The 72,089-nt window shown below is 44.3% G+C and overlaps 1 long non-coding RNA gene and 1 pseudogene across 1 annotated transcript; one reads left to right on the top strand and one right to left on the bottom strand.

The window, feature by feature from the left end:
- Positions 1-14,886: 14,886 nt before the first annotated feature.
- Positions 14,887-54,064, bottom strand: LOC118499540. Its single transcript, XR_004902037.1, has 5 exons — positions 53,917-54,064; positions 53,704-53,820; positions 33,021-33,084; positions 21,064-21,211; positions 14,887-15,966 (listed from the first exon to the last, which is right to left on the bottom strand). It is a non-coding gene; the product is annotated as an uncharacterized LOC118499540 (long non-coding RNA).
- Positions 54,065-60,988: 6,924 nt separating this feature from the next.
- LOC114500275 lies at positions 60,989-61,595 on the top strand (annotated as a pseudogene).
- Positions 61,596-72,089: the final 10,494 nt, after the last annotated feature.

Below are 72,089 nucleotides of genomic sequence, written 5' to 3'. Positions count from 1 at the left end.
TTCGAATTTTTTGGGTCCTTCTCATTTGTATTTAAACATTCCATTGACAAAAGAAAAAGAGAACCCTCCGTGAAACCCGCTTCCACCTCTGGCTGGCCCCTAGCTCTCACCTCCCTGTCACAGTCAAACTGTCCAAAAAGCTGTCTGCACAGCTGTTTCCACCCCCCACCTCCTTCTCACTCCGCTGCCCAGTCCTGTCAGCGCCCCCCCCCCCCGCCATGCTGCCCAGATGGCCCTGCCCGAAGTCAGTGGTGACCCCACAGCGCCCAGCCCACGGGGCGCTGCTGCGATCTTTAACTTACTGCCATCTCAGCGGCCTTCAACGCTGTACGCCCCACTCCCCAAAACCCGCTCTATCCTGGGTCCTAGGGCCACATTCTGTCCTCCTCAGCCCAGACCGGCAGTGCCATCTCTGCCTGGCTGGCCCTCGGGCACCTGCATCTCAGCAGTTCAAACCCAGGCTCCTCCTCCTCCCTCAAACTGCTCGCCCTGCAGTGCTCACAGCCCAGCAGATCACACCGTCCTTGCTGCTCAAACCAAACCCGGGTCATTCTCCCCGCTTCCCTCTTCCTCCCCGCCCCAGGCCCCACCCATCACCACGCCCTGGAAATCTTACCTGGTGATGAGCATCTCTCATCTTTGCCCACTCCTCTCATTCTATCTCGTTGCCACCCCATCACCACCCAGCACTGTCTTGTTACCCCCACCCAGCCTCATCTACAGCCCCTTGCCACCTCACCATGTCTCATCACTCCCCAAACGACCATCTCCCCCTCACCCTGCCCATAACCCTACCCCACCCATCACTGCCACCCTCCTTCCTCCGACTCCCCGAGGCCTCCCACTGCAGTCCAAGCTGCCATCGGTTTTCACCCGATTCCCTGGGCTAGCTTTCCAATTCATCTACCCTCAACCATCTGCGCACCCCCTTCTAATCCAGCTTGATCTTTAAAAAATGCCCATCTTATCATGCCACTTGCCTAAAACCTGCAATAACTGCCCACTACCTGTAGGAGAACATATGCAATCCTTTCCATGCCCACCGAGCCCTGTTTCCCAGCCCCCTGCACTGATTGCGTGGTGGTTTCTCATTCCCACTCTGCCCAGGTAGCCTGTACTGTGTTCCCCTCTCAGCAGCGATTAGATGACCCTCTCCCAGGGCCCTCTCTACCTCTCTCCTCCCAGCCATATGGTCTGTTCATCTACCCGCTTAGCACAGACATCACCTCCTCTGAGAAGCCTTCCCTCATTCCCAGGGCTGGTCTGAGGTTCCCTACCAGGCTGCCATTGGTCCAGGGTAGCACAAATCACATGAGTCATGATTTCTTGGCTCTCTGATCTCAAGGTTGGAAGCCCCAAGAGCAGAGACTGGGAGCCCACCACTGTTTTTCCTGTTCCAAGCACATGGCAGTCACTTAAAACCATTTTGAGAATGAATGAGTATAAAGAGAGTGACAGACTGTGCTCAGGTCCCTCAGCAGACTGTGCACAGGTCCCTGCCAGATTGTGAGCTCCAGGTGGGTGGGTCCCTGGCTTATTTCTTTTTGTGTTCCTGGGGACCAGGAGAGGACCAGGTACAGAGCAGGGGATGTGAGGGCAGGCTGACCTAATGTACTAAAGAGCAGCAGAGGTGGCAGAGGGGCCAAAGAAGAGGAGGAGAGGCTATCCCGGAAGAGGGGTCTGGTGGACAGGGAGTGGTGGGCAGGAAGGGAGGAAGTCCAGATACCTGAGTATTTCTCTTTTGCAGAGACCAGCAGATGAAATGGGAAACAGAAGCAGGCCTGGGGCTGTCCGGGGAGAGGTAGAGTGGGCTGGGGTGTCTGGGAACACTCTGGTTGGGGAAGAGACTCACAGCACCGCGTCGTGGAGAGGGCCCTCATTTGACAAAGGGGTCCCGAGTCCAGAGAAGGTTGGCAGTTTTGCCAGGACCACACAACGGCAGGTCGCAGAGCTAAAACTCTGGAAGGGAGGGCCCTGACTGGTAGTCATAGGCTCAGCTCCCAAAAGGTCACACCTCCCTGGCTTTGGCCTTCACCCTCTGTGCTCATAGCATCACCCCTGGAAGCCCACCTGGCTCTCTTAGAACCTCTTTTCTCCTCCACAACCTGCTCACCATCTCCCCATCCCCCTCGGCCCTTCATCGCTGGCTCTACCTTGGTCTCACACTCTCCTGAACCTGATACCCATTCCACCCACCCCGGCCAGGCCCTGCTCTTGACCCCTCTGTAGTATTTGCTTCCATGTCTCTGGGTCTCATGGGCCCTCCTTTCTGTCCCTGCCATCACCCATGTCCTGTACCAGGATTAACTACCAACCCCCCGCCCCCCATCATTTATAAGCTGAGGTAGCGCCTATTGAAATGTGAGCAGGGGCCCTGGCTGGTGTAGCTCAGTGGATTGAGTGTGGGCTGCGAACCAAAGTGTCACAGGTTCGATTCCCAGTCAGGGCACGTGCCTGGGTTGCAGGCCATGACCCCCAGTAACTGCACTTTGATGTTTCTCTCTCTTTCTCTTTCTCCCTCCCTTCCTTCTCTAAAAGATAAATAAATAAAATATTAAAAAAAAAAAGAAATGTGAGCAGGGAGGGTAGGAGTTTTAGGACTTCTTTCTTAGAACACCACCAAATAATCCTATATTTCTTCTGGACCAATACATGTGATGATTTTTTTTATTGTTTAGAAATTCAGGACAAGAGGGGAAATGAAATGAACAAGACTCTTCACGTATTGGTAATAGGAACAGCACTGACTATGCACCCACTGTGCGCCGGGCCTGCGCTGAGGACCTCACGGGCACTAGCTCACTGCACCCTCCCTATGGCCCTGTGTGAGGTTGCTTCCGGGGAAGTCTCCACCACCACCTCCACCTCATTTTTCTATGTGAAGGGACTTCAGTGAGTGGACATTCTTGTCCCCTCTTCACTCTTGTTTCTCCCCACCCCCAGGACACCTATATTTTATGTTGTGGCCTATAGTAATTCTGTGGGAAGGCTCTGCTTGGCAGGGGTAGAAGGAAGACCTGGGGTGTCTGGCACTTCCTATGACTGGGTCCAAGTGTATCCAAGTCAAGGATGAAGGGCCAGATGTCCACTGAGGCTTTGTTTCTTGATTGGTTGGGCCAATCATCATACCTTTTATTTATTTTTCTTGCCTTAGTGCAACGGCTAGGCCCTCCAGTACAATGTTGAATACTAGTGGAGGCAGTGGACAGAAATGCACTGTAGTAAGGCTATTTATCTCTGTCTGACTGATTCCTAGTCTCTCTCAGTTTATTCTGAAATTGTGAGGAAAATGTGTTTTATAGGCTCCACAATACTCTATTTTACAGATGAGAAACTGTGAGGTAATTTGTCCAAGGTCTTATATTTATTAAATGGCAAAGTTCCCGTATAAATCCCATTCAGCTTGACTTCAAAGGTCATAACATTAACTACTATACTATAAAGCCTTCAATAAAACATGTTCTAAAAGAACAATAATTTAACAGTGTGGCACTAGAGTAAGGTCAGAAATACAAACCATTGGAATAGATACAAGGAGCCATTACATATAAAAATGCAACGCATGGTACAACAAGTCTTATAAAATGAATTGAAGAGTCAGTGATTCAGAATGGGAGAAAATGAGCTAATGCTATATTTAACACTAAAATTATCTCCAGGCAGATAAAAGAGTTAAAACTTATATAAATAAGTAATAAAATTCTACAGTAGCCAGTAGGAAATAGTGAGTCTTTTTTGCCCTCTGGAAAAGCATTTATAAGTTTTCCTTAACGTTTCTTAAACTTCCTGAGGGGTTTATAAGTTTCCAAATAATAGAAGAAATCACATGGAAGAGATGAATGGTCTCAGCTTTAAGGTGGGAATGTGGGGGAAGGGGCAGGACCCCAGCAGTGACCGTGGGGATGAAGCCACAGTGATCGGCTGTGGAAAGGATCTTTGAAGACCGAGAAACAGACAGCAACACACTGCTGCCACGTTGCCGGTGCCTGGAATCCGCTGGCAGCCTTTGGATGCTCACACAGGCCACACCCCCAAGGCACGCTTACATCCTTAGTTGTGCACTAGATCCCTGGTTTGCACTCACACACTCTTGCATTTTCAGGCACATCTTCTCTTGGCTTTACACACCCCATTGTTCTCCCTAAAAAGTGCTCCTTGGGGGTTGCTGAGACGTCTGCGTATATGTGGGCCGTGCCAACTTGCTGGGAAGATGCAGCCACTGGCTGGGCCCTGGCCAGGGCACCATCTATCTATACAGCCTGGCCTCTTTGGGTGGCCAACTCAATCCAGAGTGTGGCAGCTGAGGGTCCTGAGGCCGACCCAGTCTGGCCCAGGAGGAGGCCAGGGCCCAACTCACCTGCTGATCTGTTCTAGCTCCTGCTGCTGCCCAGAGCCCCACCTGGGACCCCTCTCCAGCCCAAGCCACACTGCACATCTGCACCAGCTCTGAGCCCTGTCTGGAGGCTCGAAAGATGAGTGGTGTGTTCCAGGCAAGGACGCAAGTCTTGCTTGTCACCACTTCACCTGTGGTTTCAGCTGTGCTCCCCAAGCCCACCAGCGCAGGCTGGGAGGAGACTCTGCCACCTTCTCAGGAGTCTCCAGGGAGCAGCGCTGACCTCCACCTCTGCTCCCTGGGTCTGCTGTTGCCCACCAAGCCCCTCACTGCCCTTTACCCCCTGCACTTGGTCCAGCCCCACCACCCTTAGCATCTACCTGAGTTTATCCCCCACTCCCAGACTCAGAGCTTCCCCCTAAAATTCAAGCTCTGTCCCAAGCTTCATCTGGAGCTTGGTTGAGCCCTCGTCCCATCTATAGGCCAGACCCCCTTCTCCACATCCAGGGATTTCAGCCAGAGCTGAGCATAGCCCCTGGAACAGAGCAGGCTGGCAATCAATATTTGCCAAATGGGTCAGTTCCTCTGCTGTCTCCTCAAATAGTGCAGTAAGCTCCTGGACCCACCCCCTCTGCCTTGCTCCTGGAGTGGGCTGCTTTGGGCCAGGAGATGAGAACCTGCCTGATGCAACTCTGTTCCTGCCGCCCATCCCTCAGTCGCTCGTGCTCCCCGTGTGCCTCTCCCTTCCCCGGGGAGCATGTGTCCTTTCCAATTCGGAGTGCCTCCTCCTGGACACACAGAGCAGGGTCCTAACACCACAAGTCACTTGGATGGCACCTTTTCTGTTGTCTTGAGGTTTTCTGCGGACCTGGCTCATCCTGGGTTGCAGCCACTTCATTTCATTCACCGGCCTGGAACTTCCCACCTGGTCCCTTCCGAGTCGGGCATCCTTGTGTCCCCTCTGAGTGTGTGTATTTCCCTCAGAGCTTGACTGAGGGCTACTGGGCTGCCCCAAGCGCTCTGCACGGGTGGCCCCTCTGAGCAGGCAGAGGTGTACTGACACTGCAGGGCACGCCAAAGGCACCCCACCCTCTCACCTTCTCTGCCTGTCATCTTGCAACCTCAAGGTTCCAAATAAATGTGGCGCTGACGTGGAGGATTAATTTTGTGGGGTCAGTGTTGCTCAGAAATTTACAAAGGATGTTAAGGAAAACAGGACCCACATCTCCAAATGTACTTCTGAGGGCCTCCCAGCTTTACCATTTGACAACCCCCCTTTTTGGGGGCCAGGCCTTCCTGACTCTGGCCTATGAGAGCAGCTGAGCCTTCCATCCCCACACGTGACACCCTGCTGGGCCGCGCCCACAACAGGACAGGGAGCTCTGGGAGGCAGCCCAGTGTCGGGAAGGCACCTCTACTAGCCAGTGGCAAACCCGACGCCTGGCTAGTCTGTGTGTCCCCAAACTGGATGGTTAGTGCACACCCTCACCCAGGTGCCCCTCTGACCAGGGACAAAGTTACAAGTGAGGTTCAGGCTTTTCTGGGCATCCAATGCACTCACTTTTCCAGAGATTTGCCCTAAAACTTCAATTTCATGAGCCCTTGCTCTTACCCTGGACTGAACAAGTAGTCGGTCCCCTTGTCCCCTTGTTGCTCAATTTGAAGTCTTTGTGGCGGGAAGAACATGTTTTTAAAATAGGAAAAAAACCATCCTGTCTGAACTGAACATTTTCTCCTGCTTGTTCAACACCACCATTTACATTCCTGGGCCGGTCAGCAGCCAAGATATTTATAGCACCGCACTGGCACTCCATCTTGCCTAATTGGCGCAGCCTGACGGGGCCCCCATCCGTCACGGTAAGTGGGCCTTTCACCAGCCTCCAGCAGGCTCTCAGCCGACCCGGACATTCCCAGGCCTGGGGGGAGGATGCCCCCCGCCCAGCCTCTGCCCGGTGCCCCTCACTGTACTGCCCAGCCCAAGGGGACTGGGGATCCCCGACATCTCCCCAAATGCCCCCAGGCCTCCACGCTGCCTGCAAGCTTCCTGTCATCCCTCACTCCACCCTTCTAACAAAGGTGGCCTTGTCGCTCCGCTGCTTAATGGCTTCATGGGTTCGCTCCCTTGCCAGATGAAGCCTCAACTCCTTCATCAGCCCCGCAAAGATCATCACCATCCACCCCATGACACCTCTGGCCTGCTCTCCCTTTCTCTGTTTCGGCCACACTGAGCCAGCGACATGCCATTTCCCACAGGGAAGGTGTGCCCAGGCCTTTGTGTGGGCTCCTCCTTTGCCTGGCACACTCCCACCCCCGCCCGCCTGCTTCCCCTCGGCTCCCACTCTGGAATCTGCTGTGGACGGCCCCTCCTCCACGAAGCCGGTCTGTGCTCCTCCTCCTCACCGCCTTCCCGGCAGGTCTGGGGTCTCCTTTGAATACCTGGCAGGTCCTGAGTGCTCTCATTGCAGCATCCAGCACAAGTATTACATTGGATTGACCTTGCTCAGCCTTGAACTCTCCTGGGCCAAGGGCAGGGCTTCTCGTTGCCCATGGGTGGCTATGGAACAATCCCCAGCACTTCTGAGAAATCCATCTATTACTTTGCCCTTGGGTCTTGAGGATTGAGTAGATTTTGTTCCATATTTTATTACCATAATAAAAATACCATATTTTATTAATTCTCCCAAAGCACTGTTTTCACATCTTTGAAACTGGAATGACATGTCGTAGTTTAATTGTCATGGTTTTTGACTGTCCTTAAAACGTCATGAACAATGGTGCATCTTTCATTCTCTGGCCTCTAAGGCTTGGTGGAATACAGTGACAGCGTTGATGGCAGTGTGCCCCTGAGACCTCGTAGTGGCGGTAAGGGCAGGCCTGGGATCGGACTGACCCGGGTTCTGAGCAACACTTAGCTACCCAGCATGGCAGGCTGTGCGATCCTGGGTAACTAACTGTAGCTTCTGAGCCTTGGGCTCCACGTCTGAAAAATGGAAAACACTGATATTACCTACATCATTGGGTAGTTGAGACGATTATATTCAAAATGAGAGAAGAGCGTTGGAAATGCTCGATATATACCAACTGCTGCTGTTATTTCCTGCAATGGAGATCTGCGCGCCAACCGGGAGCACAGTGGTAAGCAAGGTAGACATGGCCCTGCCCTTGTGGATGTTACAGCTTTGGTTGCAGAGACGACGATAAACACATACTTATAAATTAAGGTAAATTCCTGTAAGGAGACAAACAGGAAACCAAGCCCTGAAGGACAGGAACGGACCAGCTGGGTGAAGAACTGTGGGGAAGAACTTCCAGGCAGAGGGGAACAGAATGTGCTAATGTACTGATGCAGAGAGAAGATAGTGCTGGGCGAGCAGAAGCAGGTGCGGTAGCCTCAGGTCACGAGGGACCTCATCGCCAATGAGGGTGCCAGTTTTGCTCCAAATGCAATAGGAAACCAGTGGGGGAAGGGGCTGTTTAAGCAGGAGAAGGGTGGGATCTGATTTATATTTTAAGCCAGTTCCTTCAGCTCTGTGGGGGAGTGGGCTGGAGCGGGCAGAGGGCGGGCTGGCAGGGGGCTCCACTGGTGTCCGGGGCGGCGGGGAGCCAGCGGTGGCTTGAACACAGTGGTGGCTGTGGGAACCCAGAGAAGAGGATTTGGGATTTATTTTGGAGGTAGAATTTGACAAGTCTTGGCAATGAATCGATGTGGGTGGTGAGGGGAGGGAAAACCCAAGGATGCCTCCCAGTTTTCTGGCCTGAGCAACTGGGCGGACGGTGGTGCCATTTCCTGAGACGGGGAAGACACAGGGAGGAGCAGGTTGGGGAGGAAATCAAGAGTTTACTCTTGGACATGTTAAGCTTGAGCCGTTATTTGTCTTGCTTGGCTAATTGCTGACAGAGCTCCATGGGCCTCAGAGCTGTAAGGAGGCCAGAAAGAGGAGTGTCTCTAGGCCAGAAATCACCCTACCCCTGTGTGGCCCCATTAGGTATTTCAAAGTATTGAAATTCTTGAGCATCCTTTCCCCTGCCTTCACAATGCCACAGGCCAAGGAGCCTTCCTAGCCCTTAGGAATTGCCCCAACCTCTCCATTCTACGGCAAAGAAGGACCGTGACCTGGTCCATAGTCTCAGTGGGGAGGTGTCCACACCTCTGTTGGGACCTCCCCGCATCCACTGTGAGCTTCTGGATCTGACCTGATCGTCCCGTGCTCCCCAGTCCAGCCTCCGCCTGTACATCCGGATGCTCTCTGCAGAATTCTTTAGAACCACACAAACGCCAGCTCAAATTCCATCTCTTCCATCCTTATCTAACTAGTTATGAGCTGGGTGACCTAGGTTAAGTGTTCTGCATCTGTAAAATGGGGCGATGATATCAATGTCCCCTCAGGGCTGCTGTGAGCATTCACTGAGCTAACACTTGTAAGAGCTTCACACCAAGGCTGTGGAAGTGAGCATGCTAGTCTCTGATCTTCTCACTTATCATTGCCCGGCCCCTCTGAAGCCCACTGTAATGTCCCGTAATGTCCTGAGTGTGAAATCCCCAAGCCGGGACCCCCAGAGCCTTCCCTTCTTTTCCTGCCTTTCCCTCTGTGGCACCCCAGCAAAGTTTTAATGGTGGGATTCCAGACATTGTCAATCAATGGGAAGGGAGGGGGCACTGAGTCATCCCCTGTTGGCATGTGGTGGCCTCTGGAGCTCTCAGGCGGGGCTGGCCTTGTCTGGTGACTGGGGCGGGAGCTGGCAGGGGTCTGGGGAACGGGGGACAATGGGCCCTTGTCTTTGCCGAGCTTTCTCCTTCCAAGACACTCCAGCCCCTAGACAAATATGACCTCATTCCTCCTCACAAGGCTCCAGAACAGGGGGTAGAAACGGGCCTGGAGTTGGACCCACCCACCCTATTTTACAGACTGGAAAACCTAATCGCTGGGGGAAAGAAGACAAGAGGGCCTGAATTCACACCCTTTTGGGTCGTGGAGCCAGACAGAGAGTGGGCAAGCTTCTGGGTCAGACCAGCTGTGATTGGATCCCAGCCCTGCCACTCACAGCTGTGTCCTGAATAACTCCATCTGCTTCTCTGGGCCTCAGTTCTTACATCTGACCAGGGGCCAGCAGCCCCTTCCTGGCAGTGGTGTCCTTGGACATCACTGACTAAGGATAAAGGCTCAGACCAGTCTGCTTGAAGCCCAAGTGCCCACCCCTGCCCTGAAGGAGTGATTTTCTGGGGCAGACAGGTTTGTTCAGTGGTAGGATTAGGGCCCACCTAACCTAAGCCCCCAAGGACCACAGATCAGCCCAGGCAGGAGCCCAAAAACAGGAGCGTATGGTAGGGACCTGGCCTACCCTTCTGACCAGTTTTTAAAGGACACTTTCAGATTCTGGCCCTGCTGGCCTTCCCATCCCTCCCTGCCCTCAGCAGCTCTGACTTATGTTGCTGCATGCCCCCACCCTGCTCAGAGGGTCTTCTCCAGCCTGGTGTCTACCCCCAACCCTGCTGGGGATGCCCCCTGTACCCCATCTCTTCTCCAAGGTGGGATCGTGGTAATCTATGGAGACGTGTGAGCCTCGGGTAAAGGTAGGGACCTCCGGGCCAGACAGGGTGGCTTTACTACTGATGACAATAAGCATTTTAAAAGGTTATTTAGAACAACCTTCAACTCACAGATGGAAAAAACAAAGTCTAGAACTCGGCCTGGCCCAAAACTTGGCCCCTGGGCTCCTTGTCAGGGGTTCTCAGAACTGGCCGTCCTTGGGCATGTGCAACCCAGGGACCCAGGTGGGGGAGGCAAATGAGTGGGGCTGGGGCTTTCTTGGATGTGGCCCAGGCTCTGGCCCTTCCCTTGGCCCCAGCTTCCACCACGGCTGCATTCCCAGTGAGATAAACAAGGGATCAGTGGGAGCAAAATGAATGAAGTAACGAGGAAGATATGAGCGGCCTCACCCAGCCCCCAGCCTGCCCACTGCTGGACAAGGAGGGCTTTGGAAGAAGCCAGGCCCCCCAGCCTCGGCTGGTGCCAGGCACCCAGGGAGCTCAGCCTGGGCCAAGCTTTGGCTGATCTCCGGGCTCAGGACGCAAGCCCCTCTCAGAGCCCTCAGATCCTCCCTGAGCCCTGTCCCTGTGCCCCACCCTCCTCCTTGGCCTCCTCAGCCCCCCAGCCCTTACTGAGCTGGGATTATTTCAAATCCAAGCCTTGGTAATCTGGGGAACGCCTCACTTCCGTATGCAAACTCACCAAGCCCCTGAGCTGTCTGGAGCAGCATGGGGTTTGCCACCCTGGGTCTGGGGTTTGGCCCAACACAGCCCATCCACATCTCTGGACATCCAATGAACTTCTGCCTGCAAGCGGTGGACAGGCTGTTTATTCCCGGGGCCTTGCCAACCACAGTGCCAGCTCCTTGCCCCTGAGCCTTTCGCCATCCTGACCTCTCTCAGAGGAGCCCTGGAACTCTGGGGGTGTCTCTGGGGCCAGATGGGAGGCTGGCACTGCTGACCCAGCTTGGATGCCAACCAAGCTGGACACCAACTCAGGCACCTTCTCCTGCTGAGAAGCAGACAAAGAGCGAGTGTCGGTGGGACAGGCTCCACCTCCACCCACTGGCTGTGGGGACAAGCTTCTCACTGAAGGGATCCAAGGCTCAAGCCCTAGTCAAGGACCCTAGAAGCTCAGGTCCTTCCTTCCCTTGTCTTGGAAGGAAGAGGTGGAGGGAACTGAGCCCGCTGCCTGCTGGGAAACTTGCAGAGAACCCGCCTGTGTGATGAGCCAGGGGCCTAGCAGAGTTGGGGCACGTGGTGGGCCTTCCGGGGCCCGCCCGCCTGGCTCAGCCTGGGCCTCGGCTGCTCTCTGCAACTGGCCCCCAAACTGCCCCAGGTTTTGACCAGGTTGTCTCATGTCTTCCTCAGATTTCTCTGCAACCAACCCAGCTGTAGCTGTGGAGCTGCAGGCCCAGGAAGGTGATCGAGGCCACACCTGATGAAAGGGCACCCTGGTCCCTTCCCCAGCTAGCCGTCCCCTCCTGGCTTCCAGAATGTCCCGTGCTGCCTACTGAGCTTCACGCACAGCCCTGGCTCCCTGGGCCTCAGACCTTCACTTTTCCAGCAGACTTCCTACCTCCCCACCCCACGTACCCTCTGCTCTGACCAGGGAGAGCCCCATCTGTTTGCCCACACACAGTACCCTGTCCTCCTCCCTGTGCTGCCCCTCAGTCTGGAACGTTTGTTCAGTGGCCTCCTTTCTACCCAAGATATTCCTGCTCGGCTCAGGGGCCTGCTCCAGTGTCACTCTGAGAAGCCTTCCCTGATGCCCACCTTGTCCCTGCTTCCCCCTTGTCCTGATATACCTTCTAGTTGCACTTGCCACCCTGTCCCAAACCTGCCTCCCCTCCCGCTGGGGCTGTGTGTGATGCCCCTGCACAGGGCCAGCCAAGGCTGCCAGGAGAGCGGGTCAGAGCTGCCCTGTAGTGACACCCACGCCCAGACTCAGATGTCTCAGGGGCTGCCGAAGTCCTGCTATGTACTCCGCTCTCTCTTCTCTGTTTCCCAAAGACAGCAGAGCCCCAGGAAGGGGAACTGGCTTGCCCTTCCTGGGCAAGGGGACTCACTCAGCTGAGGTGGTGGTCCTGGTGATCACACCCCTGCACTGGTAGACTCACTGAGTGGGACCATAGTCTTGGACAGTGGCTTGGTCACAGCCTCATCCAGTCCCCAAGCCCTACAATGGCCTCAAGGGGACATAGTGCAAGAAGAAAAAGAAAATCTCTGAGATCAAGGGCTTGCCTAGAGCTGAGGCCCAGAGCCAAGGTTCTGGATGCCACTGGCCAGAGCGAGGGTGTGGCACAGAGGAGCCCAGGACGAAGAGTGGCCCTGCACGTGGGGAACGCCGTAAACATGGCTGGTAAGACTCTCCAGCTCTTGCCCAGGGTCCTTCTGGCCTACTGTCCATTTGCCCGAGGGGCCACTGGTCCCCAAGGCCCCTCTCCAGAGAGTTCCAGGCAGGGGCTGGATCTCTGAGCTGATGCTAAGCACAGCCAATCGCAGCAGACAGATGTGGGAGGCGCCCTGAAGAGGCCAGCGCAGTTTGAGTAGAGCAGCGATGAGGTGACCCCTGACTCCCTGCCAGGAAGCCACTTAGCAGCAGCCGCTGGTGCACCGGAGACACCCAATCTGTCAGCACGGGCCACGTGACAGGCTGGTGTGGAGCCACGGCCTTGAGGGGAGCCACTAGAGGGGGGCCAGATGCTGCTCAGGGCCTGACTCAAAGGAGGAGAGGGCTGAGGTCACCATCCTGAAGGAGCCACCTTGATAGCTCCAGGTCCTTGCAGTTAGCTTTAATTTTTTACATTTTTATTTTTTTTAATTTATAGATTTGAGAAGAGAGAGAGGGGGAGAGAGAGAAACATCAATTTGTTGTTCTACTTATTTATGCATCCATTGGTGGCTTCTTGTAGGTGCCCTGACCAGGGGTGGAAGCCACAACCTTAGCATATCGGGACAACACTCTGACAACAGAGCTACCCAGTCAGGGCCTTGAGGCCAGCTTTAACCGGGGTCCGCCTGCAGCCTGGGCTGCCACACCTTCTGTGTCCTCTGTCCAAAGAATCCCTTGGAGGTTTGCCCTGAGGGCCAAGGTCAAGGTCCTAGAACTGTGCCTTGGCCACTTAGCAACTGTGCAGTGGCTGTGGGCAGGCCCCCTCACTGCTGACCTTCACTTTCCTTCCCCATAAAATGGACTGAAAATGAAGGGTGATGACCGAGTAATGCATATGAGGTGCTCGTGGGAGCAGGGCGGGAGGAAGAGAAGTCGGGTGTTTGTCCCCAGCTCTCTTCATGCCTGGTCACGGTTCTGCTACTGGCTGTTCCTCCAGGCTCTCAGCAGCTGGGGTAGGGACGGGGGGTCCTTACTGTATGGTCCCAACTCTAGCTGCACCCTGGGAACACTTTCCCTTCCCGCTCCCCTCCAGGCCTGGGGGCAGGAGGATCACAGCTGGGCCTCCACACCTCCTCTCAGCTCCTTTGCCCCCCCCACCCCACCTCTGTCTGCACACTCTCCCTTACCTAGAGTCCCTTCTGTTAGTTCCTTTGGGTGTATCACTGACCCCCTGTCAAGACCCTCCTGATACAGAATCCACCACAGCGTTTGGTGCCCAGGGGCTACTTGACAGATGAGGCGAAGCCCCAGCAACTGCCTCAAATCCATGAAGCTGAGGAATAAGTCCTTTAGTTTGAGACCTCCCAATCCCCCACCCCCACCCCCACAGTTGGCTGACTTCTCCCAGTGGACCAGGCTTTTCCCTTTTCCCTTCACCAACTGCACAGCCTTGTCCATAGGTCCAGACTTCTGCCTCAGTTTCCCCACCAGGATAAAAGTCCAGACTGAACTTCCACTTTCTTGGTCCAGGCCCACTCATGCTGGCATCTCCCCTTGCCATTCTTCCCCAGAAAGTCAGTCGTGTCTGCCAATGACGGGCCTGACCCTTCCCCCTTATCCCCCTCAGGCCACGTGTGTCACTTGGCAGGCCCGATAGACCATCCCCTGCAGCCACCCCACCTCCACTCCACACTTTCCCCAAGCCTTGCCTGATTTGTCTCATCCCCCAACAGTGCTCTGGGCCTTCCACAGCCTCGCCCTGGCATGCCCCGATGCTCGCCTGATGAGTGCGTGCTCAGCTCCACACCCCTCCAGGTCCCCCACAGGGCCCATAGGCTCACATCTGACCCAACAGCCTGGAGAGGCAGATGGGATGGGCCACGGAGGCCTTGAATGCCGAGCTGAGGGGCTCAAGCTTTAGCCCGAAGGGAGTGGCTTCACTTTACACATTCTGGATGTAAGTTCTTTATAGATTTCTGTATTGCAAGTATCTCCTCCTAGTCTATGGCTTGCCTCTAACTTTCTCAACAAGACGTTTTCCTTCTTTTCTATCTTTTTATATTGAAAACAATGAAATACATAGATCTTAAGTATACAGTTTAATGATTGTTTTGAAAAATGCACACATTACAAACTTACAACTGATTAATGGGTTCTGGAGATTTAACGCACAGCATAGTGAATATAAATAACAACATTGTATTACAATCATCAAACTTGTTAAGAATCTGCATCTTAATGATTCCAACCACAAAAAAGAAATGATAATTATGTGATGTATGAAGATGCTAACTATTTATACAATGGCAATCGTAATGTATAAATGTATCAAATTAACATGTACATCTTAAATTTACAAGGTGTTACATAGTCAAATGGATTTAAATGAAAAGAAAACTTAAAAAAATAAAAATGCATACACTAATGTAACCCCCACCCTCCTCAGTACACAGAACATTTCCATCACTCCAGAAAGTTCCATGGTGCCCTTTCCCAATCACTCAGCAACCCTGATATGATTTCGTTTGTTTATTTGTTTTCTTCTTATTGAATTTATTGGGTTGACACTGGTTAATAAGATTATACAGGTTTCATTGTATTGTGTGTTCACCTCCCCAAGTCAAGTCTCTGCCCATCGCCATTTCTCCGCCGCCCCTCCCTTCACCTCTCCCCCCTCCCCCCAGTAATCACCACACATGTCCACGTCCAAGAGTTCTTTCTCAGTCCCTCTCCCTGGCCCCAATATGATTTGTATCACCATAGATTCATTTTACCTTTAGTGGTATGTTGTTTTTAAACATAAATTTTTTGCCTGGCCCCTAATTTATAAAGATATTCTCCTACAATATCTTCATAGTTTTAGCTTTCATATTTAAGTTTATAATGCATCTTGAAGTAACATTTGTGTGTGGTGTGAGGTAGGGATCAAGGTTATTTCACACACACACACACACACACACACACACTCTAGCAGCATGTGCTGCATAGAATTGCAGCCATGTCTTTGCCATTAATTGAGTGACTGCTTGTGAAACTTTTGTTTCTATACTTTATTCTGTTCCATTTGGACTTCTTTCTATCAGCAAACATGCATAAACCACTCCCTGCCTGAAAATCCCCAACCCTTTCTTAACTCCACACTTTCCTCCACTTCAAAGCAAAGTGGTTTTTTTTAAGAGTTCACTGTTTCCAGTCCCACTTTTTCCGTAGTCCCCTCCAGTCTGCCTTCTGTCATCCCGATTCCATCAAAACAGCTCCCTCTACATTCCCGCTGACTGTTTTGTCAGTAAATCCAATGGATCCTTTGTATTTTCCCCTTTATTGCATGTAGCCACAGCATTTGACACTAATTTCAACTTTCTACTCTGTGAATCCACTTTCCTTTTCTTCTATGACCCGTTCTCCTGATTTCCACCTCTCTCTTCAGGTACTCCCCCAGCTACTCCTAGCTTCTCACTACTCTCCATTTTCCATCTCCTTTTTTCCCCCTTTAATTTTTATTTATTCATTTCAGGGAGAGAGAAATATTGGTTTGCTGTTCCACTTATTTATGCATTCATCGGTTCCTTTTCCATCTTTTAAAGTTGGAGCTCCTTGAAGCTTACTCCCAAACCCTCTCCTCTCCCATGTCCCACCCCACGCTCTGCGGAGCTCATCTTCTTCCATGATGTCACTTACCATCCACGGCGAGGGCCATCAACTCTGGCTGCATGTCAGAATGTCCTGGGAGCTTCGGAAAAATTCCAGTGCTTAGCAGCATCCTCAGAGATTCTGTTGGTCCAGGGTGAGAACCAGGCATGAGTATTATTTTTTTAAACTTTTAGTTTTCACTCCAATATGCAGCCAACATTAAGAGCCACTGGTAGCCCTGGCTGGTATAGCTCAATGGATTGAGTGTGGACCTGCGAACCAAAGGGTCACCAGTCTGATTCCCAGGCAGGGCATATGCCTGGCTTATGGGCCAAGTCCCCCACTGGGGGCACATGAAGGGCCCCTAGTAATGTTTCTCTCCCTCTCCTTCTCCTTCCCTTCCCCTCTCTCTAAAAAATAAATGAATAATATTTTTAAAAAAAGAGCCACTGGGAGATATACTGGTGATTCCCAAACCCTTCACTCCAGCGTGTTTGTCCCCATACTTTGTCCCCAGCGCCACAAACTCAGCATCCCCGAGTCTGAGGTATCCCCACCTTTCTCTCCTTTACAAACCTGAACCCCAGCAGCTCAATATACTTGAGCTGGAAACATGGGAGTTATTTTTGGTTCTTCAAGCTCCTCAGACATCCTCAGGTCTGGCCAAGTACCTTCTAAATTCCTCTGGAGACAATCCACTTTTCTCTGACCCAGTGTTTACTGCAAGCTGGGCACAGGGGTGAACAAGACAGACTTCGCTATTGCCTTTATGGGACTTACGATTTAGCAAAGGATGAGTGGGTGTGGGAGTGAGTGAGTGACTGAATCATCACGTATTAACATTTAATCTCCCAGCCATGGTCACGGACATCAGTCACCTCCTGTCTCCTCCCCAGTTGCCTGCTCTAATTTGTATGTTGGTGAGTTTTTCACAGCTCTATTGAGGTTCAATTGACATACATTAATAGCAATGGTCTAAAATGTACACTTTGATATGTTTTGACATATGTACATGCTCATGAAATCATCATCACTTTCATGATAACAAAAGCATCCAGGCATCACCCCCAAAAGTTTCCTCCTGCCCCTTAGTAATCCCTCCCTCCAGCCCCCCAAGGTCTCCCAAACAAATCACTGTAGATTCATTTGCATTTTCTAGGATTTTATACACTCTTTTTGGGGGGGTCTGGCTTCTTTCATTCAGAAAGATTATTTTGAGATGCATCTATGTTGTAGCAGGCATCGATAGTCCATTTTTTATCACTAAGTCGTAGTCCACTGTATGATAGACCTCAATTTGTTTATCCATTCACCCACTGATGGACATTTTCAGTTTTGGGCTCTTACAAGACAGCTGCTATGAATATTTATGCGTCATTTTTGTGTGTGGATAGATATCTTCATTTCTCTTGGGAAATACCTAGAAATGGAATGGCTGTGCCATGTGGTAGGTGCATGTTTAGCATCTTAAGGAACTGTCACGCTGTTTTCCGAAGTGATGGCCCCATTTTATACTCCACCAGCTGTGATTGAGCATTCCAGGTTTTGCCTGTTTTTTGGTCTAAAATTTCTTCATATATTCTAGATACAAGTCCTGGGTTGGATGTATGTCTTATAGAAATTTTAGTCTGTGCCTTGCTTTTATCATTTTCTTTTTCTTTTAAATAATTTATTTATTTTTAGAGATGGGAGGGAGAAAGGGAGAGAAACATCAATGTGTGGTTGCCTCTAGCATGCCCCTTATTGGGGACCTGGCCCACAACCCAGGCATGTGCCCTGACTGGGAATCAAACCAGCAACCCTTTGGTCCATAGGCCAGCATTCAATCCACTGAGCCACACCAGCCAGGACTATCATTTTCTTAATATGATAGTCCTGGCTGTCTTAGAAGTGTCTTAGACATTTCTTAGACACTTAGAAGTGCTGAAGTTTTTATTTTAATGAAATCCAATTTATTGATTTTTCTTTTGTTGTTTGCATTTTTTGTAATGTATTTCAGAAATATTTGCCAAACGTAATTAAAGCATTTTGCCTGTATTTTCTTCCAGAAGTTTCATAGTTTTAGCTCTTACTATTTTTAATTAATTTCCGTGTATGGTGTGAGGGACACTGACTTTCACCAGTCTTACTTCTTCTCCAAACCACTCTCCTTCCTAAAGGATGGTTTTGACAACATGTAAACCCTTCTATGTCACTCCTGAGCTTAAATTGCCACCGTCGAGGCAAACTCCGATCTCTCTACAGTAGATGCCTCCGCTCACAGCTGGTCCCGGTCAACAGCCATCCTCCATCCCCCTGTTCTGTGAATACCACGAGCCATTTCTCAAACACACTGAACATCTCTCCTTTGCTTCTTGGTTTGCACATGCTGTTGAAGTACCACCCCCAGCACCTCCCTTTTGTCACCATGCACTTCCGGTGCTTCTTATGAGTCCTTCAGGGATCAACTAAGATGTTGCCTTCTCCTCCAGGAGACTTGGGCAGAGGTCAACGATGCCTCTGAGCTCCTGTGTCCTGCTAAACACTGCTGAGCACTGGGACCATAATTATCTAGTTACCTGTCTGTTACCCTCTCTTCTAACTCCCTTGGGGCCAGGGCAGCTTTCTCCTCATTCAGGAAATCAGTCAAAATTTTGACAACTTAGATCACCTCTCCGGGACATGCCAGCTGAAAATCAGCCTGGCCTTTTTTGTGTGTCCTCGGTGGCACAGAGGAGGCCCGGGCTGGCTGTGGAGGGAACCACCCTGGACATTTACCCTTGCACACCTTTCCTTCCACCTGGATCTTTTGCTTCCAGGATACACTCTTCGCTTGGAGGTGGGGGTTGGGGGCGGCAACGTCCTTGGGAAAAGCAGGAGCTGGGCTGGAGAGGGAAAGAGGAGAGGGAAGCAGAAGCCGAGGTTTTGGCAATGCAGGTTCTGGAAGTTGAGGACAAACAGGCCTGGGACCACAGGATGGGGTGAAGTCAGGGCACGGAGGAGCAGCCTCCAGTCAGGGCCTGTGGCCCCTCAGCAACTGCCCTGGGAGGCCACGGGCCCCTGGGCAGCTACAGGGCTTTAGCACGTTTCTCCCTGCTCCCGCCAGGCAAGGGGGTGAACCTGAGGTCACCCCACGCCTCTTGCCGCTTTCTCAAACAGCCGTTTACCACAGGGGACCTGGGAAGCCAAGTCAATAACGTGAAACCATAAAATATCGAAGGCGTTGAACGTTTGGACAGAGGAGCAGACGCGGCAAATGGGGCCTTTTCCCAGGCAACTCGTGTGGAACAAGCAAAACAGATTTATGAGCGTCTGGTTGAAACGGAGTTGTGGGGCGGGTGGGGTGAGGGGTGGGGGCTGGTTTCAGACAGGGACGTCTCTAGCGCAAAGAAAGGATGAAAAATGGGAATTAATTGCACAGTCCCCATGACCATGATTTAAAATGAGTGAAACACTGTCTCTTCTGTAGTGCGGTTTGTTTTGGTGTCATTTGGAGAAACATAAATGCATTTGTCGGCACTTTTATGGGCTCTCCCAAGACCTTCAACCCCTGATCCTCTGTTCTCTGAAAGGGGCAACTGGAGGGGGGTGCTGGCCTCTGTGTGTGGATGGGGCTGGGTGGGCTGCGAGCCCATCCTTGGCCGGGACTGTGGACTCCCAGATGTAGCCACACGGCCTGCGTCGGCGTCACGGGGCGTATCTAATTCTCGCTATAGACTTTGGACAGACTCTGGGGCTTCAAGTATGCATGCACACACACACGTGCACACTCGAGCTTTCCTGAGTACCAGGCTTTGCCGTAGGGAGAAACGAGAGTCTTGACTCTTCAGAACTATCTTCCCCTCCAGCCTCCCTCAGGGATCAGCTCATGTGGGAGCAGGGTTTCCTGACCCTCTGGGGAGCCTCCCACCTTCTCTATAACTTCCAGCACAATCCAGGAAGGTGTTCAGCAGCTCCTCAAATGCCCTCAGCTGGTGTGGAACAGGTGGAAGTTTCTCAGGGTCCAAGGCAGCCTTGGGAGGTGGGAAGGGCAGAGATCACCTGGACCTGGTCATCTCAGGTTCTGAGGGTCCCTAGGGGAGGCACTTGCCTAGCTAGTTCAGCAGAGATGGGTTAGTCAGGGTCAGAAGGCCCAGAACAGAGCTGCCTACTAGGGGGCTCCATGTCCTTGGGGTGAACCTTCCTCCCCAGGGCACCCCTGAGCCACCCCTGTCTCAGTCATAACCACATCTGGTGCCAGGGGACGCCCCAAGGCCACAGGAGCACAGAGGTTGCAGCTCCCAGGAAGAGAGACCCTGGGGCAGGAACCCTAGGGAGGGGGCCCCAGGGGACTGATGCCTCTGTGGAGTTTACCAACCCTCCAGACCTGCCTTTGGGAGCCCCGGGCTGTAGTCATGTGACTGTCACAGTTAGCTTCTAGAGCCACAGTCCCAAGGGACAGGGATGTGCTTGGAAAGAGTTATACTTCATGGCCTGGCTGTCAGCACACCATAAAGAATGAGCAAGATCAACAAAACTCTGCCATCTTACTCGCCACCCGGCTCCACTGCCAGTCTACATCCTAACCTACGCTCCCTCTTCCTACCCAAGACCTTCCATCCCCTCTGGCCGTGGTCTCCCCTGCCCACTTTAACCACGACCGCACAGACACAGGAGCACTCCAGCCCCCTAATTTCTAAGGATGGGGATACCAACTTTTGCCATCAAACAATCCAGCCCTTGCATCTGTAGCCAGAGCCCAGCACGGTCCTTCTAGACTCCCAAGGCATGCAGTGAGGCCAGCATCAACACAACCTCCATTTTACCCAAAAGGAAACTAAAACCCAGGGAGGTGCATGACTTGGCCAAGGTCTACACCACTATGAAGGGAATGACCATCCTGGAAGCCTGGCCCGGAGGTCGGCAGGCATCCACCTGCTTTGCTCTCCAGGCTCTGTCTCTTCAGCAGAGATAAAGCAAAAACAGACAGGCTCTGGTATGTGTGTGTGCTCGCCTCTTCGACACCAACATGCACACGCATACATAGAGCACATGTGCACAAGCACACACAGGCACATAAGAATGTGCACATGTGTGAGCACACAAAGAAATGCAAGCACACATACACATACACACGTGCGCCCACAACCCACACATTCGTGCACACACATGTGTCCGCAAGCAACCCAACACACAAAGCACACACATGCACACACATGTACATGAGGGACACACTCCCCCGCATGCAGCAGAAAGAGCACAGGTTTCCATCCCGCTCACCAGTTGAGCTCTTGGTTGCTCCCCTATAGGTGATGAGCCCTCCCACTGCTGCTGTTCAATGAGATGATGGATAAGGAGCCCAAGGCCTGGGTGATGAGAGAGGCCTTGGTAGGATGGCATGCAGGCCCCATTCAGACTGGGGCGTCACCTGGAATAAAATCATGAGGCAAACACGAGCGAGGCTATAAACATGGGCAGACAATAGGGGAGACAGGCCCTGAGGCTCCATAATGAGCGTCCGGCCAGGCCAGAGCTTAGGCCCTGCTTGGCTCAGGGGTGGCTGAGGGGACGGCAGGCGGGGGCTGCTCTGTGCTTGGCTGGGATGGCCGTCTCGGCTGCGGCTGGCCGGTCCAGCTCCGAGTTGGCTGGAAGGCCTGGCCTCCACACAATAAACAACAGAGAAAGATAAATCGCAAATGTGTCTGGAACGGGTAGGGAGCGGGGAGAGGTACGAGGGGGTCACCAGGGGACCTGTTTCCTTCCTTGGCTGCTCCACTACCCCCCTGATAGGAGGGCGCAGCACTCCAGGGGGCTCAGTCCTGGAGCTCAGGACTGCTGGGGGCTGGGGCGGTGGGACCAGGGACAAGATGTATTGAGCATGTGGAGCCAAAGAGGCCCTTTGAGGCAAATTTCCACCTGGAAAATTCCAAAGAAGTGCAAAGGCTCTGTGTGGAGTGGAAGGCCTGGAGGGCGGGGTGGGAGTCCTCAGGCCAGGCCAGGGGGCCGTCGGGGAGCCCACAGGCCCAGTGAGCATCCGCTGCTTTGGGCCCCTCACCCCCACCCCAGCCAGGGATATAGGCCAACCAGCTTGTGTTCTCCCTTTTCCTAGAAGAGAACAGGCAGATCAGTGGGGGCTTTCTTTTCTGTGCCTCCTTCCTGTGTCCCCCAACACGGTCTCAGATCTCCCCCTTTCTCCAGGTGACCTCACACCCAGCAGTTCCACCTGCTGACCCCACTTCTCCAGCTCTACATCTGGTACAAACCTCCTCCCCCAGCTGGACTCAGGACATTTCCACTGGCATGGCCCCAGGGCACCATCACTCCCCTACCGTGAACCCCAGAGACCAGGGACCAGGGAGCTAGATCATCCTTCCTCCTCCACCAGACCCGTCAATGTCTCCTTCCCTCCTGTTCCCCTGCCACTGCTCAGCAGCCCAGGCTTCCTTCTCCTTCAGGCCACCCCACAGCCAGGGGGATCTGTGGGAAACATGCCTCTGACTTTCTTGTCCCCCTCCTTGGTTCCCCATAATCTACAGGACAAAAGCCCAATCTTTGGGTGCCACAGGGCCACCCTGGCCTCTCACTCTTTATCCATTATTTTCCCTCCTCTACCACTTGACACCCACAGATAAAATCTTTGGTAGGGCCTCGAATTCACCATGCTACCCCCACCCCCACCATGTGCTTCTAGAACAGTCTTGCAACTCACCTCCTCCCCTAGTCTGAGCAGCAGTCATGGCCCTGCCCCGGGAATCTGGTATGAGGGAGGGGACGTGGACCTGCCATAGAAAGTAAGTTAGTCTGACAGGAAAGACACAACCACACTCTGGGAAGGGTCTGAGTGGGGAGCCACAGTCCTGGCCCAGAAAGTCGAGTCTTAGGGGTGCAAGACCTCCTCTGAGGAGTCTCAATCACAGGAGGGAGGTGTCACTTAGTCCTGGTTGCTGTGATCTGTACAGAGATGTGGCCCTTCTTATACAAGTCCCCATTCATCAGGCCTCCCCTAAGAGGGTTAGTAGGTGTGGGCCTGGACCCAAGGCACCTCAGCTCTGGGAGGGCCTGCCAGCACAGGCCGCAAGCCCTCATCCGCCTGCAGGAAGCCAGTGGCCAGGTACTGCCAGAGGGATGTGAGGCACGGGGCCAGGCCTGACAAGCGGTTGGCCCTACCAGCGGCTGCAGGGCTGATGCTGGGCTCTCCCAATACCAGCCCTGCCAGGCTGCTGAGGAGTGCAGAGGACAGGGGCCTGTGGTGGCTTTTGGGCAAGAAGGGCAGACTGGCATCCCGACCAGGCAGCCCATCTCCCAGAGCAGAGATTGCAAGACCTCTGGACTGCCCTTACACTCCCACAGGGCCGCATCAGGATACTTGTATGCACTGCAGGGTTCCAGCTCTCTGCTTCTTTGAGGATAGGTTCCAGGTGACCCACATGAACCAGAAGCTCCCTGAAGAAGGAGGGATAATAACCACCTATCACACGCCCACCGTGTGCTTTCCCAGTATTGCCCCATTGCTTACAAAACCCTAAGGGAAAATGTCATTGTGGGCTCAGAGGGGGTAAGTAACTTACCCAAAATACACAGATAGAGTGTGAGAGAGCTTAAATTCAAACCCAAGCTATCCTGTGCCCCAGGCTGCCTTAAAATAGGCCTCCCTGGGAGCAGAGGCCAGGGCTTCCCCATCACACACCAATCATCATGCCTCTCCTTGCCTCCCAGGTCCCATCAGCTGCCCCCAGACCATGTGGTTTTGAGTGTGGCTACCAATGGCCGTCCTGCTTGAGAATGTTGTCCAGTCTGTAAAGAACACCTCAACAGCATTGAAAGGATGAATGAATGAATGGATGAATGGATGAATGAATGAATGAATGAATGAATGTTTTCTTGTGCCTCCTCTCTAAGCCAGACTCCATGCTACAGACAGAAGGAAGCAGGGTTGATTCCTGACTCTAGGAGCTTCCGTTTTAGTGGGGAAGACAGGCTAGGACCCGAATTTTCCCTGAGCATCAGTCACTGTGCCACATGAGTGCACAGAAGCAAGTAGGCAGGAAGGAGCCGGCGGTCTACCCCCCAGGCCAGACATGAGGAAATAATGGTACACTTCATGGAGAGGGGAGTGTCTTAGCCAAATCTTGTGGGAAGGACTTTTCAGGCCCAGTGCTGAGGAGGTACCACTAAACAGCCAGACTTTCCAGGAGCCAGGGGTTTACCTGGAAGGTGGGTGAGGTGCACAGGGAGACTGGGGTCCAGGGAGCATGGATGCCTTAGGACACCAAGGGCCTTGACCACCTGGGTAAGGAGCTGGAACTTTCTCTGCAGTCAACAGGGAGACTGGGAAGGAATAAGGGTGATGTGGCTACCTTGACTACTGATGGGGCTGGGCAGGCAGGGAGGGCCTGGGGACAGGGGCTCTGGCAGAGGCTGGTGCAACGATTTCAGTAAGGGATAGGCAGGTCCATGCTAGAGCACCGACGATGTGGCTATCATTGGAAACTGTCAGGACTCTCGTGGGGAGTGAAGATCTGGCAGGATCGCCCAATGAGATAAGACACTCAAGAGGCTCGTGCTGAGGAGGGGTGCCTGAGGGCCATGCGGTGGGGAAGCGTTTGGGTATATGGGCCTCATCTTTCCTTCTTTTACCTGGAAATTCCCCCCTGAAATGCTCAGTTGCTTCCTGGGCCCCAGTTTCCCTCTTCCACCTCAGAGAGCTTTCCCATAGGCAGAAGGTGGGCAGTAGGACACTCCTCTGCCTGGGCAGCCTGGATGGAACGCCAGAGCCCAACCTTGTCCAGAGGCAGGTCCAGAGGCCTCATGCCTTCTGTTTAATGAGGCTGTGTGTCCATGGGCAGATCCTAACCCCCTTGCTCCAACCCTGTGGCTGGCATGGTGGACCACAGAGCTGGGCTTACTTGTGGATGGTGCTCTGGGTATCCAAGCCCACTGGCATGGGGAGCTGAGCCAGGGCCATGGGAAGAGAGGGTGATGGCCCCAGAAGCTTGGGTGTTCCAGCCGCCCTCAGTGCAACAGGCAGCAGGCCCTGGCACAGAGCAGGCTGGACTGTGGGTGGCAGGGAGCTCTGGCCCACAGGCAGCTGGCTGTGGCAGCAGCTGCTCATCTTGTTTTCCACTCCTCCCAGATCGTCATCCAGCTCACTACTTTCCCCTGTGGTCCCTGGTCAAGTGGATGGAGACTGGGGCTTTAGTGTGTGTCTTCTGAGGTAGCATTGGGCAGGCCTTGCACCCAGCCCCAGCCCTACTCTAGCTGAGCAGTTTATCACTATGAAATGAGGATAGTAACAACCACAGTGCCTGGTCTCTAGTGAGTACTCATGGCAGGGCAGCTCTAACATAGGCGGAGCAGGCAGCAACCCCATATGACTGTTGCACAGGAGAGAGGGTCTCCTGATAGATCTGTGGTCAGAAAGCCTAACATTGCTACATCACTGTCTTGTTGTCTCCCCAAGGCCTCCTCTTAAGCAGGACCCAGGCCCCTTGTACAGGACGACAGGATGGGAGGAAAGTCCAGGACTTCAGCCACCTTTGACCACCAGCCCAGCTACAGCTCTGGTCTGACCCTTGTCATGTGAGTGAGCTGGATGCACTGGTGACTTCCAAGGACCATTTCAGTGCTTGGCTTTCAGGATCCAGAACCTTCATACCCATCAGCCAAGCCTCTGCGCTCTTTGACCCCATGCTATGCCGCTCTAGTCCAAAACACTTGCTTGCTCAGATTTCTTTAACTGGAATGCTCATCTTCTCTGCTACTCCAAGCCTCTCTATATTCCAAACACCCACCCCAGCCCAGCCTTTCTGGGATCCTTGCTCCTGAGAAATCCAAGTACTTCCGGCAGAGTTGCACAGCCAGGCCTGGATGGCACACTTTTTCTCAGTCCAGTTCTGTGGCAAGAGGCCCAATCTTCTCCCCTCCCTGGCCTGGACCATGGGCTCCAGGGCAAGAGCTAGGCTTTGGCATCCCTCTGTGGCCCTTGAAGGCTGAACACACGCTCTCAAATCAACAGGAACTTAGAAAAGGAACCAGGAAGCTCATGGTCTTGTTTCCAATCCCTGCTCTGTCCCTTTTAACCAGATGATCTCAAACAGTTCTCACTGTTGACCTCAACTTCTGCTCTGTTATCCTCTGTGAAGTGGAGAGGCATCACCCACCCCTGCATGCCTGGCACACAGGTAAGAATTTGAACTAAGTGCTCTCCATGGATGATTTCAGTCAATGCTCACAGCAGTCTTAAGAGGTAGAGTCTATTATTTACTCCTTGTTTACAAATAAGGAAACAAGCTTAGCAGAAATAGTGAATGACTTCTTTGAGGTCCCAGAGCTGGAAAGAGGTGGAGACCACAACCACACCCAGGCAGGGAGACAGGGCACTCTGCTGTGCAGCATGCCCTCAGAGGCTATGGATATACTTTGAGCCCTTGGCATTCTTTATGGAAAAAAAAGTTCTTCTTGCCATTTTAAGATGAGAAATGGAGGTCCAGAGAGAGGCAGTGACTCTTGGAGGCCACGCCATGTCCACGGCACAGTGAGAGTGCTGACTGCTGCTCCAGGCTCCTTCCCCACCCCGGACTTCCTGATTTCTTTGACATCACACGTAACAAGTCCCCTCTGCCCCAAATCATATGAACCAGGTGGGATTGACTGTGGGCTGCCCACTGATTCTCACACATTGGCTGCATGGATGCCAAGCCTCTCAGCCCAGATCTCTACCACTGGGCCATCATCACCATTCAAGGCCAGAGTCCCAATGCATGAGCAGATGTAAGCCATAAGCCAAAACCTGCAGTCTGGTTACATCTCACATCCAGGGCTGCTTTACCAAACAGACACATGCCTGCTTGTTAAAACATGTCTAGTGATGTCAGAAGTCCATCCAGAGAACTATGTGGGTGGCAGTGGTGGTGATGGTTGAGACGGTGAAGTTGGTGGAGGTAAGAATGGAGGTGCAGTTGGAGGTGAGGATGGAGGTGAGGTTGGGGAAATTATAGGGATGATTGAGACATTAGCAGTGACAATGGTGGTGATGATGGTAGACCTGCTGAAGATGATGGGGATGGGATTAGAGTGATGGTGGTAATAGAAGTGGTAGATAGGGTGACAGTGAGGAAAGACAAAATGATGGGGATAATGGAGATATTGGTGGTAAGGGATGCTGCTGTGGCTAATGAAACTAGAAGCAACAGTAATGGTGAAAATATTATCCAGAGGGCTTCAGGCCAAGATGGAGACGTTAGAAGATACACTTTCCCTCTTAGCACAACCAAAAGAAGGACAACAGCAAATTTAAAAACGAAAATGACCAGAACTGCTCAAAAACTGCATGAAAGTCTGACAACCAAGAAGTTAAAGAAGAAACATTCATTCAGACTGGTAGGAGGGGCAGAGAGATGTGCAGGTAGGCAGTGGTAGTAGGAATGGGTGGTCCCACAGTTACATGTGGATAGGTCAGGAGAAACAACTGGGGAGTGAGACAGACCACACATCCAGGGTTCCAGGGTGAGAGACTAAAGCTTCAAAACCTCTGGCTGTAAAAATCTGTGGGGGTTGTGGTGGCAGGAGAAACTCACACCCTCACAGAAGAGTTTGCTGGAGAGACCCACAAGGTCCTAGAATGTACACAAACCCACCCACCTGGAAATCAGGACCAGAAGGTCCCAATTTGCTTGTGGGTACTGGGGGAAGTGACTGAAAGCCAGCAGAGAGCCAAGCAAGCAGCATTGTTTCCTCTCAGACCCTCCCTGACATACAGTACCACAATGCAGCAACGTGGGTTTGCCCTGGCGAATATCTAAGGCTCCATACCTTACAGTGTAACAGGCACATGGAGACAAAAAATATGTGCCAAATGAAAGAACAGATCAAAACTCCAGAAAAAGAACTAAGCAACAAGGAGATAGCCAACCTATCAGATGCAGAGTTCAAAATACTAGTGATCAGGATGCTCAGAAATAGTTGAGTGTGGTTGCAAAATAGAGGAAGAAGTGAAGGCTATGCAAAGTGCAATAAAGAAAAATATACAGGGAACCAACAGTGAAGGGAAGAAAACCAGGACTCAAATCAACAATTTGGAACAGAATGAAGAAACAAGAATTCAAAAAAATGAGGAAAGGCTTAGGAACCTCCAGGACAACTTTAAACATTCCAACATCCGAATCATAGGGGTGCCAGAAGGAGAAGAGGAAGAGCAAGAAAATGAAAACTTATTTGAAAAAATAATAAAGAACTCCCCCAATCTGGCAGTGGATATAGACTTCTAGGAAGTCCAGGAAGCTCAGGGAGTCCCAAAGAGGTTGGACCCAAGGAAGCACACACCAAGGCACATCATGATTATATTGTTCAAGATGAAAGATAAGGAAAGGATCTTGGAAGCAGTAAGAGAGAGGGAGATCATTGCCTACAAAGAGTTCCCATAGGACTGTCAGCTGATTTCTTGAAGTAAACCTTATAGGCAGGAGAGGGCTGGAAAGAAATATTTAAAGTCATGAAAAACAAGGACCTACATCCAGGATTGCTCTATTCAGTGAAGCTATCATTTGGCATGGAAGGGCAGTTAAAGTGATTCCCAGATAAGGCCAAGTTAAAGGAGTTCATCATCACCAAGCCCTTATTATATGAAATGTTAAAGGGATGTATCTAAGAAAAAGATGATCAAAACTATGAACAGTAAAATGACAACAAATTCACAACTATCAACAGCTGAATCAAAAAACACAAACAAACTAAGCAAACAACTGGAACAGGAACAGAATCATGGAAATGGAGATCCCATGGAGGGTTACTAGCAGAGAAGGAGAGGGAGGAGAATAGGGGAAAAGGTACAGGGAATAAGAAGCATAAATGGTAGGTACAAAATAGACAGGGGGAGGTTAAGAATATTAAAGGAAATGGAGAAGCCAGAGAACTTGTATGTACAACCCATGGGCATGAACTAAGGGGCAGGGGGAGGAAAGCTGGTGGGATGGGGGCATGCGAGGTAGAGGAGAATAAAGAGGAGAAAAAATGGGATAACTATAATAGCCCGATCAATAAAAATATTTTAAAAAATAAGAAAATAAAATTTTTTAAAAAATAATAGCCAGAGGAGAGTTGCTGAGAGCAGCTCTTGACCCGAGCCCCTTTAGCAAACATAAAAGCTCCTTCAGCCATGACTTCATTTCAGTCTCAGAAGCCCCCTCTGTCCAGTCAGTGTCATTGATGAGCATTTAGCTTCAGGTAAGATAACAGGAAGGTCACCCAGTTGCCTTCTGGGCATTAGCTAATGTGAGTGAAGCATCAGGTATAACTCAGGCAGCTGACAAGGTAGGGGTTTCCAACTCAGTGAGAGGCCCAGTGACTGGGGTGCCAGATAGGATGTGGCCTGAGGAAAGGTCCTCATCTTCCAGCAAGGAAGCAAGGCCCTGGCCAAGGTCATGCAGGACAGCAAAGGCTCTACTGGATGTAGAGCACCTCTGAGCCCCTAGTAGGGAGGCAGAGCCCAGCAGAAAGTCTGCTCAGAATGACACTGGGAAAGTGAGAATGACACTGGTGGTGGAGGGGGCACCTTGAATGCCAGCACTAAGCTAAGCATTTGGCCTGGAAAAAGCTGTCAGGAGAGTGAATGTTGGGGCTGATGGAGGTATCTGAAGCAGAATACTTCAGGGGACTTGCTAGAAGCGAGGGCAAGGCAATGATGACGAGAAAGTTCCAGGAGTGCTTCAAGCATGCGTTTTGAGGTAGTCATTGGGAATCTTAGCATCTTTGGCAAAAGGTCACAAGCTCCTCTTCTATTGTTGACTTCAATACACAAACACAGCGGGCCCGCCATGACCAATGTTTGAGCTTTTCCATTACCCATGGGCGGCCTGCCCATTTCCCACCCCAAGCACAGTCTGTGGGCGCACCCACTTCTGGCCTCGGCCAGGACCCCAGCAAGGCGCTGGCCTAGAAGAGCCTGGCCAGGGTGCAGGCCAGCATCCCTAGCGTGCTGCCCCGGGCAGAGAGCCTTGCCAGGTGTCAGACTCAATTTCCCGACCCCTGTTGTTCAGAGAACCAAGCATCTTTTTCTCCACCCAAGCCAGGTCCTCTCAGGCCACCTCCTTGGCAGCAAGACCTCTGGGGGTGGGGGACAGTCAGTCTCACCAATTCACCAGGCAGGACAGGGTGAGGGCAGATTGCAGAAAGGTCATTCATCCAATTTGTTGCCCATCTCTCAGCAGGCAGCCAGCCAAATAGAAGGCAGTGTTGCCAAATGGAGTGAGGACAGGAGGGAGCAACTGCAGGCAAAGTGGCTGGAGGTGGTGGGAGGAAGGCTGGACCAGGGAGTCTGGAGAACCGGGTTCAAGCCCCTGACTCATGCTGTCTTGTGGGCAAGACCAGGGCCCAGCTCTCCAGTGGTAAATAAGGTGGGTGAGTAATAGGACTTTTGAAGTCCATCCCACCTTCCATTAGTCAGCAAACTCCCCTCCACAGCCAACCCAGATCCCTTGCACAACTTTGCACTCATTGTTTTTTAAAAAATAACGGCTTTATTATGATAGTATGCACATACCATATAAATCACCCATTGAAAGTTTACAATTCAATGTTTTTAGTATATTTACAGCCATAGTCATCTCCAGTCAATATTAAAATATTTCATCATTCTAAAAAGAAAACCCGTAACTTTTAGCTGTCACCACCACACCCCTCAACTCCCAATCCTTCCGGGTCCCACTTCGACCTTCTACCAGCTCTAGGCAACTACTAATCTATCAACTTTCTCTATAGACTTGCCTATTCTGGACATTTCATATAATCGTTGCTTCTTTAGAGAGGGAGGGCACTGGGCAAACCAGATCTGTTTGCTGCCCCCAAACCAGTGCCTCTCCGCAGCCCCATCTTGCCCCAAGCCCCAGCTGCTAGGGATTTGGGCTATAGACTCTCCCTGCCTTCCAACCAGTGCTGAGTCCCATCTCTCTTTCTCCCTATCAGTAACTCCTGTCTTCTTCCTCCCCTCACACCCATCAGCCAACCCCTCTCCCACAGTCCACTGTGACAGTGCCCACTTCTTAATGCCCCTTGGGACTGTTCTAAAGTAAAAACCCGATGAAGCGACCCTGACCCAGTATAACACCCTCCACAGGTCTCCGTTCCCTCAGGGTTCAGTCCAAACTCCTGCCCCAGGCATTTTAGTCCGCATCCCCCTGAATGCAGAGCCTGAGCAAAGGCATGCATTTGGGAGACGATTTCAAGAGACAGGAGGGAGGAGCAGGGAAAGCTTGAAAGCCACCTCTCAAAGTCTTCTGTAGGCAACAGGGAACAGTTCCACTGGAACTTCCGGGGACTGTACAGAGTGCCTCTACACTGGTCTGTCAGACAGATGGGAGACAGTCTCCCCTCCCTTGTTGGGTTGCTGCTAGGTGAGTTAACCCCGCCTCACACCCCGACTGTACTTGCTGTCAGGCCAAGAGCACCCAGGCTCAAAGACTCGGAGACAGAGAGGTGCTGTGGTTGATGCCACAGCAGTGCTCCTCCCAGATCCCCCTTGGTGGGCTATGTGCTCACACAACTGCAAGCTGCAGACATTGGCTGCTCATGGCTCATGGAAGCCCTTTATCCAGAGAAGAGCCTCAGCTGATGAAGTTGATCAAACTATCTTCAATAGCCAGTGGAAATGGGGGCCTCTTTGCCTCAAGGGGCTTCAACACTGTGGTACAATTTATGTTGCAGAGCCCTCTCTGTGATCAGGCCAAGGACTCATTTTCCCTGAGGCCATATCCTGCTTCTCTCCCTCAGGAAATCATGACACCCAATCCTTGACTCAGGCCCTGCTTCTGGAAACCCAAGCCAAGTCAGGCATTTTTTGTGAATGGCAAAGCACTTGGAGTCACTTGGGCTGTCTACCTGAGTGAAGGTGAAAATCTGAAGGGGCTTCTACACCAGATTCAGAGGCTCCAACCACAGAGGCCCAAAATACCTCTGTGGTCTCATCTCCCATCTCATTCCTCCCAAACTACAGCTTTTGGCTTTAGTTGACTAGGGCTGAGAATAAAATTTGGCCTCAGAGAAACACTGTGCCCCCCACCATGCCAGGACTGTCTGAAACACAAAGCCCACAAGGCACATGAGGACAAGAACTTGGCTGCATGTAGGCCTGTGGACTAGATTTAGGAGGGCAGCCTGAGGAGCCAGCAGCTCTGGGTGGAATCTAGCTGGGGGTGACCAAACGACTGATGGTAGAAGATCAGATCTGAGGAGATCAGAGGGTCCCAAAGGCAGGTATCAGCCTTTAGCATGGCCCATGAGAAATATAGTGCTCACACACAACATTCACAGTCCAGTGTGAGTAGGCGGGTGGCCCAGGAAGTTCAGGGCCAGGTGTAGAGCCAGAGAAGGGTGACTGGCTGGGTAGGCAGCTAAGACAGGGACTCAGGTCTGTCATATAAGGCCCAAGTGCCACAGTCACAGCCAGGGTGTGTGGTGAAGCCTGCTCTGAAGGAATGAGGCCAGAACTCATATACCAAAAATGCAGTCATACCCAGAGCCACAGTGCCTTGAAGTGAAGATCCAGATGGATGGTCTGGAACTGCTTAAACTGCCCCTGCTTCAGGGAAGGCGCGGCTGGTCCTAAGGCCTGGGCTAAAGCTGAGCCTGACTGGTGAGAGACACAACGGACTACAAATACATGAAAAGTGGGTTTCAAGGCAGAAGCAAGTGCCCCAACTCTACACACCCAGCAGAATAAATAAACATTGACTGATTGGTCAGATTTCATGTAGTCATTTGACAACTCTGAGCACCAGCTATGGGAAAAACCCATGCTGGGTGATTTAGGGTCCTGGCCATGTGCTTGGCATCCCTTCTGGAATTGCGTGAACACTGGATTCTTGCAAATACATGCAGACTTGTGTCACAGCTTATCACCCCAGGGCTGAAGGTGACTTGGGACCCAGGCTCATGCCCAATGAGCATGTTGGAGAATGTCTGAAGAATGGGCACTCCTCAGAGTGTGACCACATCTCCCTTAGGTCACAGGTCTCAGAGAAGTGTCTCAGTTCTCCCCTCTGGCTAGAGTGCCTTGGGGTGGGGCAGGGCCTGCTCAGACTATACTTTCCAGAACATGATGTGTCTGCCTCATCGACTAACTTGCTTTTCAAAGAAGATCCATGTCTCTTCCCTCAGACCTTTTCCAGAAAAAAATGGCTCTTCTTCCCTGTCAGGGCAAGACCATGTGTCTTAACTCATACCAGCTTCCTGTAAGTTCTACTCACTGCGCAGCCTTCTCCTTTTCCTCATCCATAAAGTAGGGGATGTCTTATCTGCTTCACAAAGTTTCTATGGATGGAAGAAGATGGAAGGAGAACAGCATAACATCACAATATTGAATGTGTAATTAAAAATTACTATATCCAAAAAATGGAATGTTATTAAGCAATAAAAGACAAAGCATTGATATGTGATACAAGATAAATTAATCTTGGAAATACTATATTAAGTAACAAAAAACTATATATAACAACCATGATTCTATTTATATAAAATGTCCAGATACAAAAATTTATAAAGACAAAAAGTATATTAGTAGTGCCTAGGACTGGAGGTAGTGGTAGTGAGGATTAGTAGATAAGGACTAACAATATCAGGGCTTCCTTTTAGAATACTAAAAATATTGTAAAATTAATTTTGAATATGAATCTACAATCCTGTGACTATATTGAAAGCTATTACATTTTGTACTTCAATGGGTAAATTATATGGTATGTGATTTATATCTCAATAAAGCTGTAAATAAAAAATATGTGCAAAGAAGAAAGAAAATAGGACCCATAACTAAGCAAAAAACAATAATCAATGAAATAGATCAAGAAATAGCCCTGGTTGGTGTGGCTCAATGGATTGAGCACTGGCCTGTGAACCAAAGGGTCACCACTTCAATTCCTAGTCAGGGCACATGCATGGGTTGTGGACCAAGTCCCCAATAGGGGGCATGTGAGAGACAACCACACATCGATGTTCCTCTCCTTCTCTTTCTCCTTCCCTTCCCCTCTCTCTGAAGATAAATGAAATCTTAAAAAAAAAAAGAAATGACAAAGATAACAAATTAACTGGCAAGACTTTAAAACAGCTATTATAAATATGTTCAAGATTTTAAAAAATAAACATAATGAGAGAAATAAAAGAGAAACCAATGTAACTTTTAGAGCTGAAAATATAATGTCTGAAGTAAAAGATTCATTGGATGAGTGTAACTGTAGATTAGAGGGAAAAACAAGAAAAAAGTTTTAACAGAGCCTTGAAGACCTATAGAACAACATTAATCCATATCTCAGACATATAATTGGAGTAGCAGAGTGTGAATAAATAAGGGCTGAGTTGTTTTCAAATTTCAAATTTGATGAAAACCATAAACTCGAAGATGCAAGAAGTCCAAAGAATTCCAAGAAGAAAACTACAAAGAAAACCACACCAAAGCATATCATCAAGTTGCTGAAAACCAATGAGAAAGAGGACATCTTAAAAATAGCCAGAGGGGAAAATGACAAGTTATGTAAAGGGAATAACAATAAGAATGATTGCTGACTTATTGTTAGAAACAATGAAAGCTAGAGGACAATAAAATTACAACTTTAAGATGCTAATAGACTCAACTTAGAAGGAAAAAAGACATGTAAACACAATGCATAAGACAAGGAAAACACCAGAAATCACAAATATGTAGACTAATATAAAAATGTTTTATCTCGTTTTAATTTTTTAGATAGTTGACTATTAAAGAAAAATATCACTGTATTGTGGGGTTTATAATGTATGTAGAAGTAAAATGTGTGACTACACACAGGATAAAAGGAAAGAAGAGGACAATATTATAAGATTCTTATAGTATTTATGAAGTGCTAAATGTACTTTAAAGATAGAATGTGGTAAGTTAAAGATTCAAAGAATAAATTCTAGGTTTATCAAACATACATACAGAGAACTAGCTAATAGGCCAAAAGTAATAAAAATAGAAGACAAAACCAAAATAAAAAACCTCAGTCCAAAAGAATAAAGGGAAAGAAGCAAAAAATAAAATGAATCAAAGAAACAAATAGAAGATAAATAACAAGCCCTGGCTGGTGTGGCTCAGTGCACTGAGCTCCAATCTGCAAACCAAGGGGTTGCTGGTTCAATTCCCAGTCAGGGCACATGTCTGGGTTGCAGGCCAGGTCCCCAGTGGGGTGCACACAAGAGGCAATGTGTGGTTACACACTGATGTTTCTCTCCCTCTTTCTTTGCCTTCTCCTCTCTTTAAAAAAATAAATAAATAAAATCTTTAAAAAGAGAGAGAGAGAGAAATAGCAAGATGGTAGAGTTAAACCCAAATATATCATGCTGCATCTAGCCACATGGAATAACAGGAACTGGACTTGACCTCCCACCTTTGCAAGTATAAAACCAAAAATATGACACAGCAGTAGTCTGACATGAAAAAGAAGCAGTAATAAAATAAAATCCCTAGGAGAAGGGAAACAAGATGAACTCTAAAATCTGGAAAATTTCCCAGAGATTAGCAAATTAGCACACTTCTAAATAACTTGTGGGTCAAAGAAAAAACCACATGGGAAATTAGAAAGTATTTTGAACAAAATGGAAATGAAAACACAGTACACCGACATCTCTGGGATGCTGCTCTAAGCACTGCCTCAAGGGAAATATATACTTTTAGTCATTATACACAAGAAAAAAGCTTATAATTAATGAGTAAAGAGTCTACCTTAAAAAGCTAGAGCAAACTTTAAAAAATGTAAGAACAAATCAAACCTGAAATTTTAAAAAAATGTGAGTAATAAAAATAAGAAAAGAAATCAATAGAAAGTGGACAAATAATAGAGAAAATTGCTGATACCAAAAGTAGTTTATTTGAAAAATCCAAATCATTAAAGTATTTTTACCTATTGCCATATAATATTACTACAAATATAGTGGCTTTAAACAACATACATTAATTTTTCTCATCATTTTTGTGATCAGGAGTCCAGGTACAGCTTAATTAGGCTTTAGAATCCTATAAAGCTGCAATCAAGGTGTCTCATCTGATGCTTAAGCAGGGAAAAATCCACTTTCAATTTATGTGATTACTGATAGAATTCAGTTTCAGTGCAATTGGAGCCTCAGTTTCTAGCTGTTTAAAAGCTGGAGGCCATCCTCACCTCTTTGCCACATGGTCCTTTCCAAATGGCAGCTTGAAACATGGCAGTTTAATTCCTCAAAGCCATGGTGCTGGGGGAAGTTTCATAGTAATGTGCATTGATATCTCATATAAAATAATTAAAAATACATGACCATGTACATCCTTTCACCTTTGTCATGTTTTATTGATTAGAAGTATGTCGCAGGTCAAATCCACACTCAGAGGGAAAATATACTATAAGAGAGAAAACACCAGGAGGTGAATATCATAGGGTTACCCTAGAGTGTCTTACCACAATTAATAAAACTCAGTCTAGATCCTTTGAACAAAAAAAAATATGACCAGTATTAATAAGAAAAGAAGGGACATCACTAAATCTTATATATACATTAAATTGTGAATATTATGAAAATATCATGCCAATATATTTGGTAACTCAAGCAGAATGAACAAATTCCCTAAAGACACTACCGAACTAGCACAAGTAGAAATAGAAGTTTAGAGGGAAATTTATAGCTAAATAAAGAAATAAAGATTAAAAATAAATGAAATAAAAAACAATAGTGAAAATTAATAAAACCAAAAGTTGGTTCTTTGAAAAGATCTCCCAAATTCACAAATCTTTAGCTAGATTGAACAGAAAAACTAAAAGCCACAAATTACTAAAATTGAGAATGGAAAAAGATATTACTACTAACCTTACAGAAGTAAAAAAGGACTATAAGCAAATACTATCAACAGCTTTACACCAACAAAGTAGATAACCTAGACGAAGTGGACAAATTTCTAAAAGGACTCAATCTATTAAAACTGACTCAAAAAGAAATTGGAAAGCTGAAAAGATCTATAACATGTAAAGGATTGAGTTAGTAGTACTAGTAGCAGTACTAGTAGTAGTAGTAGTAGTAGCTCACAAGGAAAAGCCCAAGACCAGATAGCTTCACTGATGGATTTTGATAAAGGCTTAAAGAAGAATTAATGCTGGAGGAATGATATAAGCAACACAGTGAAGTAGATGTTTCCTACTATCATCCTTCCACAGTACAACACTTTTAACAAACGCTGACAAACAAGAATACCTTTGTGGGAGTCCAGGACTCCAGTGGAGAAGTTCTACTGCACCACTGGAGGAAAAATATCAGAGAATTTATGCATTGAAGAGAGTAAGGAGAACAGTTTTACTTTACCCACGTAACTTCTCTCCCAAGGTAGCCTAGTTCAGTGCCAAGAGAGATAAATCCCTTTTGCCCACAACTTCTCCCATAGGGAAAAGACAGTGTAATAAGTCACCATCTAGCTTCCCCAGTCAAGGTAAAGAATGCCCAACAGACCCATTCTTTCCCTCTCTGCCCCCAGAATATTAAGGTGATCAGTACAGCTGAGGGGTTGGGAGAGGCTGGGATAACAGAAACCAAAACTTGAAACTCATCAGAGTGTTACAGATTCTACTAACCACCAGGTGGACTCCATCAGAAAGCCCATCAATAAGCTGTTTGGATGCCTTACCTGCAGACACCCCTCCCAAGCGGTCCAAAGTGACCCTGCATGTTCTGCATACCTCATTCACTTCCTATGGCCAGATCCCTACACATGCCCCCATGGACAGAAAGTTTGAACCATCGTAGACAGCTTGAAAGCACATACAGAAAACAGTTCTGAATCTGTGGGATTGAGACAAAGCACAAAACTTGACCATTTCAGGGCACCACCCTAGGGGGAAAAGGGAGGCACTCAGCTTTCAGCCTGGGTTCATGGAATCAATAGAAGGCATACAATTTTAAGAATTTTCCTCCCCAAAGTGGACACATCTATATAAAAGATCTGAGAAAGTCTCAGAATCCCTAGTAAGGCTGACTGCTGAAGGTATTTCTTGCCCAAACCAGTGAGTAAAGACTGGAGGAGGTGACTCCTTCTTCAAATGTGAGTACAACAATGCAAAACTTCAAGAAATACACAAAAAAAATCAAGGAAACATGACACTAAAGAGTAAAATAATATTATTTTAGTAACTGACCCCCCAAATGTGGAGATAAAATTACCTGACAAAGTATTTAAAATAATTGTTTTAGAAAAGCTCAATGAGCTGCTAGAGAACACACATAGATAACTTTATAAAATCAGGAAAACAATACATGAACAAAACAAGATGTTCAAGAAAGATATAGAAGTTTTTAAAAGAACCAAATAGAAATTCTGGAACTGAAAATTACAATGAATTAAATTTGAAAAATGCAATAGAGAGTGTTAGTATCAAATCTGATGAAGTAAAAGAAAGAATCTTTGGACTCAAAAATATGTCATTTGATATTACCCAGTCAGAAAAAAAAAGTGGGGGAAGGAATGAAAAGGACATCATAAAGGAAAGAATATATGCATTATGGGAGTCTCAGAAGAAAAAGAGAGGGAAAGGGGGGCAGAAATATTATTTTTAAAAATTACAGGTGAGTGTCCCAGGTTCGATTCCCAGCCAGGGTACATTCCTGGGTTGCAGGCCATAACCCCCAGCAACCGCACATTGATGTCTGTCTGTCTCTCTCTCTCTCTCCCCTCCTCCCTTCCCTCTCTAAAAATAAATAAATAAAACCTTTAAAATAAATAAATAAATAAATAATAAAAATTACAGGTGAAAATATCTCAGACCTGGGGGTAGATTCAGATAACTAAGTACATGAAGCCTTCATGTTCTTCAGTGAAACACATTATAATCAAATGGTAATAAATTGATTACCAAGAGAGAATTTTGAGAGCTGCAAGAGAAAAAAACTCTATCATATAGAAGAAACCCCCATAAGGTTGTGTGTCTACCCAGAAACCTTGCAGGCCAGGAGAGGGTAGGGTCTAAATTCTGAAAGAAAAGCCCTGCCAACCAAGAATACTTTACTGGGTAATGATGTTCTTCAGTGATGAAGGAGAGATGAAGATTTTCCCAGATAAACAAAATCTGAGGGAGTTCATCACTACCTGGCCAGGCTTATAAGAAATTCTAAAGGGAATTATTCAAGCTGAAACAAAGGGATGCTACTTTGTAACATGAAAATGTGTGAAAGTATAAAACTCACTGGTAAAAATAAGTAGGAATGTTTAGAATACTCTAACGCTATAACAGTAGTGCTCTAATGTTATAACAGTAGTGTGTAAATTGCTTTTAACTCTAGTATAAAAAAGACAACAAACTTAAAGATAACTATAACTACAATAATTTGTTAGTGGATACACATAAAATAGGGGGAGTAAAAGCATAGAGTTTTTGTATGTGACAAAAATTAAACTGTTATCAGCTTAAAATACACTGTTATAACTATAAGATGTTCTATGTAAGCCTTAAGGCAGACACAGAACAAAAACTTCTAGTAGGTACACAATGAATGAAGAGAAAGGAATCAAAGAGTACTGCTACAGAAAACCATCAAATCACAAGGGAAGACAGCAAGAGAGGAAGAAAAGAACAAATGAAATACAAAACAGCCACAAAACAATAAACAAAGGACAAGAGCAAGTCCTTAGTTATTACTAATTACTTTAAATATAAATGGATTAATTTCTTTCTTCAAAGCATATAGAGTGGCCACATAATTTTTTGTTTTAAAGAGAACCAACTGCTGTCTACTACAGACTCACTTCAGCTTTAAGAACACACATAGGCTCAAAGTGAAGGTCTGGGTAATGATAGCCCATGCAGGGAAAACCAAAAGAGAACAGGGATGTCTATACTAACTTATAACGGACAAAATAGGTTTTAAGTCAACAACAGTTAAAAGAGATAAAATATATAGAGATAAGGAGATTCATTCATCAAGAGGATATAACAATTATAAATATGTATTCACCCAACCACAGAGGACCTAAATATAACACAAATACTAAGAGATTGAAAGGGAGAAATATATAGCAAATCAATAATAGTAGGGGAATTCAATATCCCATTTTCAACAACAGACAGATCATCCACACATAAAATCAATAAGAAAACACTGGACATGAACTATAGTTTACATCAAATAAACCTAACAGACATATACAGAATATTTCACCCAAGAGCAGTGAATATACTTTCTTCTCATGTCCACATACGTGGAACATTATCCCAGCTAGATCATATTTTAAGTCATAAAACAAGCCTTTAAGAATTTAAGAAGACAGAAATCATAGCGGGTATCTTTTCTAACCACAGTGATATGAGACTAGATCAATAACAGAAGGCAAACTAAAAAATTCACTAATATGTGGAAATTTAAAAACTCACACCTGAACAACCAATGGGTAAAAAAGGAAATCAAAAGAGAAGCAAAAAAAAAACCCCAAAAACAAAAACCTTGAGATGAACAAAAATGGAACACAACATACCCAAATTTATGCAATGTAGCAAAAACACTTCTAAGAATAAAATTTATACCAATAAATGCATACACCAAGACAAAAGAAAGATCTTAAATTAACAACTAATTTTATACTTCAAAGAGCTATGAAAAGGAGAACAGACAAGCCTAAAAGAAAAAAAGAAGGAAATAACAAAGATCAGAGCAGAAATAAAATAGAGACCAGGCAAACAATGGACAGATCAATGAAACCAAGAGTTGATATTTTGCAAAGACAAATTTGACTAAGAAAGAGAGAAGACTGGAACAAATAAAATCAAGAATCAAAGAGGAGACATTACAACTGACACTGTTAACAAACAGAAAGTGGGGTTCAGTTGCCCATTGTCTCTCACAGGCAAATTGTAGAAGCAGAGGTTTGGTGAGAAAAGGAAAGAGGTCTTTTCCCCCCTTTAACACTTCCCTGGATTCTTGTAATCTTAAAAGGGGAAATGGACAATTGTCTCATCCTTCTGTAACTACTTCCTGCTGGCCAAAGTTATAGTCCTACCTATCTCTGGGTCCAGAGATTTTTAACAAAAAGGGAAGGCACTGGGAATGGAGGGAGGCCTTTACGCAAGGGAGAAAGATCCTGCAAAGTCCAGGTCAGTTGGCTGTCCCTGGGAAGCGGTGTAAGTGATGTCCAAAGGATGGCATTGCTGGACAAGTTGTCATCCTTGTTGTATCCTTGAGGTGACAGATCTGGCAAGAAGGTTAGAAGGCATATACCTTGTGAAAACAGAAGGAAGAACATGAAGGTTAATTCACACAACAAATCATAAACCACTCTGAGTCTGCAAGATCATCATTTGAGAAGATGTTCAGTTGTAAGGACTTTCCTGGAATGATATTAAACAGTGAAGATTTGACATTCTTCTGGCCTCTAAATTTAGCATCTCTGGTGATATCATCAGGTGCTGAGGTATAATCTGTGTGGAATGTACAGAAATCAGTTCAGCTTCCAAGTAAAAACAAAACTTTGAGGACAGTTATCTGCACTAGATTCCAATATTCACAACTGGGCATTGTAAATTTCCTTGAAATACAAATTTTCTCCTTAAGATCACCATCAATATCATCAAAGGGACTGGATTATATCCAGTTTTTAATTTTTCCTTATTTGCATAATAACAACAAATACAGCAATTAATCATATAGCCTCTTTAAATCTGCTTTGCTGGAACTTACACAAGAAACTTTTATTTATTTATTTTTACTCTTGTTCAAGTACAGTTGTCTCCATTTTCATGCCACCATACCCCCTCTCCACACCCATCCCTGCCTCCCACCCTTGAACTTACACCCTTTGGCTTTGCCCATATGTCCTTTATACATGTTCCTTGACAGCCCTTCCCCTTATTACCTCCTATTGTCTTTCTCCCCCTTCCTCTCTGATTATTGTCAGTTTGTTTTCCATTTCAGTGTCTCTGGTGGTATTTTAAAATATGTTTTATTGATTCTGTTATTACAGTTGTGTCATTTTTTCTCCTCTGTATTCCCCTCCACCCTGCACCCTTTCTCCTCTCAGAATTCCCCCCATTCCCCCCCCCCACCTTAGTTCATGCCCATGGGTCATACATATAAGTTTTTTGGCTTCTCCATTTCCTACACTACTCTTTAACCTCCCCTGGTCTACTTTGTACCTACCATTTATGCTTCTTATTCCCTGTATTTTTCCCCCAGTCTCTCCCCTCGCCCTCCCCACTGATAACCTTCCATGTGATCTCCATTTTTTTTATTCTGTTCCTGCTCTAGATGTTTGCTTACTTTGTTTTTCTTTTTCTTTTTGGGGTTGTGTTTTTTTATTGGTTCAGTTGTTGATACTTGTGAGTTTGTTGTCATTTTACTGTTTATAGTTTGACCTTTTTCTGAGATACGTCCTTTTAACATTTCATATAAAGGCTTGGTGATGATGAACTCCTTTAACTTGACATTATCTGGGAAGAACTTTATCTGCCCTTCCATTCTAAATGAAAGCTTTACTGGATAGAGTAATCTTGGATGTATGTCCTTGCCTTTCATGCCTTAGAATACTTCTTCCCCCTTCTTGCCTGCAAGGTCTCTTTTGAGAAATCAGCTGACAGTCTGATGGGAATTCCTTTGTAGGTAACTGTCTCCTTTTCTCTTGCTGCTTCTAGAATTCTCTCCTTCATTTTAATCTTAGGTAATGTAATTGGGATGTGCCTTGGTGTGTGCTTCCTTGGGTCCAACTTCTTCTGGACTAACTGAGCTTCCTGGACTTCCTAGAAGTCTATTTCCTTCGCTAGATAGGAAAAGTTTTCCTTCATTATTTTTTCAAATGTTTTCAATTTATTTCTCTTCCTCTCCTCCTTCTGGTGCCCCTATGATTCAAATGTTGGAACATTAAAAGTTGTTCCAGAAGTTACACAAGGAGCCTTTAGATTGAGCTTTAGTCAGCCCTTCAGTGCACAGAAGCCAAGCGCCACAACTGCCATATTGCTTTGCCTGCATGACCTGTATTCCTCAAGTCCTTGGGGTTCCCAAAGTGTTTTAAGGTTTCTCCCCTACCACCTTTCAAGAAAGCAACCTCTGTTCCTCCCCTGAAAAAACTGCCATGAATCCCATGACAAAACAAAGTACCAGGCCATTTCTCCAGTGGGCTTTTGTTGGCTTCAAAAGTCAATCTCAGTTTCTCAAGACTTTCTCGTGACATCCACAATCCAGGCATGTCTCTATCAGGTCTGACATTTCAGTCATAATCTTGATTAATAAAACCACAATTGGAAGCTAGTCTCATTAGGTTTAAGCAAAGAAACTTTGCTATCACTCACTCATTAAGAATGTCAAATTCTGGGTTGCCCTGCCCTAGTGAACACCTAAGGCTCTGCCCCTCACTATGTAACAGGCATGACAAGACAAAAAAAATGGCCCACACAAAACAACAGATCAAAACTCCAGAAAAATACAACTAAGCAATGAAGAGATAGTCAACCTATCAGATGCATAGTTCAAAACACTGGTAATCAGAATGCTCACAGAATTTGTTAAATTTGGTTGCAAATTAGATGAAAAAATGAAGGCTACACTAAGTGAAATAAAGGAAAACGTACAGGGAACCAATAGTGATGGGAAGGAAACTGGGACTCAAATCAATGGTGTGGACCACAAGGAAGAAAGAAACATCCAGTCAGAAAAGAATGAAGAAACAAGAATTCAGAAAAAAAGAGGAGAGGCTTAGGAACCTCCAGGACATCTTTAAATGTTCCAACATCCAAATTATAGGGCTGCCAGAAGGAGAAGAGGAAGAGCAACAAGTGGAAAAGTTATTTGAACAAATAATAAAGGAGAAATTCCCCAATCTGGCTAAGGAAATGGACTTCCAGGAAGTCCAGGAAGCTCAGAGAGTCCCAAAGAAGTTGGACCCAAGGAGGGACACACCAAGGCACATCCTAATTACATTACCCAAGATTAAAATGAAGGAGAGAATTCTAGAAGCAGCAACACAAAATGAGAGAGTTACCTACAAAGGAGTTCCCATCAGACTGTCAGCTGATTTCTCAAAAGAGACCTTACAGGCCAGAAGGGGCTGGAAAGAAGGATTCCAAGTCATGAAAGGCAAGGACCTACACTCAAGATTGCTCTATCCAGAAAAGCTTTCATTTAAAATGAAAGGGCAGATAAAGTGCTTCTCAGATAAGGTCAAGTTAAAGAAGTTCATCATCACCCAGCCCTTATTATATGAAATGTTCAAGGGGCTTATCTAGAAAAAGAAGATAAAAATATTTACAGTAAAATGACAGCAAACTCACAATAATTAGCAACCACACCTAAAACAAAACCAAAAACAAGCTAAGCAAACAACTAGAACAGGAAGAGAACCACAGAAATGGAGATCACACTGAAGGTTATCAAAAGGGGAGTGGAAGGAGCAGAGATGGGGGAAAAGGTACAGAGAATAAGTAGCATAGATGGTAGGTAGAAAACAGAAAGGGGGAGGGTAAGAAAAGTATGGGACATGTAGAAGGCAAGAACTTATAAGTATGACACATGGACCTGAACTAAAGGGGAGAATGTGGTGGGAGAGGGTGTGCAGAGTGGAGGGGAGTGAAGGGGGGAAATGGGACAACTGTAATAGCATAATCAATAAAATATATTAAATAAATAAATAAATATTTAGAGAGCAGAAATTAAAAAAAAAAGAATGCCGAATTCTGGAGGGATCAGGTAGGAGAAAAATACAAGGCAAAAATGAAAATCCTTGCCCTTCCAATATCCGCCAAAATTTCATCTCTATGCCTTGTGCCTTCTATTACTAAAACAATACAATTTCTTTCCAATTTAATGTGAACTTTCACAAATTTCTTACCCATTCAAAAACAACCACTTTTAGCCTAACTCATTTTCAATCCTTGTCCTTTTAACAATGGAAAGAACCATATTCTAACCCTGTATCAGAGAGCTAAAAGTCCGTAAATTTGCAAATACATTCCACAACTTCTTGAAACACAGGTCTGTGATGCTATTCCTTCCTAAATCTTCATTGTGTAATAAATAAGGCTTTGGGTGGCACCTCCCTTTTACCCCAGCAGAATAAATTTGCTGAGGAAGCCACCACTTGGGAAACGCAAAAAGGAAATAAAGGACTTAGCTTTGGGATCCACTAGCCCTTTCTGAAAGAGAAATTTTAATCTATTTCAGGAATGCAGGGCCAGCTTTCCCTTTCAGCATCAACCACAGCAGCAGGGGCCCAGTCCCCCTCAGGCAGTGCCTACTTTATCTGTGTTTGGTGGGTCCAAGAGCTTTAGAGAAGAGTGTTTTGTCAGCAGAATGTAATAGGGACCAGACTATTACTTGACTAAATACTGCTGGGGACTTGAGTCTTCCAGGTCCTTAGTAAGACCTGGTGTCCCAGCTGGAATGGGTATAGGGGCTCATCAGATGGAGAGACAAACCTGCACTGACCAAACTTGTGCAAATTGTTTATGCTTGACCTAAATGTTGTACATATTTAATTTTTGACTCATACTCCAAATCTAAAGGGAGCATTTCTAAAACAGATTTGGAAGGGTCTCCCACGAACTATTTCAAAAGGGCTTAATTTAAGCCCACTTTATGTTGCTAGTCTAATTAGAAGTAAGACAATATAGAGTGTCTGGTCCTATTAAAAATGCATTTTCTGGCATATTTTCCCCAGGATCTTCTTTATTATATGATTAATTTTCTCAGTCTTTCCCATAGATTGAGGTCTTCAAGATGCATGTAGTTCCCATTGATTGGGTACTGGCTGTCAAATCTTCTGGGAGATCTCTGAAGGGAATAGTGGTCCACTGTCACTTTGGGTTTTTGTTTGTTTGTTTGTTTGTTTTTCTTTAATATATTTTATTGATTATGCTATTACAGTTGTCCCATTTCCCCCCTTCACTCCCCTCTACTCTGCACACCCTCTCCCACCACATTCTCCCCTTTAGTTCAGGTCCATGTGTCATACTTATAAGCTCTTGCCTTCTACATGTCCCATACTTTTCTTACCCTCCCCCTTTCTGTTTTCTACCTACCATCTATGCTACTTATTCTCTGTACCTTTTCCCCCATCTCTGCTCCTTCCACTCCCCTTTTGATAACCTTCAGTGTGATCTCCATTTCTGTGGTTCTCTTCCTGTTCTAGTTGTTTGCTTAGCTTGTTTTTGGTTTTGTTTTAGGTGTGGTTGCTAATTATTGTGAGTTTGCTGTCATTTTACTGTAAATATTTTTATCTTCTTTTTCTAGATAAGCCCCTTGAACATTTCATATAATAAGGGCTGGGTGATGATGAACTTCTTTAACTTGACCTTATCTGAGAAGCACTTTATCTGCCCTTTCATTTTAAATGAAAGCTTTTCTGGATAGAGCAATCTTGAGTGTAGGTCCTTGCCTTTCATGACTTGGAATCCTTCTTTCCAGCCCCTTCTGGCCTGTAAGGTCTCTTTTGAGAAATCAGCTGACAGTCTGATGGGAACTCCTTTGTAGGTAACTCTCTCATTTTGTGTTGCTGCTTCTAGAATTCTCTCCTTCATTTTAATCTTGGGTAATGTAATTAGGATGTGCCTTGGTGTGTCCCTCCTTGGGTCCAACTTCTTTGGGACTCTCTGAGCTTCCTGGACTTCCTGGAAGTCCATTTCCTTAGCCAGATTGGGGAATTTCTCCTTTATTATTTGTTCAAATAACTTTTCCACTTGTTGCTCTTCCTCTTCTCCTTCTGGCAGCCCTATAATTTGGATGTTGGAACATTTAAAGATGTCCTGGAGGTTCCTAAGCCTCTCCTCTTTTTTTCTGAATTCTTGTTTCTTCATTCTTTTCTGACTGGATGTTTCTTTCTTCCTTGTGGTCCACACCATTGATTTGAGTCCCAGTTTCCTTCCCATCACTATTGGTTCCCTGTACGTTTTCCTTTATTTCACTTAGTGTAGCCTTCATTTTTTCATCTAATTTGCAACCAAATTCAACCAATTCTGTGAGCATCCTGATTGATTACCAGTGTTTTTTTAATATAATTTTTTTTAGATTTTATTTATTTATTTTAGGGAAGGAAGAGAGGGAGAAAGGGAGAGAGAGACAAACATCAATGTGCAGTTGCTGGGGGCCATGGCCTGCAACCCAGGCATGTGCCCTGACTGGCAATCAAACCTGTGATGCTTTGGTTCGCAGCCCGCGCTCAATCCACTGAGCTACGCTATCCAGGGCCAATTACTAGTGTTTTGAACTGTGCATCTGATAGATTGGCTATCTCTTCGTCACTTAGTTGTATTTTTTCTGGAGCTTTGATCTGTTCTTTCATTTGGGCCATTTTTTTTGTCTTGACAGGCCTGTTATATAGTGAGGGGCAGAGCCTTAGGTGTTCACCAGGGCAGGGCAACCCATGTGGCTTCATTGTGATGCTGTATGTGGGGGCGGGTCCAAGAGGTAACAAAGATGCTTGCTCTGCTCTCTTCTGGTTTTCAGTCACTTCCCCCACTTCCCAAAGCAAATTGGGCCATTCTGGTGCTGATTCCCATGTGGGTGGGTTTGTGTACACTCTAGGACCCTGTGGGTCTCTCCAGTGAACTCTCCTGTGAGGCTGGGAGTTTCTCCTGCTGCTGCCTCAACCCCCACAGGTGTTTCAATCAGTGATTTAAAGCTTTATTTCCCCTCACTGGGACCCTGGGTTGTGTGGTTCGTCCCACTCCCCATTTTTGTCTGGTTTATCTGCACATGAATGTGGGACCACCCGGTCTGCCAGCCATTTCCTTGCCACGAGTTCTCTCTGCCCCGGCTGCCCAACTCTGCCCCTCCTACTGGTCTGGATGAATGTTTCTTCTTTAACTCCTTGGTGATCAGGCTTTCATACGCTTTGGTTTTCTGTCAGTTCTGGTTGTTTTTTGTTTTTAAATTGTTGTCCTTCTTTTGGTTGTGCAAGGAGGCACAGTATGTCTACCTATGCCTCCATCTTGGCCAGAAGTCCCACTGTCACTTTGAATGCTGTGAGTAAGTCAAACCCAGCCGGTTAATGGCCACTTTCCATAAAGCTGCTCCCACCTCTATATAACTCCCCATTAGGTATAGTCAATGGCTGGTCCAAGCAATCATGCTGGAGGGCTGAGTCTCCCTTTGGTCCTGGAAGCCATGTGGCCAGGTGGTGGGCACCAACCCCCAAGGCTGGCATGATGGAGCCCCTACATAGATAGCCACAGCAGTTGGCAGTGGCCCTGGCCCCCCACCATGGAAAGCTGCAGTGGCAGCATGGAAGTGCTGGCCTCACCTGCAGTCTCTAGGAGGGAGCCTGAGCCCTGACAGTGGCAGGGAAATAAGCTGAGCTGCTTGGATGATCATTCAGCAGCCACCTGTAGTTCCCAAAGGATAGTATTTTGCATGGGAGAAGAACTCAGGGCACAGCCTTGGACTGGTCTGGCAGGGGGTGGCTGTGTTTCCCCTGGGTGCCCTGGAGGGGATGGGCCTTTAGGCAGGAAACTGCCATCCTCCCAGGCTGTGTAGCTTTTGAATAAAGATCTCCTTCCGTTTCTCACCAAACCTCTGCCTCCGGAATTTGTTGTGGGTGATGGCAGACAGCTGAACCCCAATTTCTGTTTGGTAACAATACCACAGAAACAAAAAGGATCTTAAGAGAACACAATAAATAATTATATGTAATCATTTTGTATTACCTAGAAGAATGGATAAATTCCTAGAAACATAAAAGCTACCAAAACTGAATTATGAATAGAAAATCTGAACATATCAGTAACAAGACAATTAAATTAGTAATTAAAAAATCTCCCAATATTTCCCAACTCATTCTCTGAGCCTCTGATACCAAAACCAGGCAAAGGCAATATAAAAAAAGAAACTCACAGACCAGCAATCATTAGAAATACAGACACAAAAAATTCTCAACAAAATACTAGAAAATGAATCCATATAAAAAGGATAACATAGTATGACCACATGGGATTTGTCCCAGAGATGCAAGGTCAGTTCAACATACAAAAATCAACTAAGTTAATACACCATAGTAATAGAATAAAGGACAAAACAAAATAACTCAATCATCTCAATAAATTTCAAAAAGGCATTTGACAAAATCTAATGCCCTTTTTATAGTAAACACACTCAACAAACTAGAAATAAAAGAAAGTTTCTCAGTATGATAAAAGGCATTTATGAGAATACATTGCTAACATCTAAGACCCAGAGTACCTCAAAGATATCCACTCTCACTACTTATACACAACATTGTATTGGACATTCTAAACAAAATAAAGGCATCCATGTTGGAATGGGTGAAGTATAACTATCTCCACGTGACGATGACAATATCTTGTACATAGGAAATCCTAAGGAATACACATACACACAACTACTAGAACCAATAAACAAACTTATCAAGATTGTAGACTACAAAAGAAATATACAAAACCAGTTAAATTTTTATATATTAAAAGCGAACAATTTAAAAATCAAGCAAAGAAAACAATTTTTCACTATATACAAAAATTTACCCAAAGAATTATAAGCATAAATGTAAGAGCTAAAGCTATAAAACTCTTAGAAGAAAATAAAGGTATAAATCTTTGTGACCTTGGACTAGGCAATAATATCTTAGATAAGATGCCAAAAGTACAAGCAGCAAAAGAAAAAGTAAATAAATTGAATTTCATCAAAATTTTAAACTTTCATATTTCACAGAACCATCAAGAAAATTAAAAAATTACCCTCAGAATGGAAGAAGATATTTACAAATCATTTATCTGATAAGGGACTAATTTCCAGAGTATCCAAACAACTCTTACAACATAACAATAAAAAAGATAAATAACTCACTTTTTAAATGTGAAAAGCATTTTAACAGACATTTCTCCAGAGAAGATATACATACAAATAGCCAATAAACACATGAAAAGGAGTTCAACACTATTAGTCACTAAGAAAATAAAAATCAAAACCATATTATGATGGCTATAATAAAAAAAAAGACAATAAAAAAGTGTTGACAAGAATGTGGAGAAATTGAAACTTTCATACATTGTTGGCAGAAATATAATATGGTGCAGCCACTTTGGAAAACAGTTTGGCAGTATCTCAGAAAGTTAAACATAGAGTTGCCAAAGGAGAAATTCCACTCCAATGTATGTACCCTAGAGAAATGAAAAAGTATGTTCACACAAAAACTTGTACACAAACTTTTATAGCAATATTATCCATAGTAGCCAAAAAATGTAAACAACCTCATACCCAGAGCTGATGGATGGATAAATATAATGTGGTATATCCATACAACAGAATAATATTCAGCTATAGTCAGGACTTCATTAATAAAAAACAAAATACTTATAAATGCTACAACATGGATAAACCTTGAAACCATTATGCTAAGTGAAAGAAGCCAGCCACAAAAGATCACATATTATGTATCCTATTTATATGAAATGTTCAGAATAAGCAAATCCACAGAGACAGAAAGTGGTTGCCAGGAGCTGGGAGGAGGGGAGAATGAGGAGTGTCTGCTAATGAGCATGGGAATTTTGGGGGCAGATACAAACGTATGAAATTAAGTGATGTTTGCACAGCTTTGTGAATGCACTAAAAACCATTGACTTGTTCACTTAAAAAGTAAATTTTATGGTATATGAATTATATGTCAATAAAAAGAAGACCTAGGTAATCTAAATTAATTTACATCTACCAAAATTTATATTTTACAGTTAAAACTTTCCAACAAAGAAAAATTCCAGGCCCATATGGCTTCACTAGTAAATTATAGCAAGTAATTAAGGGTGAGGTCATCCTAATCCCCCAAAACTTTAAGAAGACATAGAAGGGAATATTTCCCAACAAATTTTATGAGGCCAGTGTTACTGTGATACCAAAACCAGACAAAGACATTACAAGGGGAAAAAAACCCTAACAAATATAGACAAAGGATCAGCACACCAAGGCCTGTGGGCTAAAGCCAGCAGCCAATCTGTTTATCAGAATAATGTTTTGTTAAAACACAGCCACACCCTTTTATTTACATATTGTCTATTTCTGCTTTCATGCAGACTTGAGTAGTCATGGAGCAAATCATATGGTCCACAAAACTTCAAATACAGGTGGGGCAAAAGTAGGTTTACAGTTGTTTGGATGTAAAATGACATAATAATTAATAAATAATAATACAAGAATAAACTCTGTGTTTCTCATACTCATAACTGTAAACCTACTTTTGCCCCACCCCATATTTACTACCTGACTCTTTACAGAAAAAGAATTTGCTGATCTCTGCTATAGACTAGTAGGTCTCAGGAAGAAAGTTGCAAATCAACCAAGAAATATATAAGACATCAAGATCGAGTGGAATTTATCCCAATAATGTAATGTTGGCTTACAAAAAATATCAGTTGATGTAATGTAACATATTACCAGAATAAAGGTTTAAAATGACATGGTCATCTCCATAGTTGCAGAAAAAAGCCTTTAATGATATTCAACATCCTTTCATGATAAAAATACTTTTCAGCCAACTAAAAATAGAAGGGAAAGTTTCCCATCCCACATGTAGGAAGTTTGTAAGTCACCACCCTGTCCTAACAACAAGCAAAAGGCTGAACAAACTGAAAATCAACAACTCTTCTTAGATCCATCAAAGAAGTTAGGTCACAGGGAAAACTGCTGCACCCAAAGCTGTAGAGACATCAACATAATTAGTCACGGAGAATTACAACTTACCAGGACAGAAACCCACGGGCAGAAACCAGAGGGGCCCAGTGCCAGGGTAGGCAAACCTGAACTACAGTTGACAAATTGCTGGAGGCTCAGTGTGGACAAGTTTGAGAGATGAAAACTCCAGAGGTACCAGTTATGAGGTGACCCCTCCCCCCAACACACACACACACACACACACGGTTTTGTGAGTTTGTGAATTTACCTCCTGGACCTCTACCAGATTCTCACAATGAATATCAAAAAAATCCCTTCATGCTTTTGGCACTGGGGAGGGGAAAATAAACCATTATGTAATATGTCAGAGCATTCTGTTCTTCTTAATAAGGCCCTCCCTCAGGAGAAACTGTCCAACCGAAGCCTAACTTGTTGGGTTTTATCAGAACCTAACTAACTTGAGGGAAGAGAAATACTCAATTCCAGCCTAATCAAGCCATCTTGTTCCACCCAAGGGAGAAAAAACAACTGAGAAACACTGGTGAAGTTCCCAGTCCAGAGGCATAGTCTCACTGAAAGACTGAGACCTAATTATAGGACTGTAGAATGCTCTCCCCCCACACTGCATCACTGGAGGCCTATTTACAGCCATTCCTTTCACCCAGTACATCATGTCCAGCAATCCAGAAAAAAATTACAAGCCATACTAAAAGGTAAAAAACACAGTCTAGAAAGACAGAGTAAGCATCAGAACCAGACATGGCAAGGATGTTGGAATTATCAGACTGGGAATTTGAAACATGACCAATATGCTAATGTCTCTATGGATAAAGTAGACATCATGCAAGAACAATGTAAGCAGAGAGATGGAAATTCTTAGGAAGAAATGCTGGAGATTAAAAGGCACTGTAACAGAAGTGAAGAGTGCCTTTGATGGACTTATTAGTAGACTGAACACAGTTAAGAAAAGAATCTTTGAGCTTGTGAATACCTCCACAGGAACCTCCCAAACTGAAAAGTAAAGAGAAAAAGGACCAAGGGAAAAAAAAGGATAGAACATCCAAGGACTGCAAGACAGCTACAAAAGGTGTGACATATGCATCAGGTAATACCAGAAAGAGAAGAGAGAAGGGGGAACAGAAGAAATGTTTGAAACAATAATGACTAAGAATTTCCCCAAACTAATATCAGATACCAAATACATATCCAGGAAGCTCAGAGAACATCAAGGAGGCATATCATATTCAAACTACAAAATAAAAGATAAAGAAAAATCCTGAAAGTAGCCAGGGGTAAAAAAAACAACTTACTTATAAAAGATCAAAAATGAGAATTACATCTGACTCCTCAAAATCTTTGCAAGTAGGAAAAGAGTGAAGGAGGAAAAGGTTTTGAGAGGAAAAAAACACCAACCTAGAATTCTGTACCTTATGAGATTATCCTTAAAAAGTGAAGGAGGAATACTTTCTTAGATAAGAAAAAAATTAAGGAAATTTGTTTTCAGAATGAACAGCTTTGCAAGAAATGTTAAAAGAAGTTCCTTAGATTCATCAAAAAATTAAAAATGTATCTGCTTATCACCCAGTGATTCCACTTTGGGGGTTTAGCCAAAAAAAACCACAAAACATTAATTTGAAAGAATATATACACACCTACATTCATTGAAGCATTATTTACAACAGGCAAGCTATGGAAACAACCCAAATGCCCATTAGATAGGCGAGTGGATAAAAAGCCGTGAGATATATAAAATGAGAATATTACTTGGCCATAAAAAAAGAATAAAATCTTACCACTTGTGACAGAATGGATAGACCTTGAGGGTACTACACTCAGTGAAATAAGTCAGAGAAAGACAAATACCATGATTTCACTTATATGTGGAGTCTAAAGAACACAATAAACGAACATATAAAACTGAAACAGAGTCATAGACACAGAGAAAGAGCTGGTGGTTGCCAGGGGGGAGGGAGGGTTCGGCCAGTGGGTCAAAGAGGTGAAGGGACTAAGAAGCACAAATTGGTGGCTACATATATGATGTGTGGAACGTAGTTTGTGATTACTGAGGGATTGGTCCTGTGGGCTTCCTCAGGATGTCTCACACTACTACCACATAATTGCTTGGGACTGTGGCATGAGAGAAAAGAAAAGAATTCCTCTCTTTTCTCTGAGCATTAAGAGGTCCCTTCCCTACTCCTTGGGCCAGAACTAGAAAGTTTCCCTCCTGGTCTTCTCACTGTTCAGGCCACTGTCACCTCTTGGTTTCGAGCTGTATTATGCTCACACTGGAAAGACACTAGAGAAACAGATGAGTACACACAGCACTGGATCAGTGGTACACCAGATTCTTGTCTTCTTTTCCAATGTTCCTGCTGATATGACTTTTCAGAGTCCTCAGATAGCTGTTCCATGTATTTCGTTTAGGTTTTAAAACTGTATTCAACAAGAGAGACAGGGTGGAATGCTCTTACTCCATTTTATCCAGAACCAGAACATAAAGATTTCTTTGGATATGAAAGAATTACTCACCAGCAGATCTTCATCTCAAAAATGTTACAGGAAGTCCTTCAGACAGAAGAAAAATGATACCAGATGGAAATATAGATGGACATAGAGAGATGAAGAGAAATGAAGAGATATGGTATGTGGATAAACATAAAAGACTTTTTCTTATTTTTAAAATCTTTTCCAAAGATAATTGACCAACTAAAGCAAAAATAATGACAATGTTCTCTGGAGTTCATAATGTGTAGAAGCAAAATATATGACAACAAAACACAAAGGCCCAAGAGAGGAAAATAAAAGTACAATGTTGAAGTTTTTATACTATATTTTATTTTATTTTTTTAAAGATTTTATTTATTTATTTTTAGACAGAGGTAAAGGGTGGAAAAAGAGGGAGAGAAACATCAATGTGTCATTGCCTCTCACATGCCCCCTGGGGATTTGGCATGTGCCCTGACTGGGAATCAAACCAGTGACCCTTTGATTCGCGGGCCAGCATACAATCCACACAGCCACACCAGCCAGGGTTTTATTACTGTATTTTAAATGGTATAGTGTTACTTGAAGGTAGACTAGTAAGTTAAAGATGTATACCAAAAGCCATAAAGCAATCACTAAACAATAAAATACTAAGTTATACCTAATAAACTAGTGAATAAATTAGGATCATAAAAAGTCTTTAATTAATGTATTTAAAGGCCAAAAAGAGGGAAAAGGAAAAATAACAGATGGGTCACATAGAAAACAAATATCAGGATGGCGAATTTAAATCTCACCATATCCATATCAATAATTACAGGAAGTGTAAACGCTTTACTGGGGCGAGGGCAAACCGCAGCCTGTAGACCTAACCCTTACTGTAGCAGGTTTTTACATGGCTCTCAAGCTAAGAATGGTTTGTACATTTGTAAATTATTTAAGAAGAAGAGAAAGAGAAGAGGAGGTAACAAAGACCATATGTGACCCACAAAGCCTAAAATATTTATTATCTTGTCCCTTACAGAAGACATTCTTCAATTGCGGTCTAAATGCTCAGTTGAAATTAAAATGCAGAGAGTTTCATATTGGATAAAACGCCCAGTCTTGACTGGTGTGGTTTAGTGGATTGAGTGCCAGCCTACCAAACAAAGGGTTACCGGTTCGATTCCCAGTCAGGGCACATGCCTGGGTTGCTGTCCAGGTCCCCAGTGTGGGGCGTATGAGAGGCAACCACACATTGATGTTTCTCTCCCTCTCTTTCTCCCCCCCTCTTTCTTCTTCCCTTCCCCTCTTTCTAAAAATAAAGTCTTTTTAAAAAGACCCAACTATGCTGTCTACATAAATCAAAATAGTAAAAGAATATCACACATGTGATAATAGAAAAATATATCTATATTTACCTATGTCTCTGCCTCCAGTTCCTAGCACAGAGCTCCTAAAACTCCTATAATTTTCTAAGTAATAAGAGCACTAGGAACATTTGTTGTTTTAGTATTTGATCTTTGATCCTGGTTTTGACTTCCCGACAAAGAGTTCCCCAGTCCCAAAGAATTTCCTGAGTGATATCAGTGTCTTTGGTTGCAATGAGGTGATACTTTGGGGGGCTCTGGATGGGGGCTGGTCACCAGAAAGACCAAGCCATGATTAGAAGCTTGAAATTTTCAGCCCCAACCCTCATTCTTCAGAGGGGAGAGGAGATGGAAATGGAGTCAATGATAGATTGTGCCTATGTGATAAAGCCTCCATAAAAATTCCAACAGTATGAGGTTCAGAGAGCCTCTGGGTGGGTGAACGCATGGAGGCACTGGGAGAGCAGTATTCCTGGAGAGAAGATGGAAGCTTTGTACTCCTTCCCACATACCTCGCTCTACTCATTGCTTCCATCTGAATGTTCACTTGTATCATTAACTGTATCCTTGTAACAGTAAGCTTGCCAGTTTCTACAGCTACTCTAGCAAATTAATCAAACACAAGGAGGGGATCATGAAACCTCAGATATAGAGCTGATTGGTCAGAAGCACAGGTGACCACCTGAACTTGCAATTGGTATCTAGGAGGGGAATGGGGCAGTCCAGTAGTGCTGAGTCCTTAACCTGTAGGATGTGATACTATTCTGGGCAGATAGTGTCAGGACTGAGTTAAGTTGTCGGACAGCCAGCTGGTGTGGCAGAAAATTGCTTGATGGGAGAAAACAGCACATATCCAGCGTCAGAAGTGCTGTGAGTGTCCTAACAGTGTAAAAGTAAAGGAGAAACAGGAGGGAAGCACTGGATTTTTTCTGTACTATATATACGTAAATCATGTGTTTGTGTGTACATATATGTGTGTGTGTGTATACTCTCTCCAGAAGGTATCAGTCATGTAATGTGAAAGCTAGAGACATTTATTGAAGAAGATACAAGAGACAAGAAACATTGTACATAGGACAATGATGTCTCAGTCCCCTTCAAAGTAGGCACCTTAGGACCTCACACAGTTCTACCAATTGCCATTATCCGTCCCTTTGTAATTTCCAGAACCTCACTGTCTGAAATCTCTACCCTTTCAAAGGTGATTTTAGTTTTGCGGAAAGCCATAAGTCACAGGGCAACAAATCTGGGCTGTAGGGGAGCTGAGTCACCTGGGTGATTTGATGTTTCACCAATAAACTGCACAAGATGTGAGGCATGAACAGGTGTATTATTCTGATGAAGCTGCCAATCACCATTTGCCCATTGCTTCAGCCTTCTGAATCATCCCAATAGTTTCCATGGAGGAATGTTCAAGCTTAATGCAAAATTTAATGCAGATTCATTGCTTTACTCACTCAGTCATTTTGAATGCAATGGACACACAGTACACATGCTCACTCAATGGCATCTACCATCTACCGCCCCCACTGAGTAGTACAGTGAAGTCGTCTTTGTTCATACATGCACATTTGAGTCCACTCTCCTTGGCTGCCAAGTTACATCAATGTTGTGCAAACCTTTCTCATTATATTAACAATGACTGGACTTTTTCCAAATATATGTACACATATGTATGTATAGTGGAGTGGGCAAAAGTTGGTTAAATCATTACTTAAAAAATAAATCAGCCTTGGCTTGGGTGGCTCAGTGGACTGAGCACCAGCCTGTGAACTGAAAAGTTGTCAGTTTGATTCCCAGTCAGGGCACATGCCTGGGTTGTAGGCCAGGTCCCTAGGTAGGGGCAAGTGAGAGGCAACTGATCAATGTATCTATTTCTCACACATTGGTGTTCTTGTCCCTCTCATTCTCCCTCCCTTACCCTCTCTCTAAAAGTAAATAAATAAACAAATCATAATAACAATAATGGGAAAAAAAGAAGACAAATAATATAAATAAGTACAATAATTAATAAATAAATAATACAAGAGTAAACTTTCATGCACTCAAACTGTGGACCTACTTTTGCCCTCACTTGTGTGTGTGTGTGTGTGTATAGTGAACACTAATCGAAGTAAAACCATAGTGGTTAAATAAATAATAGAGTAGATTAGATTTTAGGGCAAAAAATAATGTAATAATATGATCAATTCATTAAGAAGTTGTAGCACTCCTAAATGATTATATTTCTAACAACAGAGATTCAAAATACATGAAGCAAAAACTCCAAATGGAAACAGACTTCTCAACAACTGTAGTCAGAAACCTCAACACCATTTCTTAACAGCTGATAAAATAATAGATGGACATCAGTAAGAATATAGAAAATTTTAACAACACTATCAGCCAACCAATTTGACATTTATAGCACCCTTCAGCCAACACCAGCAGAAAATATTTTTTCAAGTGCAAATGGAATAATCATAAAAATGAGCATATTCTGAGCCATAAAACAACTTCCAATAAATTTAAGAGGATTCAGTTCTCACAAAGTAAGTTCTCTAACAACATAAATAAATTAAAAATCAGTTACACACACACACACATATATATATATCTGGAAAATCCTCCTAAATATTTGAAAACTAAATAACATCCTTTTAAGTAAACTTTGAATCAAGGACGAAATTAGAGGGGAAATTAAAATGTATTTTAAGTGAATGACAATAGAGAGACAACAGACCACAATTTGTAAGATGCAGCTGAAGCAGCATTTTGAGGGAAATTTAGTAGTATTGATTACTTATAATAGAAAGGAAGAAAGGTCTCATATCAATGATCTAAACTTACACATTGAGAAACATGATTTTAAGAGAGTAAACACTTTAATTAGGGAAGAAACATTACCAAACTTAAACAAACTCTTCCAGGAAACTGAAAAGGAAAGAGCACTCCCAGCTCACTCTATGAGGCCAGCATTATCCTGATACCCAAACTTACAAAGATGTGACAAGAAAAATATAGACTGATGTTTCTCATGAGTAAAATGCAAACATTCTTAACAATATTGTAAAATTTAACAATATATAAAAATGATAGCACATCATGATCAAATGGGCTTTACCCTGGGAATATAAGGTTACTTTAACATTTGGAAATCAATCAGTGTAATTTGTTACAGTTACAGACTAAAAACAAATAAAAGTCCCCTATAAAACCCAAGTGATCATTTCAGTGGATGCAGAAAAATTTTTGACAGTATTTAATATTCATTACCGAAAATACTAAGAATAAGAAGAGACTTCATAAACTTGATAAAGAAGTCATGTTTTCCTCCTAAGGTCAGGACCAAGGCAAGGCTCCCCACTCTCAGCACTGGTGTTCAGGGTAGAACCAGAGCATCTAGCCAGAGCAATGAAGAGAAATAAAAGGCAGGCTTCACGTAGGCTGAAAAGAAAAATCTAAAACTGTCTTATCAGCAGGCAATCATGTATGGGGGGAGGCCCCCCCCAAAACAAATTTATTTATAAAAAGTTGTGTATTTATTCTTACATGTTTAAACTTCAGTCATCTTTAAAGCAATCTCCATTTGATGTAACATACCTATTAAGACATTTTTTCCCACTGCTCAAAACAGTTTTTGAGCATGTCAATTTTGATGCATTTTAGTACTTCTGCCATTTTTTATTTCACCTCTTCCAAATTGACAAAACTCTTCCCTTTGAGGACTTTTTTCATCTGGGGAAACAAAAAAAGTCACTCGGGGAGAGATTGGGTGAATAGGGAGAGTGGGGCATGGCGATCATGCTGTTTTTGGTCAAAAACTACTGAACACTTAATGCAGTGTGGTCAAGTGCATTTGTGAGTCACCCATTGTGAAATGGGCAAACCGTTGAAAGAGTCTTCAAAGAAAAATTCACCGAAGACACACGCAGCCTCTCACAACAACGCCAGCTGGCACACTGATACAGATGGGTTCCTAGAACACTCACCTAGCAGGGGAAGCCTGTACTACAGGGGCCTGCCCTCTAGAATATAATTCTGGGTTTTTTGGGGGTTCCCCCCTCATATGTAGAAAATCCTATGGAATCTACAAAAAAATTAGAATTAAAAAAAATTTAGAACTACTAAAATGAACAATAATGAGTGAGTTTATCAAAATTGCAGGATACAAGATCACTACACAAACATCAGTTATATTTTATGTGTTAGCAACAAGTAGTCAAAAATAGAAGTTTTGAAAATTATTTACTATAGTATCAAAATATACAAAATCATGAGTGATAAACCTAACAAAAATATTTAAGACCAGTACACCAAAAACTTAATATTACTCAGAACAATTCAAGAAGACTTAAATCATGCATCATCAACCCCCAAAGAGAGAAAGTTGGTTCTTAGGGGAGGCGGTATGTGAAGAATCTTTCTCTCATATATAAAGCACAGATAAACAGACAGTTCCAAAAAGATATAAATAAATCCATTTTATTAATCTGATTAATTATGAAAATAATGTCTAAAAAAGACATTATAGGAAAGCTCCTCCCCCCTTAGAAAAGGTTGAAAAACAATGACTTAAATAAATGGAGACATCGCCATGTTCTTGAACAGGAAGACAGAAATAACTAAGGTGCCCTTTCTCCCAACTTGATCTATGGATTTAATGCAGTATCAATCAAAGTCACAGCAAGCTTTTTTCTTCTTTTAAAAATTTACAAACTAATTCTAAAATTTATATAGAAATGCAAAGGATTTAAAATAGCCGAAACGACTTTAAAAAAGAGTGAAGTCAGAGGATTTGAACTACCTGATTCCAAGATGTATCATAACTGACAGTTACCAAGACATTGTGGTATTGGCAAAAAAGATAGGTACATAGGCCAACAGGACAGAATGGAATCGAGAATATCTATGGCCAATTCATTTCCAACCAAATGCCAAGACAATTCAATTGGGAATGAATAATACTTTCAATGAATGGTGATGGAACATTGGATAATCATATGCAAAAAATGAACATCAATCCTTACTTCACATCATATATAAAAATGAAGTATAATTTCCAGGTATTGGAGGGGATAAGTAAAAATGGTAGTGATTTTAGAATGTGTTAGAACTCAAGCAACCATCAACTTAATACAAACTGCTATAAACATAGCTTGGTATATATGGAGCCCATGGTAAACACAAGTCAAAAAATCTACAGGAGAAGTACAAGGAATAAAAAGAAAGAAATCTAAGCACAAGATACAAAGAGTCATCAACACACAAGAAAAGAGAGCAAGAGAATAAGACACACAGATCAATGCAATAGAATACAGAGTATGATAGATCAATGCAAAAGAATAAGTAAGTACAGAAATAAATTTACACAAATATGTAACTAACTTTTTACAAACATTCAGACAGCTCAATGGAGTAAGGATAATCTTCACAACAAACAGTGCTGGAACACTGGATATTCACATGCTAAGATAAATTAACACCAACCTAACCTCACAGTTTATACCAAAAAATTGTCTCAAAATATAATAGACCTAAATATAAAATGTAAAACTCTAAAATTGTTAGAAGAAAACATAGGAGAAAACCATTATGACCTTAGGTTAGGCAAAGAGTTCTTAAATATGACACCAAAAGTACAATTGGTAAAATAAAAATATTTGGGGCTTCATTAAAATAATACACTTTTGCTCCATAAAAGACATGATTAAGGAAAATACCAGAGGGGGCAGGGCAGGGGACAGGGCAGCCTTCTGGCCTCTTTGCCTTTTCGCACATCTGGACATTGCTCAGGCCCCTGGCACCATGAAGATCTGGGCTTTGAAGCACGTCCTTGACCACCCATGGGAAACTGTTCCAAGAGCTCCAATGCAGAAATACCCAAATGCTATGAACTCAAGTGTGGGTGGAGCTGATGTACTGGACAGACATATACATTCTTCTGGAAAATTGCACATATATTTCTCAGCACAGAGTGTGTACTGCATTCCATTATAAAATCTCTCATTGGTGCAGCAAGAACCAAAACATATGTACAAAAATTTATGTATAGTTGATTCTGTATAGAAAACCATGGAACTTCAATCCATTACTATTTTATTGACAAATATAGTTTCAATAGATAAGAGACATACACAAACCACATCCTCAGGACCCAGATAAAAACTGTTTTGACTCAAGGGGCCATAATCACTGTAAAAGGAATCAGTCCCAGTAGTTATCTTGAAGGCCCGATGGCAAGTGCAATATATTCAAATGCTAACAAAGGCTGAAAGCAGCAATGGAATGGGTAATACATAAATCAAATGGTGAGAATGAAGAATTGACAGCTTCAGCAAGAGGAGGAATAAGCACACCAAGGTAGCAGCAGCAGCATTTGTAGACAAAAGATAAAAGTTTTTACAGACCACCCAGCCCCTGGGATCTTTACTAGTTGGCATTACATTGATCTGTTATTTAAAAATACAACTATAGACTATGGGAAACCAAGATGGGCTCCTCCATCAAATTTCTTGCCAGACTGGCTCAGCCCCAGAAGAAAGCCCCCTCCACTCAGGGGCGAACTCATCCCTGTGACTGGCTCTGCCACTGCTCTCAGGAGCAACCAAAGCTTGCCAGGCCTGACGCATCAGAAATAATGTTGACACTTGGAAACCCACTCAAACTCATATGCAATAATGATGGCAGCTAGGGATTTGTAGGAGTTTGTTCTTTTGGGTAGACACCACTCACTGCAAGCACTACCCTAATGCTTTGAATCTCAGCTGCAGCAGCTGCAGCCAGCCTCTGAGGTACGGCCTTCTGATGGTGCTGCTGGCTCAGTGGGATCCCTTAGGGAGGATACAATCCACAAGGAACAGGAGGAATATTGGCAGTTAAGGGAAGGCATAAGTAAAATGGGAGAAGTGGATTATGATGAGGAACTTTTGTGTAGCTGGAACTATGGTGATCTGGAGCAAAGAAAGTAAAAGACAGGTATTGACTTTTTATAAAGCATTAACATTTGACAGTCTTGTTGAATAGGCACTGTAATATGACTTCATTATATTACAGGGTAAGTCTAAAAAGCCTATAGTAGTGCTACAGTAGAAAAATGCATGTGTATATTGTAAAGCTCATGTGTCAACATGCATAGCATAGAAAGAAAGGAATGCACAGCTTCTTTACCTTTTCAGACTGCAAATGTCTGGTCCACCAAATACGGATTGTTGTCCTAACAAAGCAGTTCTTCACATGAGGTACCTCCAGGTCCAACAAGAGAAACTTTACCAACTGTGTTCAGGATGCTCCCCTAGATAAAATAACCCCACTTGTTTGTAAATTTGAAAGTCTTTTTGATTTATCGCAGGTGCAATATGTTGTAGATCATGCAATGAAAACAGTGTTTCTCAACACTGACTCCTCCACTGTAATGACCTATGACACTGTTCAGAGGCTGCATTCTGTGTGGGTTCTTCCAAGAGGGAAAACAGTAAAAGAATGCTGTTTTAAAGTTCTCTGAACCCTCATAAATGGCCAGTAGTAGCTCCCTCACAGCCCACCTCAGGGGCCTCTGCAAAGGAGATTCCCTCCTGGCCTCACCTTTCCATAACTACTCCTCCATCCCCCGTCAGAGTGGCTCCACCTCGTCACCCAGACTGCAGAGAGTTCTCTGTCTCCAATGTGGTGACTCTAAGTCATGCTCATTCCCCTGCCTTGGGAGCACACGCTTTCTCAGAGGTGGCAAAGGTTCAACCTTTCAAGCCATAGCAGAGCCCCAAGGAAACACAGTATTTCTCATTCTCTAGTCAGTAATCCAAATGGCTCTTTTCTCATACCAGAAACAGTCAGTTATTCCTGAACTTTATATTGACTATTTATGGACAGAAGAAATTACTAACATAAGGTTTGGAGTATATATTTTCCTATTATAGGAAAAATATTGCTAAAAGTCTTAGAAAATACTTGGTATTTTGCTTCAAAGTCCTTTTAGTAAACTTGGTTAATAATACTTATAAAAATACATAAAGATAGGTATTCAGTCCACCTCTGTTTCAGTAGAGGATATTAATAATATTAAAGTGACCATAAAAATAAAAAAATACAGCTATATTTTAGGTAGAATTTTTTAATAAGCTGAAAAAAAAGTCTATATGCTTGATCAAAACAAAGAAGTACAGAGTTTTTAAATCCAAAAATGTTAGTGTTGTTTGTAATGACTGTCTGGTTTTGAGGATTCCAATATTTATGTGAAAATTTAACAATTTTTTTAAAGTATTAAGAAATCTCCTTAAGGTAGAATTTTAAAGCTTTTTGTGCACTAGGACTCTACTTACTTGGCTTTGGACCAACCCTAGAACAAAGCAGAGCCACTTCTAAACAGACACAATTGCCCTGCTGTGCTAACCTTCAAGAGGGAACTCACTTTCAAAGAAGAAACTGTAGGTCTGACTGTCTTCCCCATCCTCTCTCCACCACCCTTCCCTCATCCCTGATGTGCAGGAGACCCCCAGCCAAGCTCTCCGCCGGGAGGTGCAGACAGATGCTGCCAAGGTGTCTAGCAGGAGGGGCACCAGCACCACCAGAGTTGTCTTTCAGGTCCAAGATGGAGGTGTAAGTAAACAAGCCTCACCTCCATGCACAGCCACAGCAAAAATTACAACTAAACTACAAAACAAACATCACCCAGATTCATCAGAAAATTGAGCTTCCTGAAAGTCTGACAACCAAGGAATTAAAGAAGCCACATTCATCCAGACAGGCCATGCTACAAAGGGAGTCAAAGCAGCTCTACCTAATACACAAACACATACAGGGAGGCTTTCAAATTGTGGAGACAAGAAAATATGGCCCAAATGAATGAACAGAACAAAACTCCAGAAAAAGAACCAAATGAAATGGAGATAAGCAACCTATCAGATGCAGAGTTCAAAATACTGTTTACCAGGATGCTCAAAGAAATCACTGGGTACAGCAGCAGCACAAAATAGACCCAGGCAAAAACGAAGGTGGCATTAAGTAAAATAAAGAAAAACCCGGAGGGAACCAACAGTGGAGGGGATGAAGCCAAGATTCAAATCAACGATTTGTAACATAAGTAAGAAGAAAAGCATTCAATCAGAACAGTAAAAAGAAAAAAGAATTTAAAAAAAAAAGAATAGAACAAGGAGCCTCTGGACATCTCCAAACATACCAACACCCGAATCATAGGGGTGCCATAAGAAGAAGAGAAAGAGGAAAAAAATTGAAAACTTATTTGAAAAAATAATGAAAGAAAACTTCTATAATTTGGTGAAGGAAATAGACATACAAGTCTAGGAATCACAGAGTCCCAAACAAGTTAGACCCAAAGAGGACCACACCAAAACACATCATAATTCAAATGCCAAAGGTTAAATATAAAGAGAGAATCTTAAAAGCAGCAAGAGAAAAGCAGATAGTTACCTACAAAGTTCCCATAAAACTATCAGCTGATATCTCAAAAAATAATTTGCAGACTAGTAGGGACTGGCAAGAAGTATTGAAAATTATGAAAATCAGGGACCTACGACATAGATTACTCTATCCAGCAAAGCCATTATTTAGAATTGAAGGGCAGATGAAGTGCTTCCCAGACAAGGTAAAACTAAAGGACTTCATCATCATCAAGCCATTATCATATGAAATGTTAAAGCAAACTATATAAGAAAAAAGATCAAAACTATGAACATTGAAATGGCAACAAATGCACAACTATCAACAACTGAATCTAAAAAACAAACTAAGCAAACAATCAGAACAGGAAGAGAATCATAGACATGGAGATCAATTTGAGGGTTACAGCTGGGAGCTGGGAGGTAGAGAATGGGAGAAAAAGTGCAGGAGTTAAGAAATACAAATCTGCAGCTTCAAAATAGACAGGGGGAGATTAAGAACAGTATAGGAAATGGAGTAGCCAAAGAACTTATATGTACGACCCATGGACATGAAATAAAGGAGTTGCTGAAGGGAATGAGGGTGTCAGGCAGAGAAGGAGAAAGGGGGGAAATTGGGACAACTGTAAGGGCAAAACAATAAAATATATTTTTAAAAAAGGAGAAATTGTATGGTTTTAAAAGCTATGTTAATTTGTGTAAGATAACTTGCCCTGCTATAAACCATCTTTTAAAATCATAGTGTTTAAATTTGATAAATAAATTTTTGGAGTGAAAATATCACCCAAGTAATATATAACTCAAAAAAACATGATTTTACTGTATTAAAGAATACTGTATTTATTTGCCAATGTTTTGCAACTTAGTGAAGGTACCACCTTCATTGGATTTGTGCTTTATGACTTAGTATGTTGTATCATGAGCTGGTTATGTTAACTGAAAACATGAAGTCATTAATGGAGACAAAAGTTTACAGAAAGAAGGAAACTATTTGCAAAATATATATCCAAGAAAAGACCTGTATCTAAAGAATATTTAAAAATTTATAAAATTCGTAAGTCAATTTCTTTCCTGCCCCTACAGGAAAGAAATCAGTTGCCTCCCACACACACCCTGGCCGGGGACCCCAGGGGAAAGAACCCACAACCTAGGCATGTGTCCTCACTGAGAATTCAACCCGCAACCCTTTGGTCTACAGGACAACACTCCAGACAACCAAGCCATATCAGCCTAGGTGAACAGACACCTCTCTAAAGAAGATAAAACAGGTTATTAAAACCAATTCCGAAGTCTGTTTTTTTTCCCCAACACCACTAAAGAGTACTTTGGGGCTTTTATGGAGGTTTCAGTACATTAACATGTTTGACTAAATCATCAGCCATTGATAATTGAACTCAATCTCTACTCTCTCCTCTCCCCAGAGCAGGTCTACCTCCGACCAGACTGCAGTGTGTGGGTTCTTGACTTTACATAAGAAAGACTTCAAAACACAAGTCCAGGTGGTTGTGAGAGTATTAAGGCTTTGCCAGAGTATTAAGTATTTGCCAGAGTATTAAGGCTGGGAACAGTGAAACAAAGGAAGGGCTTAGGACAAAAGCAGCAGCAGGAGAGAGCCTAGGTGGTATATAGGAAAGGAGTGAGCCAAGGCAGGGCTGCTGTTAGCTCACTGGGAAGTCAGAGAAAAATGGGGCCCTGGAGACAGGATCAAGAGGTGAGCCCAGGTCAAGCTGCTGCTGCCCACTGCTCCCTGGGCTGCAAGTCTTGTGAGGACCCTTACAGTTTAGAAGGAAAAAGTTCATGCCCAAGCAGGAGCCCGGGCATGCTCTAGACCAAGCCTGCCCTGAGTCTTTGTCTTGAGGGCTTTTTTTTTCCTGTGGATGAAAATCTTAGGGGATGGTTTCAGCAGAATATTCATTACTTTCATAGGTACATTTTTAATATGCTGATGCATCAAAATGAGCATATAGGGGGTTTTAGGACTATTCTTTGGTTTGCTATACTGTTTTACTTTTATCTTGGGTCTGTCTGGATTTTAATAGGATTTTTTGCTATTTTTCCCCCTGACTTCATCTGTCCTTGGGTTTAGCTGGCACAAATGACATTAACTGAGTCTCTGTTCTCTACTTTCCAGACCAAGGAGATATTTAAGCTATGTATTTTTTGATTAGGGAGGAGAGATATAAACCATTTGTTCTCAAGTGTCCTTGGTTAGGGGAATTAAGATCTTGCGATTCACCAGCTGGCTATAAGCTCCTCAAACTTTTTGGCCTTGTTCAATTTTCTTGTCTCAGTTTCCCCATTCCACTTGCCCAGGAATTTTCCTAGCTTCTTATTATCCTGTCACATAACCAACTGGTTGGTTCACCTGGCAGCCAGTACCAATCCTTAGGTTACCTACCAGCTTTCCAAAAGTTACCTGATTTAGTAATTCCAAGGGTTTTAGGAGCTCTGTGCCAGGAATGAGAACAAATATATAACTGTATTCCTTATGGAAATAGATGGGAAATCCTCAAGAAAATATTAGAAAATGAAATCTAGCAGTATATAAAACTAATTATGCACCATGACCAAGTGGGATTTATCCCAGGAATGCAAGCTTGGTTCAATACACAAAAATTAATCAATGAGATGATTAGACATCTGGCCAAGATGGAAGCATAGTTAGATATACTGTGCTTCCTTGCACAATCTAAGGAAGGACAAAAACAAATTTCAAAACAAAAAACAATTAGAACTTCCAGAAAATTGAACTGTATGAAAGTCTGACAACCAAAGAGTTAAAGAAGAAACATTCATCCAGACTGGTAGAAGGGGTGGAGAGGGGAAGCTGGGGTGAACAGGACCTAAAAATCTGTGCGGATTTTGGTGGCAGGAGAAACTCCCAGCCTCACAGGAGAGTTTGCTGGAGAGACCCGCAGGATTCTAGTACACACACAAAACCACCCATCCAGGAATCAGGACCAGAAGGGGCTGACTTGCTTGTTAGAGCAGGGGAAGAGACTGAAAGGGGGACAAGAGCCAAGCAAGCAGCATTGTTCCCTCTCAGAACCCCCTCCTACATATAGTGCCACAACACAGTGATGTGGGTTGCCCTTCCCTGGCAAATACCAAAGGCTCTGCCCCTCACAATGTAACAGGTGCACCAAGCAAATAAATACGTCCCAAAGGAAAGAACAGATCAAAACTCCAGAAAAAGAACTAAGCAACAAGGAGATAGCCAACTTATCAGATGCAGAGTTCAAAACACTGGTAATCAGGATGCTCACAGAAATGATTGAGTGTAGTGGCAAAATAGAGGAAGAAGTGAAGGCGATGCAAAGTGAAATAAAGAAAAAAAAATACAGGGGACCAACAGTGAAGGGAAGGAAACTGGGACTCAGATCAATGATTTGGAACAGAAGGAAGAAATAAACATTCAACCAGAACAGAATGAAGAAACAAGAATTCAAAAAAAAAAAAATGAGGAGAGGCTTAGGAACTGTTGGGACAACTTTAAACATTCCAACATCCGAATTATAGGGGTACCAGAAGGAGAAGAAGAAGAACAAGAAATTGACAACTTATTTGAAAAAATAATGAAGGAAAACTTCCCCAATCTGGCAAAGGAAATAGACTTCCAGGAAGCCCAGGAAGCTCAGAGAGTCCTGAAGAACTTGGACCCAAGGAGAAACACACCAAGTGCTGGGGTCCGGCCTTGGAGTGTCTCAGGGTCCCTGAAGGAGGAACAGCTCAGCAAAGGAGACAGACACCAAGTGGGGTGTCAGAGGATAGCCAGGCTCTCTAGGCCTGACTGACTCCCCGAGAAGAATCAATCTTTATTTTTATAGGGGAGGTTATACAACATTCAATGGAGCAGGTGCATAGTGTGATTATTAAGACAGAAACGGTTACCATGGAAATAACTTAAAAAAGTACAGAAGGTTTTACAGATCAATCATGTTAAACAAAGAAACAACTTCAAAAAGTACAGGAAGTCCCACAGACCAACCATGTTAAACAAAGTTTATTTTGACCAAGAGGGTTATCAATTAGCTAGCCAATGAAGCTATTCAGGCACAAACTCTCAGGTGCCAGTTAATAACTAAATATCTACTAAGGTTCTATAGATTGGTCTAAACTAAAAGGGTGCAAGGGGTGATTTAAAAGTCAGCTATTGTTTATTGAGGTTAGATTGTCTAAGTTAGATAAATCGTCTTTTGCCTAGGTCTATTGACTTATACATCTTGGGAGGCCATATTTTATATTCATTTCTATGTATTTAGATTATTATATTTATTAAAACTCCTTCCTTCTTTACCCACCTGGTCCCATCAATAAACATTCCTGTCCAGGGTATGGGAGGGGTAGTGGCTCTAATAAACCTTGAGCTTTTAAGTGGTGACTCCTTAGGGAGCATTCCTAGCAACAGCTTCCTCCAGTGTTCTGGCAGCTGGTCTGCCAATAGTTTCATTTTGTCCTTAACTTTCCAGGTGGGGGAAGTAGGCAGCATTAGGGTTGTTAGGGACTTCTATTCTGTGGTCAATACGTCATTTCATGCAGAATCAGAGGCATCATGCATATTTTTTGTTATAAAGCACAGGTGTCCAAAAATCCCACCGCCTATTGCTAGCAGGGACAGGCAGACAGGAAGAGATAGACAGGAGATCTGGCCACAGTTGCCTCTGCTGTGCAGATGTGTCTCATCTGTCCCGACTGTGTCAAGGGACAGCTGTTGGTCAGCTCCTGACAACCAAGATACATCATAATTAAATTACCTAAGATTAAAGATAAGGAAATAATCTTAAAAGCAGCAAAAGAAAAAGAGATAGTGACATACAAAGGCGTTTCCACAAGACTATCAGCTGATTTCTCACAAGAAACCTCCCAGGCAAGAAGGGGCTGGAAAGAAATATTCCAAGTCATGAAGAGCAAGGACCTCCACCCAAGATTACTCTATCCAGCAAAGCTATCATTTAGAATGGAAAGGCAGATACAGTGCTTCCTAGATGAGGTAAAATTAAAGGAGTTCATCATCACCAAGCTCTTAATATATGAAATGTTAAAGGGACTTATCTAAGAAAAAGAAGATCACAAATGTGAACGGTAAAATGACAACAAACTTATAACTATTGACAACTGAACCCAAAATAAGAAAAAGAAAAACAAAGAGCTAACACCTATTCTTCACAGACTATTTCAAAAAATCCAAAAAGATGGAAGACTCCCAAACTCTTTTTATGAGGTCAACATCATCTTAATTCCAAAACCAGATAAAGACACAACAAAGAAAGAAAACTACAGGCCAATATCGCTGATGAACATTGACGCTAAAATCCTCAACAAAATACTGGCAAACCGCATCTAACAGTACAGTAAGAAGATCATACACCATGACCAAGTGGGATTCATTCCAGGTATGCAAGGATGGTACAATATTCGCAAATCAGTAAATGTAATGCATCACATAAACAAAAGCAAAGACAAAAACCACATGATCATATCAATAGATGCAGAAAAAGCATTTGATAAGGTACAGCACCCATTTATGATAAAAACACTCAGCAAAGTGGGAATAGAGGGAGCATTCCTCAACATAATAAAGGCCATATATGAGAAACCTACAGCCAACATTATACTCAATGGGCAAAAATTAAAATCCTTTCCACTAAGAACAGGAACAAGACAAGGATGTCTACTTTCACCATTTCTATTCAATATAGTACTGGAAGTTTTAGCCACAGCAATCAGACAAGAAAAAGAAATAAAAGGAATCCAAATCGGAAAGGAGGAAACAAAACTGTCACTGTTTGCAGATGACATGATAGTGTACATAGAAAATCCTATAGACTCCACCAAAAAACTGCTTGACCTAATAAATGAATTTGGCAAAACAGCGGGATACAAAGTCAATATCCAAAAATCAAAAGCATTTCTGTACACCAACAATGAAACAGCAGAAGCAGAAATCAAGAAAAAAATTCCATTTGAAATAGCAAAAAGAAAAATAAAATACCTAGGAATAAACCTAACCAAAGAGGTAAAAGGCCTGTATTCAGAAAACTACATAACACTGAGGAGAGAAATCAAGGAAGACACAAACAAATGGAAACATATACCGTGTTCATGGATTGGAAGAATTGATATCATCAAAATGTCCATACTACCAAAAGCAATTTACACATTCAATGCAATACCTATTAAAGTACCAATGGCTTATTTCACAGACATAGAACAAACACTTCAACAATTTATATGGAACCATAAACGACCCCGAATAGCTGCTGCAATTTTGAGAAAGAAGAGTAAAGTAGGAGGGATCACAATACCTGACACTAAACTATACTACAAGGCCACTGTAATCAAAACAGCCTGGTACTGGCATAAAAACAGGCACATGGACCAATGGAACAGAACAGAGAGCCCAGAAATAAACCCAAGTCTCTATGGTCAATTAATATTTGACAAAGGAAGCAGCAACATAAAATGGAATAAAAATAGCCTCTTCAACAAATGGTGTTGGGAGAACTGGACAGCTACGTGCAAAAAAATGAAACTCGAGCACCAACTTACACCTTATACAAAAATAGATTCAAGGTGGATAAAAGACTTAAATATAAACCGTGACACCATTCAAGTCCTAGAAGAGAGCGTAGGTAGGAAAATCTCAGATATTTCACGCAGAAACTTTTTTACTGACTTGTCTCCTAGAGCAAGGGACATAAAGGAAAGAATAAACAAATGGGACCTCATCAAAATAAAAAGCTTTTGCACAGCTAAAGAAAACAGTATCAAAATAAAAAGAGAACCAACTGTATGGGAAAACATATTTGCCAATGATACCTCAGACAAGGGTTTAATCTCCAAAATATATAAAGAACTTACACGACTCCACTCTAAGAAGACAAGTAACCCAATTAAAAAATGGGCAAAGGACTTGAACAGACACTTCTCCAAGGAGAACATACAGAAAATCCAAAGACACATGAAACGATGCTCAATATCGCTAGCTATCAGAAAGATGCAGATTAAAACCACAATGAGATACCACTTCACACCCATCAGAATTGCCATCATAAACAAAGCAACAAATAACAAGTGTTGGAGAGGTTGTGGAGAAAAGGGGTCCCTAGTGCACTGTTGGTGGGACTGCAGACTGGTACAACCACTATGGAAAGCAGTATGAACTTCCTCAGAAAACTAAAAATGGATCTGCCTTTTGACCCTGCGATTCCACTGCTGGGACTATATTCTAAGAACACTGAAACACCAATACAAAAGAACCTTTGCACCCCAATGTTCATAGCAGCACAATTTACAATAGCTAGGTGCTGGAAGCAACCTAGATGCCCATCAGTAAATGAATGGATCAAAAAACTATGGTACATTTACACAATGGAATTCTATGCAGCAGAAAGAAAGAAGGAGCTCCTAACCTTTGCAACAGCATGGATGGAGCTGGAAAGCCTTATGCTAAGCAAAACAAGCCAGGCAGTGAAAGACAAATACCACATGATAT

This window comes from Phyllostomus discolor, chromosome 3 (assembly GCF_004126475.2).
Source record: "Phyllostomus discolor isolate MPI-MPIP mPhyDis1 chromosome 3, mPhyDis1.pri.v3, whole genome shotgun sequence".
NCBI lineage: Eukaryota > Metazoa > Chordata > Mammalia > Chiroptera > Phyllostomidae > Phyllostomus > Phyllostomus discolor.
The sequence above is the reverse complement of the archived record's forward strand: the minus strand, read 5'-3'. Positions and strand labels throughout refer to the sequence as shown.